This window comes from Vulpes vulpes, chromosome 8 (assembly GCF_048418805.1).
Source record: "Vulpes vulpes isolate BD-2025 chromosome 8, VulVul3, whole genome shotgun sequence".
Taxonomy (NCBI): domain Eukaryota; kingdom Metazoa; phylum Chordata; class Mammalia; order Carnivora; family Canidae; genus Vulpes; species Vulpes vulpes.
Genome location: NC_132787.1, coordinates 6,929,087 through 6,988,284, shown reverse-complemented (window position 1 = coordinate 6,988,284; position 59,198 = coordinate 6,929,087). Strand labels below are relative to the sequence as shown.

Here is a 59,198-nt window from a genome sequence, read left to right as displayed (position 1 = left end):
ACCTCGTGGGGTTCCTATCCAGATGGTTACAACAAGCCTACAAGCTGTCACCATCCTTCCCATTATCCAGACAGAGCAACAGGGGCCGGGAGCTTCCTGGGCCATCGCAGGAGCCACTAGCCACAGGGGGGCCATTTCAATTAAAATGAAAAACAATTAAACATTCAGCTCCCACTAGCCTCATACCAAGCACTCAGGAGCCACTTGTGTGTAGTAGCTACCATTTTGGAGAGCACAGACCTGGAGTATTTTCTTGGCCTAAAGTTAGAAAATTTCTGGTGAGTTACGAGAACCCGCTGGGGGTCACACAATAAGTGGTGACCCCATCGGAGTATAAAGGCTTTCAACAGCTCCATATTGCCTCTACAACCAAGAAGAAAGTTCAGCCTGCCCTTAACGTTTTCCTACGACCCAGGCCAGCTACAGTTAGTCTCATTAATTTCTTGCACCATCTCCTACTGCACAGTGACGCATTTGCTCGGTACTCCCCCTATGTTCACTCATAATATTTTCACTCTCCTCGTTTCTGTCTGCCCAGTTAAGTAATTCCTATATAACTTTTAAGGTTCAAATAACTGCAATATTTGTTGGTTCAGTTCCTTTTTTGCCATTCTCTCTCTCTCTTTTTTAAGATTTTATTCATTCATTCATGAGATACACACACACACACACAGAGAGAGAGAGAGAGAGAGAAAGGCAGAGTCACAGGTAGAGGGAGAAGCAGGCTCCATGCAGGGAGCCTGATGTGGGACTCGATCCCGGGACCCCAGGATCACACCCTGGGCCCAAGGCTGGTGCCAAACCGCTGGGCCACCCAGGGATCCCCCTTTTTTTCCATTCTTACTCTCTGAGCCTCAACCACCTTTCAGCCCCCCTGCATCTCTTGCTGTGGCAGTTGTACTGCTGCAGCTAATCATACCAGCTGAGTACCTACTATGTGCCAGGCACTCTTTTAAGCACCGAGTCCTTGTCGCAACACGCGAAGTAGCTATCCTTGCTGTACCCATTTTGCAGATGAGATCACTAAGGCCCAGCGAGTGCATGGACTCGTCCGAATGAGCTCTCTGCTTCTAGTCTTTTCTCAGGCAGCGCATCCTCAGGCTATTACCCTGGCCACATTTCTAGAATGCAGAGCCCTTACTCCCCTCCCCTTAGCAGAGCACAAAGGCCCTTTATGTTCAGAACATTTTTAACTTTGGAACCTACCACTCCACCCACAGACCACAAACTATTTACAGTTTCCCCTAATCTGCCATGTTATTTCTTCCCTCTGGGCCGCACACATGCTGTTCCCACCACCTGGAGTGTTAGCCCAGCCAGCAGCACTGAAGCCATCCGTGGCACTGGGCTCTGGACCATGGGGCTCACTCCCTTTTCTGATTGCATCACTGGCTTCTAAAGAAGGCCTGAGTGCTGAGCTCATCACATGAAAATTACTTCTCATTAAAAAATACACTTCCAAAATTCAAATTTAATAAGCCATGGGTGGAGTCTGGGGTCTTTCTTATTTTTTTTTTCTTTTCTCTTTTTTTTAAGAAGCTCCCTGACTATTCTAAAGTGAGGCAAGTGTGGATTACAGCAGTTTACAACACTTCTTGGGCAACTCATCATGCCCTGCTCAGACTTCTTAAATTATTTTTTTTAATTTTTATTTATTTATGATAGTCACACAGAGAGAGAGAGAGAGAGAGAGAGAGAGAGAGGCAGAGACACAGGCAGAGGGAGAAGCAGGCTCCATGCACCGGGAGCCCGACGTGGGATTTGATCCCCGGTCTCCAGGATCGCGCCCTGGGCCAAAGGCAGGCGCTAAACCGCTGCGCCACCCAGGGATCCCCCTTTTTTTTTAAATTATTTTTAAAAAAATTTTTTTATTTATTTATGATAGTCACAGAGAGAGAGAGAGAGACCTGCTCAGACTTCTAATGACTATCACCTTTGTCATTATTTAATGCTTACCTCTCATTCACTGTCTTCATCTATTCAACAATGTTCATTAAGGGGCTACAAGGTACGAGGCACACTTCTAAGGGGTTCATGTGAACCAAAGTGGTACAGTCCTTTCAGAGTTTACATTCTGTAATAGTGCTTCCCTAAAATGTCCATGTCCTAGTCTCCAAAATTTGTGAATATGTTACTTTACATGGCAAAAGAGGTTTTGCTGATGTGATTAAGTTAAAGATCTTGAGGTGAAAAAATTAGCTTGGATTTTCCAGGGTTTTTTTTTAAAGATTTTATTTATTTCTTGGGGATCCCTGGGTGGCTCAGCAGTTTAGCACCTGCCTTTGGCCCAGGGCACGATCCTGGAGTCCTGGGATCAAGTCCCACGTCGGGCTCCCTGCATGGAGCCTGCTTCTCCCTCTGCCTGTGTCTCTGCCTCTCTCTCTCTCTGTGTGTGTCTCTCGAATAAATACATAAAATCTTTTTTATAAATAAATAAAATCTTTTTTAAAAAATTTTTTTATTTATTCATGAGACAGAGAATGCTTGAAAGGGAGAGGCAGGGAGAGAGGATCTCAAGCATGGAGCCCCATTCAGGGACTTAATCTCAAGACCCTGAGATCATAACCTGAGCCAAAACCAAGAGTCGGACACTTAACCAACTGAGCCAACCAGGTGTCCCAAATGATCCAGATCCTCAGTTGCGAGGGTCCTTATGAGGGAAGAGGGAGGCAATGGAATCATCAGTAGAGAAGATGTGACAACAGTAGCAGAGGTCAGAGTAATGTGATTGTTAGCTTTGAAGATGAAGGAAGAGGGCCATGAGTCAAGGAATGTGGGTGGTTATAGAAGCTGGAAAAAGGCAAGGAAATAGACTCCCCCCTCCAGCCCCCCAGAAGCAAGGCAGCCTTGAGCCCAGTGAGACCCAATGTTGCTGCGGACCTTGATCCGCAGAACTGCGGGATAATAAATAGGTGTTGCTTTGAGCCATTGGATTCGTGGTGATTGTTACAGCAGCAAAAGGAAAGTGATACAGAGACTGGCTACCTATTTTGTGCAGGTATGTGATGCAACCCCCCCTCCCCCCAACTAGATTACAGGTGCTTAAGGGCTCTGTGTTCTGTTTGATTTTCCCTCCCAGCTCCGGGTATGAAGCTGGGCTCACAGAGGAAGCTCAATATACTCCTGCTATAGATTCTGAGAGTGGGGCAGGTGGTTGGTAGGGATTTGGGGTGGGGGGTGAAGGTTATAGGCCTGGAAGGAAGGGGAAGCTGTCCCCGTGGGAGAGGTGTTTGAGGTTCCGCGGGGATGGTCTCAGCGCAGGGGTCCTCAAACCTGGGTCAGTGGGAAGGATCCTCGGAGATGCGCGTGTAAAGTCTGGGGGAGGGAATCTGGTGGGTGGGCGCAGGGGGCCAGGAACCCTATTGGCTGTGTACTTGCGTGCTTCCTAGTTTTTATATCGAGAAATTTAATTTTTATTATTATTATTATTATTTTTAAGATTTTATTTATGTATTCATGGGAGACCCAGAGAGAGAGGCAGAGACGCAGGCAGAGGGAGAAGCAGGCTCCGTGCAGCGGGCCCGATGCGGGGACCCGATCCCGGGTCTCCAGGGTCACGCCCAGGGTCACGCCCCGGGCCGAAGGCAGGTGCTCCACCGCCGAGCCACCCCGGTGCCCCCGAGAAATGTACATCTTAAACGAGAATTGTGTTCAAAGAGAAACATTTTCAAGTCACCGGGGCCGCAAGTGGCTCTTGTCTGTATCGGTTTCCGGGCCCCGCCCCGCCCCGAAGATCGTGACCCTAAGTCTGAGGATGCGCCCCCGAACCTGCTTTTTTTTTTTTACGAGGGACCCCCCACCCCCCCGCCCCCCCCGCCCCCCCGCCAAGGACGCCGCGGCGGCCCCGGGAGGTCACCCCGGCCTCGGGAGGGCGGCGGGCGGCGGCGGCGGGCGGCCTCCGGCCGGGGAGGGCGCTGTGCCGGCGGCGCGGGGGGCGGGCGGGGGCGGGCGCGGGGCGGAGCGCGGGCCGGCGGCGGCTCCCGGCTCCCGGCTCCCGGCTCGGGCTCCGGCTCCGGCTCCGGCTCCGGCTCGGGCTCCGCTCGGGCACCTGCTCCGGCTCCCGCTCCCGCTCCCGCTCCGGCTCCGCCCGCCCTGCACCTGCGACCGCGCGGCGCTCGCCCTCTCCGCCCGGCGCCCGCGGCCCCATGGCCCCGTCCCGCCTGCAGCTCGGCCTCCGCGCCGCCTACTCCGGCCTCAGCTCCGCGGCCGGCTTCTCCATCTTCCTCGTCTGGACCGTGCTGTACAGGCAGCCGGGCACCGCGGCCATGGGGGGGCTCGCAGGTACCGCGGGGCGCGCGCGGGCGCGGGCGGGGGCGGGGGCGCGGGCGCGGGCCCGGGGCGCGGGGGGGGTGCTGTTGGCCCCAAGCCGCCCGTGGGCAGCGCGGGCCCCGCGCGAGCCCGCCCCCGGCCCCGCGCCCAGTGCCCAGTGCCCAGTGCCCCGTGCCCGGCCGCCCGCGACAGCGTCCTCCCCGCGCCCGCCGCACCGCGCCTGTGCCCGGGCACCTCGGCGCCGCGAGCGCCCCTCGCCCGGGGGCGGGAGGGCCGGGGATCCCCGGGGAGGGGGGAGGGGGGAGGAGGGAGGAGGGAGGAGGGAGGAGGGCGGGCCCCACCCCCACCCCCACCCCGGCCGAGTCCCCGCGGAGCCCGCCCACCCGCGCACCCGCACCCCCACCCCCGCGTCGGTGCCCCTTGCGCGCGGCCCAGGTGGCTCCCGGCCCAGGTGTGCGGGACCAGCGCGCGCTGCCCCGCCTGGGCTTTAAGGGGCAGAGGGGGGCCCCCCGGGTGGCTCAGCCGTGCAGCGGCTGCCTTTGGCTCAGGGCGTGATCCGGAGACCCAGGATCGAGTCCCCCGGAGGAAGACCCCGGGATGGAGTCCCCCGGGATGGAGTCCCACATCAGGGAGCCCGCTTCCCCCTCTGCCTGTGTCTCTGCCTCTCTCTCTCTGTGTCTCTCATGAATAAATAAATAAAATCTTATTTAAAAAAAAAAGGGGGGGGCCAAAGAGAGGCAAGTGCTAGAGTGAGAGAGCGCCAGGCTGCTGCTGGAGGCGGGGTCCTCCCCGATGCTGTGTCTTCACTGTGCACCTTCGGGCACCCATGGGCCTCTCTGTGTTGTAGAATCGGGTGAAGACAAAACATTATTCCTCCTCGCTAGCGTTTCCCCCCCTAGTACTTTCTGTGTGTCATCATCATCTTATTTCCATCATCTTATTTCATCTTTGCACGAGTCCTAAGCAGTAGGCATTATTGTCGTGCCCATTTCACGGATCAGGCATTAAACCGAGGGTTAGAGTAAATAAATGGCTTGCCCAGGGTGACACAGCTACCTGAAATAACATGCGTGGGAAAAGAACTTTGGGAAAAAATACGTGCGAGGATATTACTGGTACATATGGAGATCCCATTCCATTACAAAAAATCCTCTGCCCAAAAGAAGCCCTAAATGGACTTGCTGAAAATAACTAGATTTCCTCATAGCCCCCAAGCCTCCTGAGTGCCATCCCTGGGTAAAGAAGGAATGGGAGGTGGCACTTTTCTTAAAGGAGGGGCATGCATAGCCACAGTCTGAGCAACACCAGAGACCCTGGGGGGCACCCCGACTGGGATGCTCTCCTGCCCCCCCCACCTGTGGGTTCCTGTTCTCCCTGGAGACAGCCAGCCCAGGGTTGCTCCGTTATCTACAGACCCCTGGTCCCCTGTCCCCGCACCCCCCTGCTGCTACTGTGCTCCTCAGGGGTCTCTCCTTGCGACTTTATGTTGTAGTCCTCTAGGCCCTGCTGCTTTCTGTTGGGAAGGCCGCGTCCTCAGGCGAGGTCCTGTGGCTGTACTGCCGCCTGAGAGGAAGGGGCTGGTTGGGGCCGAGGAGGGAGGGCCGTCCCTGGGATCTGGGATCAGAGCTGGTGTGTTTGAGTCCGGCCGGTAGAGCTGAGCCCTTCCTAGCCACGCGACCTTGAGCACATCGATGCCTCCCGGGCCTCAGTTTCCTCCTCGCTGTAAGGAGTGGGAGGAGATACCACTGAAAGAGATGATCTCGGAGAGCCCCTCCAGGTTGGCAGTAGTAAGTCTAGAACGCTCTGCGGCGTTCATCCCACAGCTGCCTCCTAGGAAGCTGTGGAAAAGCCCTGTACCTTGGGCTCCAGGGAGTATGAGCTTTTCTTCTGACCCAGACTCGGCTCTCTCCCTCCCCGAAGGCTTCCCTTAGCCCCTGAGGCCCACCGAGCCACCTGCAGGGAGAGGTGTGAGGGCAGCAAGCAGCTGAAGCAGGGTCCTGACGCCTCCCTGACAGTCTGGCCTTCCAGACACCCAGGAGGTGGCAATGGAAGAGCAAAGCCACTTGGTGGTGGTGGTGCAGCGGGCGGGCGGAGGGGTGGCCAGGTCAGAGCCACGGGCCCTCTCCACCCTCAGTGGGTTCTGGGAAAGTCTGTAGCCAGGCAGCCTCCTTCCTCTTTTAGGGGTGAAGCATCAGCAGATTTACTGACTTGTGAGCACCCCACTTCTGACTTGGCACTTTCCAGCCCAGAAGCTGCTGAGTCACCAGAAGCCAGCCCCAGCATGCTCCTTCTCCCCTGCAAATGAGGCAGGGGTGGACGGGGGTGCTGGTTTCTGAGGCAGGGTCAGCCCTGGAGTCCCTGGGATCCCTGGGGCCAATGGGAAGAGTGTTCCTGGGTGGAGACCTACTGTCTCCCATCCTCATGGGCGTCTGGCTTGGAGGAAAGCCACTTGCAGAGAAAATAGTTTTGCTGTGGGAATCCTGGGGAAATACGGACTCTTGCTCCAGATCTAGTAGGCCAAAGAAAGGTGGAAAGAATAGAAAAAATTTTTTAGTTTTATTTATTTATTCATGAGACACAGAGAGAGGCAGAGACATAAGGAGAAGCAACCTCCCAGTGGGGAGCCCGATTTGGGACTCGATCCTGGGACCCCAGAATCACCACCTGAACCAAAGGCAGATGCTCAACCAGTGAGTCACCGAGGCATCCTGGAAAGGATAGAGAATTTGCCCCAGAGGCCTAAATGGCTTTGTGTTCTCCCTCTGGGAGGGAGAGGGGTCCTGGGGCTCCGGGCCTTGCTTTTCCCCAGGGCTGGTGTAGAGGGCAGGGGTTCAAGAACAGAGTGGGGCCCTGGACCAGGGTTCCACTTGTCTGAGTGTCTCTGTGGGCTCCTCTGGCCCCTCCCCGGTTCCTCACCTCCAACCCAGCCACTGGTGAGACGCTCACCGACCAACTCTGCTCCGTCCTTGCCCTTGGTCTGCCAGCTGTGAGCCCACCGAAGCGGTGGGGTGGGTGGGGTGAGGGCTGGCGGGGCCATGCAGCCGGGTGGGCCTGCGGAGCTGTCCGTTCTGCCCTGAATAGCTCAGAGTGTCGTAGGAAGAGAGCGAAGCTGAGACACCGTTGCTTCTGGCGTGAGGTGTGGGAGGGGACCAGCCGGGGCTCCTGCTCCTTCACTGACCACCTGTGGGGAGGTCCCTGTTCGAAGGAAGGCGGTGGGAGCCCGGGCCGGTGGGAACTGGCCTGCTTCCAGAAGTGGCTTGTGTTTATCTGGAGGCAAGGCCTATGCACATGGGAAGTGAGAGGTGGTTAAGGTTGTGCCTGCTCATTAACGAAGAACTGGTATGTGGAACCCCCAAAATGGCCATCTCCCTTTTCCTGGTACGTGGGTGTACGCCCGGGGTGGGAGGAGGGCCTGGGGGCACAGCTGCAGCACGGCCAGTGGACTAACATGTGGCATTTCCACAGGCCCCTATTTCAGCATTTCCTAACCCAGAAATTGCTGAGTCACAGAGGAATTACTCTGACCTCCTTAGTGTGCTCCTAAGCTGGCTCCAGAATCTTGGAGCGGTAAAGGATCCCAGAGCTCATGTCCCCCAGCCCTCCATGGCCAACTGGGGAGACGGGGCACGTGGAGCCATCCCAGGCAGATGCCCATCCGACTGTTCCTTGGACGCTCTCAGAACAATACGCCTTCTTCCTAGGGCCCTTTAAGAACCCAAACAGAATGCCCAGATGAGCACTTAGGATGCATGTGGGGGGTTTGGGAAATGCTTCTGAGAAGGGCCGTTGCCACATGCTCCGGGTCGTAGAAGATGTAAGCGGAAGCCATGAGATTATAACTCCGTCCACCTCCAGCTTCCTGTCTAGGCAGGGATGGAGAGACGCTTGTTCCAGCTCACCCTGACCTCAGGGGTGGAGGGACCCAGGTTCCAGGCCCCTGACCCGCAGAAGGTTGGGGTGGGGACGGGCAAAGCTTGGAGAGTATGGGTCCAACAGGGTGGGATGGGGCCCAGGCCTGGCAGGGCCTGAACCCTCGCTAGTGGGGAACTCCTGAGGTGGTCACGTTTCCAGGCTGGCAGGACCCTTGGGCTCACCCATTTCTAGAAGTGGAAACACTAAGGCTGTAAGAGGTCACGAGCAGCACAGCTGTGCCAGGCCCCAGACTTCCTGGCTCATAGTCCCGTGGCTCACGGTCCTGTGCCAGGCCGCCCGAATTGTGACAGCTTCTGAGCTGATATCCAGAGCAGGGTTCTGTGATAATGCCGCCCACCCAACCTCTTTTTCCCTCCTAACTGAAAAAAAAAAAAAAAAAAGAAAGAAAGAAAAAAAGAAAAAGAAAAGGAAAGAAGTATTTGGGGCATGTTAAAAAGGATAGGTGATTTACTGAACTCCGTTATACTTAGCACCTGGCCTAAGAAATAAACTCACAGATTCAGTCAAAGCACTCTCCCACCGCCAATCTCCCATCTACTTTCCTTCCGTCTTTCCCTTGCCCAAGAAAACCACTTTCCCATCCAGATATCCACCCTCCCTATGCACATATGCTACGCTGCGTTTAGTGTGTGTGGCTGCCTTTAAAAAAAAAAAATTATTTATTTGACAGAGAAAGCAGGTGGAGTGGCAGGCAGAGGGAGAAGCAGGCTCCCCGCTGAGCAGGGAGCCTGGCTCGGCTTGATCCCAGGGCCCCGGGGTCATGACCTGAGCCGAAGGCAGACATTTAACTGACCGAGCCACCCAGCCACTCTGCAGCTGCCTTTTTGAGACATCTCCTGATTCCTGGGATCCAGCAGCCCGTGTAGCCCCCACACACGTAGACAACTTGCAGCTGGCCCTGCCTCTTTCCTCATTCCTCCCTTGCTGGGACCCTGTGGCCTTGCTCCGGACCCTTGCCAATGGGACTGGTATTTGTTCCACTCTTGGGGCTGTGCCGGCAGGCACAGCCTGGCACAGAGGGCATCATTGTACTGTCTGAGTGGCAGCTGGCTTTGTAGGGGAAGTGTCCGGCCAGGCCCAGAGGGCAGACCCTGGAGAGGCGGGGGGCGTCTGGCTTGCCCTCTCTGCAAACTGGAAGGAGTGACATGGGGTCTGGTGACGAGCAAGAAGACCACTTGGGTGCTGGGTGGCCTTGGGGGTCTCAGTGCTGGGCCTCTTCACTCTGCAAGACCAGTCCGTGGGGTTCTGAAAGGGCCCCGCTGGCCAAGAGTTCAGCCCCAGGCCCCTGAGGGCCACGTTAGAACCGAAGCATCTGGGGAGGCGGCCGCTTCCCACCTCTGGGCCCTCGGTAGGTGGGCGCAGGTCCTGGGAAGCAGGCTGGCTGCCGTGATGCCCAGACCTTCCCATGTCAGGACCTCTTTACACCCCTGGAAAGTAGTGAAGCCCCAAGGAAATTTTGTTGATGTGGGTTATATCTATTGATCTGTACCACACTAGAAATTAAGACCGAGAACATTGTCAAGCATTCCAAAGTAAATATTAAAAATAACATTGCAGGACACCTGAGTGGCTCAGGGGTTGAGCGCCTGCCTTCGGGTCAGGGTGTGATCCCGGATTCCCAGGATCGAGTCCCACATGGGGCTCCCTGCATGGAGCCTGCTTCTCCCTCTGCCTGGGTCTCTGCCTCTCTCTCTCTGTGTCGCTCATGAATAAATAAAAAAAAAAATAACATTGCGTTAGCATAAAATAACATCCCCGTGTAAGAAATAGTCATGTTTAAGACAAAAAAAAAAAAATGAGGGAGAAGAATGGCATGCTTCCCAATTTTTGCAAGTCACTTTAGTATCTGGCTTACCAGAAGACAGCTAGATTCTCTTATCTGCGTTTGCCTCCAAGTGCTGTGATGCCAGAGGCCGCGTAGCCTCCAGAACACTCCACTCCGAAGTCAGGAAGCAGCGAGACTGGAAGGCCACCTTATCTCAGCATTAGTCAGCTAGCAGCCCTGGCCTCGGGGACCCAAGGGTCCCCGGGGCCCCTGAGTCCCCTGGGCTGAAGGCAGCGGGAGGGGGAGAGGGGAAGGACGGCCCCCCCAGCTGACCAGCCTGTCCCCCCGCAGGTGTGCTGGCGCTGTGGGTGCTGGTGACACACGTGATGTACATGCAGGACTACTGGAGGACCTGGCTCAAGGGACTGCGTGGCTTCTTCTTCGTGGGCGTCCTCTTCTCAGCCGTGTCCGTGGCCACCTTCTGCACCTTCCTCGTGCTGGCTGTCACCCGACACCAGAGTGAGCGCTGTTGGGGCACTTGGGGGTTCACCTGGGATTCCCATCCTGGTTCCAAAGCTTGTATCCAAGGAACTTGGGAGGCCCGTGCCTGGGGGTTCTCACCAATGGGGTAATGAGTACCCAGCCCCTCGGGTTGGAAAGGGCTCTGGGAACCCGGTGTCCTCTGCAGGTCAGCAGGCAGGGGTGTCCTGTTAGAGCCCCGGGGGGAGTCCTCGAGCCCGGCTCTGGGGTGGGAGCGCCCCCTGGTGGCTGCGGCCAGCAAGTGGGCAAAGGCCCTCCGGGCCCCAGGAGTCTAGGGCTGGAAGCCAGGTGCAGGGGCGCTGGGTAACCCAGGGCCGAGCGCCCATCCAGGCCTGTCACTGGCCAGCCCTGACCTTCCCTCGTCCCCACGGCCTCCTGCCTGCAAACCCCAAAGGCCCTAAAACTGGCTAGCGTGGGCCACCTCTCCTGGAGGTTGTGGGGAGGGGTGGCCCTGGGCTTGAGGCCTGGTGGCCCGGGTCCAGGGCAAAGCCGGCTCAAGTCACCGTGGGGTTCCTCTCCCCTGCAGGCCTCACAGACCCAAAAAGCTACTACCTCTCCTGCGTCTGGAGCTTCATTTCCTTCAAGTGGGCCTTCCTGCTGAGCCTTTACGCCCACCGCTACCGGGCTGACTTCGCCGACATCAGCATCCTCAGCGATTTCTGACCCAAGGGGTGAGGCTTCTGTCCCCTGGGGGTCCTCAGGACCTGGACTCGGCCTCTGAGGCACTGGGCAGGCCTGCCACCCCCCCGGAGGCCCTAGATCTGCAGCAGAAGAAACACAGCAGGAGGACTGCCGTCTCCTAGGAAGCTGGCCTGCCCCCTTGGCGGGACACGCGGTGCGGGACACGTGGATGCGGTGGAAACGGGTCCTTCCTGCCACGCGGCTCCCCATCGGCCTGGCTGGAGGGCAGCCTTAGGCCTTTTCAGATGGATCTATTTTCTTAGCACTCAGTGAGGAATCTTCGAAAGCGGGGCCAGGGCAATGAGTCAAGGGGTAGGGCAGGGAGCCTTGACCTCTGCCTGGGGGCGCTGTCTCTCAGGCCAGGCTGAGAACCTGGGAGGTCAGTTCAAGTAAGGGATCTCGAGTAGAGACCTCTCAGCCCCGACCCCGACCCCCCATCCCGTTGTCCCTTGAGGGCCGGGTAGCTTAACTCCTCAGTCCCAGGGATGGCAACACTTGGCTCTCTTTTCCCCGAGGCCTGGGGGCCGGAGTGGAGAGTGTAGTGTCCCTCTCCCCTCCCCAGAGCGGGTCTCCCGTGAGTGTGCTAGAGCCGGTCATCTCCTTCAGCATCCCCAAGCCCGCTCTTTTACACACACACACCACACACCCCAAACAAAGCGGGACTCCCTGAATGAAGCCAGACTGAACGTCTGGGGAAGGTGCCCTGCCCCCCACCATGGTGCAGGCTGGCAGGAAACCCGCAAATCCGTGCCCGTGTACCTCCAGCCCTACATTTCTGTCACTTCTCACATGCATCACCCCTGGCCCTGAGACGTCCCCCCGCTCCCCTGCTCACTGCCCTCCGCCTAGAGCTTTCATCTTTTTAAATCTCCCTTCCGCAGGACAAAAATCTGCTTTTCTGCCTAGATGGCACAAGGGCTCACCTAACTCGGGAGGGAGGGAGCTATTGTTACCTTTTTACGTTAGGTTGCCATTTTGCACGGTCTACCCTCTTCCCACCTGATGTGTCCTGCCCTTCAGCTCTTTGCCTTATCTGTGTCACTGTCACTTTAGCAGAAATACAGCGGCCATTTGTACCAGACAGCCTCTGGTGGTTCCTTGGGGGGTGGGAATCTTGTGGGGGGGGGGGGGTGCTGGGGGAGCAGGAAGCAGGAAGGGTGGTGGCGGCGGGTCTCTAGCTGCCTCGGGAAACCCATCTCCGTAGCTCACTGGTGCCCTGGAGGGCAGAGGAGGGACCACTGCCCCAGGAGCTGGAGGCCCTCTCCCTCTGGCCCCTCTTGGCATCAGGGAGCCCAGTAGCCTGGCTCTCAGCTCACCCCAGCCAGGGGTCGGGGGGATGCCCAGAGGCAGAGGCACAGCCTCAGCACCACCGGTGACATTTCGTGTCCATCACCCAAGAGGCCAGGACAGACGGGAAGGGAGCTGAACCTGTTCCCCTTCAGTCTCCTAGGCTGTGGGCGTGGGGCGAGGTCTGAGGTGATGAGGCTGCTCTTCCTGCCGGTTGGAGGAGCCTGGCTGGCTCAGAACTGTAAAGACAGGCCCCGGCAGCCTGGCACCTTCCTCTCCAGTGATTGGAGGAGCTTGTCCCAGCCTGTTGCCTCATGCATCGTCTCTTCTAGGCTCATTATGTTAGGAAGTCATGATGCATTTGAGCAGGAAGGGGCCATAACAGAGTCTATTTCTGGAGCCTTTAGCTGATAAACAGAGGTCCCAGGAGGTGACGTGACTTACCTGAGCTCCCAGCTGGGACCTGAACCCAGGTAGGTCGGATTCACCACCCTCAGGGGATGCCTTCCGGGTTGTGCATCTCCATCCCACCCTCTCGGCAGGCCTGCTCTCTCTGGACTCAGCCCAAAGCCGCTGCCGCTCTATTACCCCCAGGCGGGGCAAGTGGGGTCGGCCAGGGTGTGTTCAGAAGGGATTCTTTCTGCAAGGGAGCTGCCCCGGAGGGGGGACCTGGGCCCTTTCCCACAGTAAACGAGACGCGTGCGCACGAGGTACAGCTGTTCACCCACCGAACACCCCTCCTCCCCAGAGGCCCTTTCACAGGCATCTTTAAAGCAAATAAAACATTTATTGTTCAGATTTTTTTTCCTTTTTTTTCTTATTTTTTTTTCTTTTTTACAAAAACATGCATACATACACAGGGTATGGTGGTCCTGGGGGACACACACACACACACACACACACTCTCACGCTCTCTCTCACACGCACACAAACACTTTCCTTCTTGGCCCCAGGCCAGGACCCCAGAAGCCTTGAAGACTTTGCCAGGGCAGCCTCCCCTCCCCTGTGTCTTGCATCCACTCTCCCACCCCTTTCCCCTCAGCCAGGCTAGTCCTATGTGGGGCAGGAGTGAGAGCTGGGTGAGGGAGACCCCAGAAAGAGAGAGGGCTCACGGAGGGGGGCGGTGACCGAGGGGCCCCTGGCGGTCACGCTGTGCCGCTGAGGGGAGATGAAGAGTTTGGCACCATCGGCTCAGGAAGCACGGAACTCCCAGAGCACCTGTCGGCTCCGCCAGGGCACTGAGATGGCTGATGGAGGGGGGCCTGTGGCAGGGGTTGGGACCCGATGGGAGGCCTGCCGACCACTGCTCTCTCGGAAGGAGCTTTGTCTCCCTACCCAGTGGCGGGGGGTGGGGTGGGGGGTGGGCGGGGGGTGGGGGAAGCTTCCAGAGTCATCTGAGGAAGCAGGCAAGAGGGATGCCCCTGCACTCCCCCTCCCTCCCCCCGCCCCCCCCATACTCCAGCTCAGCCCTCAGAGCCTAGGGAGGGCCACCCTGGCTGAGGCCAAGTTCACATTTCTGCGTGGAGCCTGGGGCCATGTGCAAAGCCCAGGGTCTACAGAGCCATGAAGAATAGTGGTTATCGGTGGGCCCGACCGAGCTAGTCCTCCTCTGTGCAGTCCTGAGGGATGGGGCCCAGCCAGGGGCCTGGACCCCAAAGGGGTCGACTCTGTTCTTGAGAGAGCCCTACTGAGGTGGGGCTGGCTGCCCAGCTGGCCTCCTCCCCGGGTCCTCTTTGGTCCCTATCCTAGATGCAGGGCCCTGCTCAGGCTCCTTGGGGTGACTGGCAAGGGGCTGTGCTCTGGCCCCAACTACCTGCCCGAAGGCCCTCTGTAGACCCGGGGACTGGGTACTGTGCCAGAGGCTAGAGGAGAACCAGGTCCGAAGGGCAGGGGTGGGCAGGCGAATCCGTTGTGAAGCCTTAGAGATTCATAGGCTCTTCCTCCTCCACCAGCTGTTCCGGGGGCCTGGGGGAGGGAGACACAAGGGTGGGCATGCTGAGGGGGCAGGGGCTGCATGCTGGGAAGCGGGGAAGGCTGGGGTGGCTGTGCTAGGATCTGGGGTCGTTGGGTGGGGAGGGTCTGAGGGGTGGAGAGGCTGTGGGCTGGGGGCCGGGCATTACCGCTCTTCAGCCAGGATGCCCACGGACAGGGATGCCAGTGCGGTCACTGCCTCCACTTCTTCTGTGTCGGCCCCTGGCACCCTGGGCGCCCAGGAGTCTGGACAGGAAGCCAGGCGCTGCATGCAGCCCCAGTATTTACCTGGGCCAAGAAGCCGAGAGTCAGAAAGGGTTAGAGAAACAAGCCCCTCCACCCTGCCACACCGCGCATCCTAGACTGATGATACGAGGCTGGACCTCTCAAAGCCAAGGGACCCCGTCAGTGGGCGTATGGGCGTATCCTCAGTTTGGGGTCAGCGCTCTCCCTTGCCTCTACCCTCAACATAACACTTTCCCTCACTTGACTCCCCGTAGCCCTGACAGGGTGAGCAGACCAGACCCGGTGAGGCTACGAAGAGGCCCCAGCAGGTACCCGAGCCATTCTCCTACGCCTGCGGGCGAGAGCCCACCTCTGACCCATTCCCACAGCATGGGGTCCCTAAGAGCACCAGTAGAGCTCACTCTTCCCTAGATGGAGTCTATCTCAGACCACCTCACAGATCCCGAGCCCCAGCCTCCTGGAACACAGGGTGTCACTCATGCACAGCCCCCCCGTGATGCTCAGCCCAACACATAGGACAGGACAGTGTGGGACGTGGGAGGGACATGGCACAGAGCTGACTGCCACCATGGCTGCTCTGTGGGGCCACCAGCAAGTCACCTACCCGCCCTGGGCTTCCACCACCTCCGCTAGCCATGGACGTGACCATCCTGCCTACTGTTGTAGGCACATAACGTCCACAGGACATGCCCAGCCCAGAGCCTGGCCCCGGGGTGAAGACTCCACGCAAAGCACTAGCAGCATCTTTACTGTTATGCACACTTCCCCTACTGGCCCTGGATGTGGGGAAATCGACTTCATTCGTTTTTGCATCCCTAGCAGTGAACGTGGGTCTTTACATTAAGTGCTCCATGGAGGTTAAAGGTGAAAATTCAAAATGCTTTCCATACGTAGGGTTATTTATTTATTTATTTTTAAGTGGGCTCCACACTGGGCACAGAGCCCAATGCAAGGCTTCAACTCATGACCCTGAGGTCAAGACCTGGGCCAAAATCAAGAGTTGAATGCTGAACCGATGAAGCCACCCAAGCACCCCCAAATGTAGGGTTATTCTAAGCCCCCAAAGCAGGCAAAGCTCCCAAGATCCCCATGGACAGGACTGAGGGTCAAACTAGGATCCAGCGCTTTTGGCAAAAGGTCTATTGCTCCAGCCTGGCCTTGGCCTAGGGCTGAGGTTGGGGATGGGAGGCCGGTCCTGCCTTTGAGGAGGCAGGGGGTCCCCCCTGATGGACTGATGGTCCTCACTGGATCCACCCGGAGGGCTCCAGGAGTACCCAACATGGAGAGGGAGGAAGTCCCGCCATTACTGTGGGGGTGATTCAGAGGAAGCCCACTGCTGCACAGCAGTGGAGCCCCTTGCCTGGTGGGCACTGGAGGCCATAGGGCCTGGGTTACTGAGGGCAGCAGACCCTGGAGGTTCTCCCAAGTCTGGGGTCAGTGGGTGCCCTCTCTCTGTACTCACTGTGCACCCGGATCACGGCTTCCAAAGAGCGGATGGCGTTGAGGTTGGGTTTCTGTTTCCAGCCCTCTTCTGAGAGGGGATCCACCTACAATAGAAAACAGCATATCAGCCCGTAGGGACGCACAGGCCCAGCTCTCTCCCACTGCCAAGGGCCCTGGCTTTCCAGGCACAAATACTCATGTGCTCCTGGCTCTGCCTAAGGCTGGAAACCTGGGTCCTAGATCTGACCTGGGGAAGGGGCACCCCTTAGTCCCCCTCGTTCTAGGCCTGCCACCCCTGCCCTACAGATGCACAGATGTGGGGGCGGGGGGGGGGGCAGCTTACCTTGTTGCCCAGAAGAGCAGCCACACAGGCCTCAGAAGCGTCACAGATGGCTGTGAGGTCATGGCCACCTTCCAAGGCCAGCACCACCGCACCGCCCGCCAAGCTCATCAGCTGCTGCGTCATGTACCCAAAACCTAGACGGTTCGGTGGGGAGGAACAGGAGAGGCAGGGTGGAGGGCGTCCTCCTTTATAAATAATGATCAGATGCATACACCTCTACCGCTTCAAGGGCTTTCACATGGACTCCTGGGTAAAACCTATCCTATGCCCCAGTCAAGGCCTGCAGAGCTTAAGGGACTTGCAGCAGGCCCACAGCTACTAAGTGGCAGGGCCGGGACGAGAAGCCAGGGCTTGGACTCCCGCCAGTCTTCCACTAAGCCTCACCATCTTCTGTTTGGCCCCCGGGCCCTGGGGCCCAGCAGGCTGAGCGAGTCCCTCTGTTCTAAGAACACTGCTCCTCCCCATCCTCCCCCAGGAGAAGCTGCCAACCCAGCCGGGAATGGCACAACTGGGGTGTGTGGGGGGGAGAGGGGGGCCCTACGGCTGAGCTTTTTGGCCACCAGACTTAGTCCCCAGATGGTAGCTGAGGCCTCCCATGGTGACTGCCCTGGTCATGCAAAGGGTTCTGGGTAAGGCTCAGCTAGGAGGGCCCAGGGAATGCCAGGGCCAGCTGCCACACGCCAGTCCTCACTTGTGACCCTGGGCCGGCCATTGCCACCTTCCGCTGGACTTGGCAGTGCCTCCCCTCCCAGCCTACCCCTCCCTCCCTCCATCTCCCCCCGGGCTGGGCTCTCCTTACACTTAGCGGAAACATGGTAGCCACCCAGTGGGGCTGGGTGACCCTCGGCAGCATCGAACCCAGCTGACACCAGGACCAGGTCCGGAGAGAACTCTCGGGCGATGGGCATCACGACCATCCTGTGAGGGTGCCAGATGCGGGGGCTCATCACTCTGTGCAGGGCTGCCAGGGGCAGAGGCCCCTCCCCACCAGGTTTACTGTGGTTACCCTGCTCTTAAGACCCCAAGCCACCTGATCGCCCAGCAGGATAAATGGATCCCTCTAACCTCCTTGACCTGGCTGGCCACCCATATCCCTAGCACAGCCTAAGGACTCAGCCACCCAGAGCTCTTCAATGGCAAAAGGCAGGACGGAATCAAGGATGGGGCACCAAAGGGAAGGAAAGTATGTGTGTGTGTGTGGGGGGGCACTGGTAGGGGTGCCTGGGGGGCACTGGGCAGGGCCACAGTGGGAGCAGATCACTAAGCCTTGGGGACCGGAAACCACTGGTACTCAGCTGCTACCCACTTTGGACTGAGTTGACCGCACCTCACCCCTCCCCACCTGCGAGCTGACTCTCCTGAGGTCCTGGGCCATCCAGATCCATTATTTCATCCTCTGCCCCTGCCAGCCCCCTCAGTTGCCTCCCACCATCCCTCACCCAACTCTGGGGTTCATTTTGATGTGTTTCGAAGCCCTGGGCTTGGGGTACACAGATGCTAGGAAGCCCAGTCCAGGGATCCTACAGAATTAGCCCTCACGGAGAGTATTTCCAGAGAAGTATTTGAGACCACTTCCAGGGTTCTCTTCTCCCAAATGGGGTGCCCTGGAGTGAAACATATAAGAGCTCCTCAACTGAGCCCAAAAACCCTCTTCTAGAATGTCATTTCTTTTTTTTTTTTTTCATTTATTAATGAGAGACGGAGAGAAAGTGCAGAGACACAGGCAGAGGGAGAAGCAGGCTCCATGCAGGGAGCCCGACGCGGGACTCGATCCCGGGGCTCCAGGATCAGGCCCTCCCGAAGGCAGCGCTAAACCGCTGAGCCGGCTGGGCTGCCCTAGAATGCCATTTCCTAAGTAACTCTTCCAATATCAACAGCACCTGCTTTCTTTCTCCACAATTTCGACTCCCTATCTGCGGTACAAAGCCCACCTCCTCCAGGCAGCTTTCTTGCCTGATGTGGCAGCTAGGCTCCCCCCACCCTGACTACCCTCCAGCACTCAGTTCAACACTGGCTCTTGGTAACACGTGACTTTATAAAGCACCCTTGACTTTTTCATTCTGCGTTTCCTGTCTTCTCATGGGGACTGGAGGCTCTTAGTGGCCAGTATAACAGGGCTTCTCCTTTCGTCTCAGCCTGGGAGGCCCGCCCCAGTAACTGGATGAGGACAGTTTGCCAAGGCAGCCAATCACCTCTGGCCTGGTGCCCTTGGGCAAAGGGGCAGGGAAGGGTGGCCTCACTAGGAAACCTCCTCTGGGCACCCAGAGCCTTACCTGAAGGCGGCCAGGTACTCAGGATCCCCCATCGGGGGGTCCAGACCTCCTGCCCAGGCCACGTTGACATTGAAGCCCTCACCACTACCCGCTCCCACCTGGAAAAGAGGAAGCAAGGGAGATAAGACGAGGGCAGAGTCCCAGGAGAGGAATCCCGGGATGCCAGTGTGGCGAGACCAGCCCATCTGGCCTCTTCACTTCCAGATGGAGAAACGAAGGGTTAGAGAGGCTAACCAACCTGCCCAGGATCCCACAGCTAGTTGTGGCAGAGGCAGGGCCATGAGGGAGAGTCAACGGGGCTGGAAGGGAGCGTGTCGTTACCTCATCCACGGCCCCGCTGCCGGGGAAGAAGTTGCCATCATCATGGCGATGCAGGGAGATGTAGAGCACACTGGGGTCTTGGTAGAAGGTCTGCTGGGTGCCGTTGCCGTGGTGAACGTCCTGTGCGGGGAGAGGGACAAAGGGTCAGGGAAGTCCTGAAAGCACACGGACGGAGACAGGTGCAGGCTGGAAGGGTTCTGAGGGGCCCTCTTCTGAGGGTCGGGTCCCTACACCAGGAGTAAGGACCGCTGTTAAGGGCTCCCAAGTCTGGGCCTCAGCCCCTCCAAGTGTGCACATGTGTGTGCACAACCCTGCACATGGGCGGAGATCCCCTGAGACCCTTGAAGGGGGAAGGAGGCCTGCCAAGGGCCGGCCAGCCAGCGGGAACAAGAAATGTATGGCACAAGAGAGAAGAGTCCAGGACGACGCGTGCCAGGGACCTCCGCCACTGTGTCTTGTCCAAGGTCATAGAGTGGTGCAGGTGACCAGAAAGCCAGCTTGCTTACAGAGGGGCGGGTCCATGAGGCCCAGGGCCTGCCCCTAGGAAGAGCTGTGGCCCGACACTTGGTAATAAGTCACAGGATGGCGCGTGGGCACAAGTGTGGAGAGTTCCTCCGCTGTCTTCAACCTCTGCAGAGGAACGCCCCGTTCACAGATGTTGGTGCAGAGTGGTACGGCTTGGTTAGATCCATGGACTCCAGAGCTAAGTGGGTTCAAATCCCAGTCTCGGGAGTTACGAGATGTGTGGCTATGTGCGAGTTACTTAACCTCTCTGAGCTCACATTCCTCATCGCAAACCAGGCTACAGTTAGAATCAAACACATCGCAGGTCAAACGGCCGTGTCTGGACATGACTGGGGACACACTGAGGTTACCGGCTACTACTGGGATTGGAGGGGACATGTGGCAATTATGATATCCGCAGGAAGAAGCCAGTGGAGGCCGAAGAGCATTCGAAAGGCTCTCCCGCTGTGGGAGTTTGTGATGGTTGAGGGCCCCCTGGCAGCCCCCCCCATGTGGGGCTTATCTTCGCCCGCATTTTACAGAGGGAAGTGGAGGCTCAGGAGGCTAACGTGGAACTAGAAACAGGAAGCCAGACCCTCCGATGCCAGGCTCAGGGCTCTTTCCACTGGGCTCTCGGATCCGAAGGGGCTAGGAACCGGGACCTACCCAGTCCATGATAAGGATCTTGCTGGCCTTGCCCTGTTGTTGAAGCTGCCGGCAGGCGATGGCCACGGAGTTGAAGAAGCAGAAGCCCCTGGGAGGAGGGGAGAGAGGCTCTGAGAGCCCATCCCCGCTACCCCACCTCATGTCTCCATCTCTCCAGCCTCCTAGCCCCAGAGGGCTCAGGGGACGGAGGGGGAATGCCCCCATCTCACCCCCATCCAAGCCTCCCCCCAACCTTACATGGCCGTGGAATGGTCTGCATGGTGTCCTGGGGGCCGAACCACAGCAAAACCATTCTGGAAACAGAAAGAATGCTTGTCAGCCAAACGGCCGGCACCTGGACCCACATCTCCATGAAGCTGCCCACAATCCCAGGCTCATCCCTTGAGTAGAGGCCATAGGACACTAGCTGTCTGCAGCTCTGAACGTGGCCAGGCTGGATCTGAGGCGCCCCGAGGCTTGGCCCCCCAGGCTGCACATCCTCTGCTTTTAGACTGGCCGTGAACACAAACCCCCCACCCGGGAGTGTCCTGCCTCTTATCACTTCATACCAACAGCTACTATTTGTTGGGTAAAAGCTACACGGCCGGCACCGGGCCCCGGCACTCTATAAACGCAGGACTTCATCCTGACATCTCTCTGAGCTAAATGTCATCTAGTCCTCACAACACCTCCAGAAGAGACGTGACTGTCTCCAGTTCACAGCTGAGGAGAAATCTGAAGCTTGGGCAAGTGAAATAACTATGGGAAGCTGCCCACTTGTAAAGGGGTGAAGCCCGACCTTAAAGCCCAGCGCTGAGCTCTGGATTGCATGCCCCCCTCCCCATCCCCGAGGAGGAGCCAGGACGCTGAACAGGTGAGCACCCTGGGCTGTGAGCTCTTCAACTTCAACAGTGCAGGGTGCGTGCGGGCCTCAGCACAAGCCCCTGTAAGGCGCTCAGCCCAGAGCAAACACGCACAGGCACCAACCCTAGCTTTGGGATTGCCATAAATAAAATCTTAAAAAAATAAATAAATAAAAGGACACCTGGGTGGTTGAGCATCTGCCCTTGGCTCAGGTCGTGATCCTAGGGTCCCGGGATCGAGTCCTGCAAGGGGCCCCCTGCAGGGAGCCTGCTTCTCCCTCTGCCTGTGTCTCTGCCTCTCTCTCTGTGTCTCTCATGAATAAATAAATAAAATCTTTTAAAAACAAAACCAGAAAGACCTCAGGATTGCCAAGGACCAATCTGCCAATGGACAAAAGTCCAGAGATGCTGTGCAGCCTCCCAGTGGTCATACAGCAGGTCTGTGTGTTAAGTGATCCTGAATAATTAGGACCCTGGCTCTCTTAGAGACCAGTAGCTTGACTCCCTACCCAATAGCATCAGGACGAGCATAAAGGTTCGAGTTTCAGCTTGGTCCCCAGAGCTTTCAATTTCCCTTCCAAAACCCTGTGGGGATATCCGGGCAGGAGGAGCGAGAGGCCTAGGGCTCTGGGTCTGGCCTTCCCCTCTGCCCCGCGTCCTGCTACATCCTCTGTGGCTTACCCACTTTCCACTCCAACCTCCTACCTTTAGCTCACGGGAAGCTACTTTGAAGGCGAGGTCGGTGACGCTGCCGGCGGCCCAGCGGGCTGCGTTGGAGGAGTGCAGCTCATTCCAAATGGTATCGGTATCCACCTGTGGGGGCCAGAGTCAGGGCCTGCATCATCCGAGGCCCGCCCCACAGGAGCCAGGGCCCACTTGGGCGGTGCCCACCCCACGGCCAGGACCCCAGGGGCAGGGAGCTGGGCAGACAGTGCTGCCTCCCCAGTGCCCCACCACCCAAAGGCAAGGCCTCCTGTGTCCCCCAATCCCAGCATGACTTCTCCTTCCCAGCTTCAGTCCATATCACCAGCCCGTATGTGGCCAGCACTCTGCCGGCAGCATCGCGCCTGCCTCCCCGGTCAGAGGAGGGGGCATGGCGTTACCTGGGCGGGACTTGGGGTTTGGACCGGGAGGGGGTTTTAAGCCCCAGCTGACTCTGCTCAGGCCCTGCGGGACGGTCGGAGCTCGAGGGGCCGTCTGCACCACTGTCTTCCACTCAGGGCCCCTAGCCCAGGCTGGGAGGCCCCCCAAACCCAGTCCCTGGGCCTCAAGGCTAGGGAGGGGCCGGGGGGCATGATGGGGAGATGGGGAGGGCGAGGCGGACCAAGAGAGGCGAGGAAGGCAGAGAGAGTCGCAAGAGGCTGGAGAAAGAGAGAGAGAGAGAGAGACAGAGGGAGAGGAGGGAGGAGAAAACAGAAGCAACAACAGTTGGAAAAATCAGAAAGTGGCAAGAAATGGGAAGTTGTGAACAGGACACTGACTGGCTCCCAAACAGCCCCCCAGCTACGGCTCCCACTTCCCTCCAAAACTAGGCCTCCGTCCCCTGCCCCCACACTCCTGCAGGGGCACCACCAGAGGAGGCAGGGAGCCCCCTAAGCAGACTGAACGGGGACGAGGGGACGCCGGGCTGGGGGAGAGAACGGCCTGGGTCACCGAGGACACTGGAGGCACCCCCACAGCCCCGGGGGCCAGGCCGGCGTGTGAGGAAGGGCGGATCCCGACCACCACCAGGGTCTTACGAAGGGAGACGATCCCCTGCTCCTTGAGCCTCACTCAGCATTTACCAAACACCTTCTAGGTGCAAGCCAAAGGGCCCCCCACTCAGGAGACACTGATGGGTGGAGGACACACCTGTCCATAGGGAGCTTCTAGCTGGCAGAGGAGCATTAGGGGACAGCCCCTGGCCCAGTGGGTCTGGCAGGACCACAAGAACAAGCAGGTAGGGGCTGGGCCTGGGAGAACAGAAGCGGGGAAGCTCCGAGAACCCAAGGCAATGGCCGCTCAAGACCCCCCGGGCACACTTACCCCTACCCCACCACACGGCAGCATCACAAACATCCGCTGTGCCAGGAGCCCTGTGGGGAAAGCCCAGTGTGTGTGAGCTGAAGCCCCTCGGCCCCGGCCTGCCTGGGAGCAGAGAGCCCTGAAGAGGGCTGGAGGCGGGTGCACAGGGTGGGGGACAGCAGGGGGACCAGGGAGGGGTGGGGACACCCAGGATGCTGGAGGGACAGGCTGTGTGGAGCCGGGACAAGAGAACACAGGGCACGGGTGGACTGGGTGGGTCAGGGGACGTGTGCAGGTCCCAGGCGCCCCTGGGCCCCTACCTGCCAGCTTCCCGTTGTCCAGTTTGAGGCGACTGAGCGGGTTGGTGCCGTAGAGGAGCACGTGCCGCTCCGAGTGCACCGACTGCAGCTCCTCCAGGGAGGCCTTCCGGCCCCGGAGACACTGAGGGAGGGTGCGCAGAGCTCCTGAGCCCCTGCTCGCCGCCTCCCTGCCGTGACCACCACCCGCCGGGCCCTCCGCTCACACTGGCTCCGGGGCCTCCCGCCCCCTTCCTTCCATTACACGCCTGCCTCGTCCAGTTGCGCAGCCCCCACCCTGCATCCTCACCTCGCACTGGCTCCGGAGGCCCCGCTCCTGCAGCCGGGACCAGATGCTCTGGATGCGGCCCGCGTGCTCCGGGTGCCTGCTGTTGTCCCCGCAGGAACACTGGTGCTTCAGCATCACCGAGTCGTAGACCAACCCTGCCGAGAGCCCGGCTCAGGGCCCAGGCCCGGGGAAGCCCCCGCACCTCCCCTCCATTGCATGGCTGCACACACTCACACCCACGTACAGGCTGACCTGAACCCCCCACCCCACCCCCACACACACAGTGCCGCATACCCCATCCTGCCCCTTGGCCCTTCATACCACACACCCCAGCCTCTTGCCCGGGCAGCCTCAGCTCCTCCCCACCCCACATGCCCCAGCCAACACTGCTGCCATACAGCCACTGCCTTCCTGCCACACTGGCCCTCCTCCCATGACTCGGGATGGCTACCAAGACCTCAAGAGCTCACAGCCTAACGGGGTCTCACCCTAGATGTCATGACCCAGACAGGCTGCCAACGGGGAGTGAGAAGAGAAAGAATTCCTCAGAAACCCCCAAACCAAGAGCTGGGAAGCCCACAGTGACCTGGGGCCATGTGACAAGACAGATGCAGTTTTGGGGAAGTGACTGTTTCAGCCCGACCAGCGGGACGCCTAGAGGGCCCTGTGCAGGCGGGTGGGTCTCTGTCAGCACGCCTCGGGACATCAGGATCTTCAAAATGCTCACATCACTTGACCCAGGGATGCCACTCCTTAAGAGCAGCCCTCGGGAAACAATGCCAGGGACGAGTGAAGATTTAGGAACAAGTGAATTCACACCAGGAAGAAAAAAATCAGAAGCCACCTAGCTGTTCAACCCTGTAACAAATCTTCAAAAAAATAAATAAATAAAATACTGTGATGAAATACTATGAAAATCTTGCTTTTAAAGGTTAATTGTGGCTCAGCAGTTGAGTGTCTGCCTTTGGCTCCGGTTGTGATCCCGGATTCCCAGGATCAAGTCCCACATCGGGCTTCCTGCATGGAGCCTGCTTCTCCCTCTGCCTATGTCTCTGCCTCTCTCTGTGTGTCTCTCATGAATAAATTAAATCTTTAAAAAAGTAAAAAAATAAATAAAGGTTAATTGCATCATGATGCACCTGTAACATCTCACAGAACAAAGTGGGGCACAACACACAAGTGTGAGTACAGTATCTGTGTACAGCGGGGACGAAGGTGGCGCTGAACTACAGCAGCTTCAGGAGAGGCTGCCCGGGCTGGTGGGATGCTGGCTGGTGATTTTTATTTTATTCTTAGGTACTTCTGTATTTTTCAATGTTTCAAAAATGCTCTGGAGCTTTTTTTTGCAAACAGAGCAGCCATAATAAGTATTTTTAAAGGTCTGAACTAGTTGTCAGGGGACGCGGGTTCTCAACCTGGCTCCACCGGCAGCTTGCTCTTTGACCGTGAGCCTGTCACCTTGGTTTCCCGAACCCAGGTCTCCTCGTCTGCAAAACGAGGACGACCACCCACTCGGCCTGCGCCGTGGATGCCACGCAGATCTAACAGGGCCAAGAGAGCACTCCGTAGCCTCCGAGAACGTCCTGAGGGGCGTCATGACACGACACGGACTTGTGCCTGGGCCCCCGTGTGCTCCCAGCCCCTTGTCCTGCCTCACTCTGATCTAGGCCCTACCTGTGGTGAACGGCAGGGTCCTGGCAGGTGTTTCTGAGCTGGGCAGGACACGGGCCTGACTGGCGGGCTCTGGAGTCGGCAGGGAGGCAGGTGCAGCCGGGGACGACTGAGCCCTGGACAAGGGCCGGTGACTGCCCTGGGCCAGGGGAAGCAGCACAGAGTCCCCAGTTCCTCCCCGGGGGAGCCGTCCAGCCAGTCGCTGCTGCTCCCACAGGAACACCTGAGGAACGCAAGGGGCCTCAGTCTCCAGGGCTCCAGATTCTGCTCCATGTGCTTCTGCCCAAGACCTTGGAAACCTCCAGGCAGGCCCCTTCCGGGAGAGATTCCAGGATGCTTCTAGCCCTGCCTCCTGGCTGGGCTCTGGCTTTTGATCTCGGAACCCTCGGCACCTCCCCACTGCCACCCTCGAAGGTCTGTGGCCCAGAATGACCACCCTGTGCCACCAGAGTTCTTTGAACCCTTGGGAATCCAAAGCCAGAACCCAGGTAAAGGGCCTCGGGCCAACTGCCCAGGGACACAGGGACCTGCGTGAGCCACTGCACACGTGTGGACTGTTGCCACATGCCATGGGCTGAGTTGTGTCCCCACCACTTCCTATTCAACAAAGTCCTGAGCCCTGCTCCAGTACCTCAGAATGTGACCTTATTTGGAAACAGGTGATTACAGAGGTAATCAAGTTAAAATGAGGTCATTAGGGTGCGCCTCCATCCGATAACTACTTTTGTCCTTATAAAAAGGGAAAAGTTGGACACAGGCAGGCATAGGGGGAAGATGATGTGAGGACACAGGGAGAAAATAGCCATCTACAGCCGAGGAGAGAGGCCCGGAAGAGCTCTTGGAAAGAACTAACCCCGGTGTCCGCCTTCCAGCCTCCAGAAGCTGGAGAAAATTTCCTGCATTTTCGGCACCTGGTCTGTAGTACTTGTTACAGCAGCCCTAGCAAACTCACACCCCACGGCCTGACTCACACTGTGAGAGCACCCTGGCTGAAGCGTTGGTGCCTGGCTCTGCCCCATTTCCTGTCCCGGCCCCCTTCATGGACACGGTACAACCAGTCACAGGGGAGAGGTACTAGGGCAGGGATGTGCACCGCTCTGTGAAAGGCCAGCCTCACCACTGGACAAGGGACGTGGCTCCCCGCGCTGAGACTGGCAGGCTGCCAGAGGGTGTAAGCATATGTATGCACCCGTGTGCATGGGTACGTGTGTGTCTGCACCTTGGTGTGGCTCTGGAAGGACAACCATGGGTCCCAGGGTTGTCTCCTGCACCGATAACCTAGCTCCGCCCCTTCCATCTATGCCAGGTCCCAGAGTCTCCCGACTACACCTTCCCAGGGACGCGGGCACCACCCTACCTGCTGGTGCTGCTGGAGAGCAGCCGGGCCTCTGGTATCGTGCTGCCCATGGCTTGACTCCCTGTGTTCCAGGCCGTCATCCCCCACTGGCACCACTCCCCCACCATCTGTCTCCAGGTCCTCAGCGGAGGGTATCTGCCGCAGTCGGGGCTTCTCACTTGGCTTGGCTGGCCTCTGGGGAGGGGAGATGTCCACTGAGAAGCCAGGCTGGAAGGCAGGGTGTGGCGGGCCCTGGTGGCCTGGGCTGGGTGGCCACTCATCTTGCTGGGACTTGAGCGGCCACACAGCTCTTGGCCCTCAGGAGCCATATACTCTCTCTGGCCCTCCAGGTCCCAGCCCTTCCTAAGCCTCCCCTTCTTTCATTCCCTAGGGCCCCACTGAAGCAACCCCTCATCACCTCCCCTAGCCAGTTCCCCTCACCTTGATCAGCTGGACGTGCGGTTTGAGACGGTCCAGGCGGGGCTGCAGGGGGCCCAGCGGTGGGGGGGCGGTGGCGCTTGGGGGCAGGGGCTCTGAGCGGGTCCGGCTTAGTGGCCGGTGGAGGCCCGACCCAGAGAGCCGCTCGGTGGTCAGTAGGGACTGGGCAAAGTGGAAGGGCAGGGGCCCAAGCCCGGGCACTGGAAAGAACGGGGTGGGGGTGGGGCATAAGGAGGGAACCAAAGGGAGGAATGGAAGGCAGCAGAGGCAGGGGGGAGTGGCGGTCAGGGTGGGGGAGAAGAGGGGCAGGGGCTCAGCAGGGAAACACGCAGGGTGGGGGGCTGCACAAGGGGCCAGAGGCCCCTTCCCGAGCTGGGCCCTGAGCAGGATGCAGGGACCAGCCCCTCCCCTGGAGAAGCCCTGGAACTCACCGGTCAGCAGAGGGGTGTGAGAAACGGAGGGATCCAAGAGGAGAATGGGCTGCAGTCGAGAGGGCAAGGTGCCCCCAGCCTCGGGCTCCAAGCCATGGGGCAGGAAGAGGGGAGCATGGGGGCTCCCCAGGACCGGCCCCCGAGGGCCCAGAGTCGGATGGGTCCTGCGGTCAGCATCAGCCTGCAGAGAGGCAGGGAGGAGTCACGGTGGGCGTGGGGGGGGGACGATCCCCCCCCCCAGAGAGCAGTGGAGGTGCTGGGGGGAGGGGGGAGGAGGAGGGAGCGACAGAAGCTGGGGGCTCGCAGTGGGGGAGGGCGCCTCAGCCACTCACCCTGGCAGGGGCGGGCAGCCCCAGCGTGATTGCGGGCAGCAAGGACACTGTCGGCAAGGCGAACGGGGCCAGAGAGGTCTCCTGCAGCCGCAGCCGCTGGCCCAAGAGCGCCTGCCATGGGGAGCAGGGCAGGGGTCACTGGTCCCAGACCTCTACCCCTCGGCCTGCCTTCCCCAGAAGCCCCAGGAGGCTCAGGTCCGGGCTGCCCACACCCTGCGGCCCCAGCTCGGTGAGGGCTGCTCGCTGTGAAGAAGGCTGAGCCTCAGAACCGCCCCCGCAGAGCCCAGCCTGGCATGGCCTTACCTCGGAGCCCAGGACGGGGTTGGGGCCATGCTCGCTGTCATTAGGGGAACTGCAGCCTGACGCTGGCGTGCTGCTGCTGCTCGGGGAGGAGTCTGGGGGCGGGGATGCGCAGTCAGGGCCCAGGGCCCGGAGAACAGGGCCAGTCCCCCTTCCCCGGAGGCGGGCGGCCTCTGCTCCCTGCTTTCTTCCCAGGACGGCAGGAAGCAGGCAGGCCGCCGCTAGCCTCCAGCGCCTTTGGGCACATTGTTAAGGTGCCCCTTCTTCCGGGCAGACGTCAGGGTAGCCAGTGGAGCAGGGGCTGGCTTGCAGCCCCAACTCAGCGCCCCCGCAAGCGTGTAGGACACATCCTCTGGAACCACGCACTGCAGCCCTGTGCGGGTGGGACCTGACCCAGAGGGACACCAGGGCCACCTCCGCCCACCCTGCGGCCCCTTACCACCCAGGGTCTCTGCGGGCCGCCGCCGGAGACTGGGCGGGGCGCTCTCCTTTCTGAGCAGCGGATTTTTCCTCCGTTCCAGGGACTTCTTGGGCTTGTAGCGCAGCTTCAGGTTGGGCTCAGAGACTGCGGGAGCACCAGCGTTACTTGGCCCCACACCACCCTCCTCCCTCCTGCTCACCTCCAAGAGAAGGCAGGGTCAGGGAGACCAGCACTGTGGGCCGACCTTCTGCTGCCCTCTCCGACCCGTCCACACTCCCCACCCATGTCCTGCGCCCCTAACCCCCACCCCCGGAACGCCTCCACCTGCCTGTCCCACTCACCTGTCTTTCGGAGAGGGAAGTGTTCCGGGGGGTCACTGGGGAGGCTGGGCACAGGAGGCAGAAAGCTGCTGAGCATAGAGCGAGCAGCTCCTTCCGTCTCCAAGGGCTCGAGAGTTCTGTGGGGTTAAGGCCAAGCCGGCTTCAGAGGGGCAGGGACGCCCAGAGGCCTGGCAGCCAAGGGCTCTGCAAGGGCCCTTTCTGAGCATGGGCCCCCAGGACCTGCTAGGGGAGGCAGCAGCTGACAGGGCCAGGCGTTGTGCGTGCGGCCGCAAGAATAGGGGCCATCTCCAGGTGGCAGCACCGGGCCACCCCCCATCCCGGCAGCCTGCAGTGCAGGCCTCTGATCCAGGCATGGGAGCCACGGTCCCAGGGTTGGGGTGAGAGCCAGTCACCCTGGGGCCTCTGTCTCCTGTGGGAGGAAACTACTCTAGGGATCAGGATATTTTTGTGCTCAGGGGAAGTCATAAAGAGAGAAGGGATAGGACACCTGGGTGGCCCAGGGGTCGAGTCTGCCTCTGGCTCAGGCTGTGATCCCCGGGTCCCAGGATCGAGTCCCACATCAGGCTCCCTGAAAGGAGCCTGCTTCTCCCTCTGCCAGTGTCTCTGCCTCTCTTTCTCTGTGTGTTTCTCATGAATAATAAAATCTTTTAAAAGAAAGAGAGAGGGCAGCTCAGGTGGCTCAGCGGTTTAGCGCCGCCTTCAGCCCAGGGCCGGATCCTGGAGACCCGGGATCGAGTCCCACGTCAGGCTCCCTGCATGGACCCTGCTTCTCCCTCTGCCTGTGTCTCTGCCTCTCTCTCTCTCTCTCTCATGAATAAATAAATAAAATCTTTAAAAAAAAATAAAAAATAAAAGAAAGAGAGAGAAGGGACTCATATAGGAAGAAGCAAGGAAGCATAGTATGGCTGTGGCAGGGGTGGGCAGCTAGGATGGACTTCAGGTGGGGTGCGGAGAGAGTCACAGGAGAAAAGGAGGCAGGTGTCAGGTGGGAGGAGAGGGCCTGGGGCAGCATTGCAGTTAGAGATGAGGGGTAAGGGTCTGGTGACGGGCAGCTGGGAGGCAGAGGGAGCAAGGATGAGGGCTCACTTGTTGACACTTTGGGAGGAGGGGGCATGGTAGGGACACAAGACAGCAGAGTGTTACCTGTAGGGAATGCTGGGGCTACTGGGATGGACTGTTCTCTCTAGGGCTGCCTGCTGTTTCTTAAGAATCACCTCCGCCAGCTTCTGCTTGACCACGCTGCTGGCTACAGCACCTATGGGGGGAAGCGGGCGAGAGGGGGGAGGAGAAAATCCTGAGTGGGCTGGGGGTGGGCGGACGGTGGCCTCCCTGGCACACTGTCTGCCCATTGCCCATCCACCCCTGAAGTTCCAGGCAAGAGCCAAGCCTGAGGCCCCACCCCCTTCCTCGAAGCCTCCAGACACCCCCCCCCCCACATTCACAAGCAGAGCCCAGCGAGCACAGGGAGGCCCAGGCCGGCGTGGCTCCCACCCCCGCCCCCGCGCGCCCACGGCCAGGCCAGGGACACCAGGCCCGGGAGGCCTCCATCCTTACTTCGCTTGCTCTTGTCTTTATTGAGAAGCTGCCGCAGCTCTTGCTCCTGCCGCCCCACCTGCAACTGGGGCCCCGGCGTGTCCATGGGGAGCTGTGGGCAGGGCCGGCCGCCCGGGGAAGGGGCAAGGAGTTGGAGACTGAGCTGAGGGTCTCGGGAGGCTGGAGGGAGGGCGGGGGGCTGGGGGCTGAGCTCGAGGCCGCCTCGTGTGCGGGGAGCTCTGACTTTACCCTCATGGGCTCCGCTGAGCGCTGCTGCAGGCCTGCGAAGAACAGGTGGTGGTGCAGGCGCTGGGGATGCTGCAGGGCCAACAGCGCGGGCTCGGGCGGGGGCTCCACCGGGGGCCGCTGGCCCACCCGCAGGTCCATGGGCTGGGGCTGAGGGCCTGGCGTGTGTGCACGGGGCCTGGGGAGGCCTGCGGGCGCACAGAGAGGGCACGGTGAGGCCCGCTGGGCCGCCTGTACGCACGAGGTAGGGGAGTCTGGTTCCCTTTTACCGGGTGGAAGGAGGTCATGTAACCACGTGGTCATGTACCATGCTCGGAGGTAGTGCCCGAAGGCGCCTTCTGACTCCGAGCACTGCTTTTCCACTAAACGTGTTGCCTCTCCAGGGCGGGAGCTGGGAGGATACGGTGATGGGCTGCAAGCCCTATGGGGGAACATTCTAGGCCCCGCCATCTCCTTCCCCTCTCCTCTGGAGTGAATATGGCCAGGCTGTCCCCTAATGAACCACGCTCAAAGACAGCTATGCCCCCGGCAAGCAGTCCCCTTTGTTCAGCCTCCAACCCCAGAGGGCCTCAGGGGCTCTCCCAGTGGCCACCCTCCCATACTCAATCCTAGGCCACAGGATGAAGAGACAGTTCCTTGGGACACCTGGGTGGCTGAGCAGTTGGGGGTCTGCCTTGGGCTCAGGGTGTGATCCCGGGATCCTGGATCCAGCCCCGCATCGGGCTCCCCACACGAAGCCTGCTCCTCCCTCTGCTTCTGTCTCTGCCTGTGTCTGTGTCTCTCATGAATAAATAAATAAAAACTTTTAAAAAAGAGAGACAGTTCCTTAAACCTACAGCCAGCCCTGGCCCACCACCCTGAGCCTGCACAGCCCTGTTGGCAGCTCACTGGCCCTGTGCCCTGGGGGCCTGCTCCGGGTTCCCTCAAGCTCAGCCGCCTCTTCTCGAGTGTCCTGCACCCACACCCAGGAGTACCTTCCCAAGGCCGTGGGGGCAGGAGCTATTTATAACTAGCCACCAGACCGGGTTCTATGCCCACACAGCCAGCTGGGCAGGCTGCATGGAGCAGCTGGAGATGCTCGGAGGTAGAGTGTCTGCAGGGCCATTATCGTGGAGAAGGGGAAGCAGTGGGGGGGAGAGCAGGTGCCCTAGGACAGAGCACCCAACTGGGGAAACCTTTCCGGAGAGGCCTCCTTCAGCTCATCCAACAACTCTAGGCACCCCCCGTCAGGGCAGCCACAGGGAGCCTCTGCGCCCAAGGCTCAGGGCGGCCAGAAGGCACCGTGATGGAGCACCAGCCGGGGAGCCAGAGAACAGTCTCCGGGCCCAATTCAACCGTTACTCCCCGTTACCTTAAATCCAAGCACAGGTGCAGGCACGTCTGCAAAGCCCTTTCACCCTGAAGCCCCCATAGGCCCTGGGAGGTGGTTATCGCTACTCCATTACCCCAAATGTGGAAACTGAGGCTCAGCGGAAGGGACCTCTCCAAAGCCGCCAGGCAAGAGGCACAATGAGCATGGGTTGTGGTCCTGCCAAGGCCAGTGCTCTGCCTCCATTTTCCCATGGACTTTCAGGAAGTCACCACCCCTCATGGGGGTTTCTCACTGGACAAAGGAAGAGGGGTCTGCAGTGGGCTGCTGCTAAGGGGCATCCGTTCTAACATTCTCCGATCGTGAGATAGAGACAAGAGAGGAGCTGCGCAGGGAGGTCCCCACACGACTCTCCAGATATCAAGAGGCCAGAGGGGACGGCTGTGCCCCCAGATGAGCCCTGCAGCGGGCGACACACGGCTTCCACGTCCCCACCCCTCGTTCATGCATCCACCCGGGGAACCCAGATTCTCATTCCACTTGAATCCAGACCTCTGATAACACACTCTCTTAACACACTCCTGCCAGGAAGGATCTTAGATCTCCCACCTAAGGGTCTTAGGTGTCCTGGCTTCCTGGGGTAACTCTCCTGACGATGTAAGAGGGACTTCAGAGACCCCAAAGCAGGCCACAGGACACGGTGCTAGCTGCTTTAGCCTGACACAGAGTGAGAGGCCCATCCCTCCCTCTGAGCACGGGGCGCCACGGCCTCCAGAGCACAAGGCTGCCAAGAATTTGGGAGGGGCCCCGCTGGCACCCCAGAGAACACAGCTCGGGATCATTTGGCATTTGGGGGTCTCCCCTCCCTGGTGCTAAGCCAGCTTCTCTTTGTCTCCTACATCTGAAGACAGCCCTTCGCCTCTGCCACCAGCTCCTATCCCGTCACAAGCCCACGCACCTTTTACCTGTGAGCTTTTACTCCATGACCCACTCCCCACCCCCACCCCCCGCCGGCGGGACCGTCCTGGGCACTCGGATTCTACTTTTCCATATCCTACCCTTCCTACCAATCTTCCCTCTTCCCTGCACTCGGCCCACGGCCCCGCGTCCCTCCTGCCTCTGGATTCCAATCCCGCTGGCAGGTCGGTGCCCTGTAAGCCCAGCATGGGCAGGTACCGTCGCAGTTCAGCTCCAAGGGCAGGAACTTGGTTTGTACATTTCTCACTATCCCAGCACCTAGAACAGTACCTGGCACGTGACAAGAACCGAGCAAATACTGGTTGAATCAATGAATCAATCGCTGTATCCGTCCCCCTCGAAAATGCCCAGGAAGGTGTCCTGGCACAGAGAGGAGGTTCATCAGTGTTTCTTTTTCCAATTTCTTTTTTTTTTTTTTTGGTTATTACACGTGTAGGAGGACTACATGATGACAACAGGTATGAATTTAATATTTCTGTTGTGCCCTCACTTGGCACTGGTTACGTTCTGGGTTCTACTCCGGTTTCCCTTTTTACTGGTGTGTCCTATCTCCCCAACCTTCCTATAAGCTTTTGGACAACCAGGAGTGACGCAAAGAGGGTGCAGGCCTTCGCTTCTCCCTGCCATACCTAACCGTTAGGCGCCAGGCAGCCAGCAGGCCCTCCGTGGACACCGGCAGGGGTTAAAGAGGGGCAGCCGTGAGCCACTCCAGCCCCAGCCCCGCCGGCACGTCCTGAACCAGGCCGCAGCGAAGTCCCAGCGCAGCCCATCAGCAGAGGAGGCGAGGGGCACGGAGAGAACGAAGGGGAGGGGTCCTTCCCCTCCCACCTGGGCAGCAGGGGGCATTTCCACCTGCGAGGGCTGCCGTGCCCACTTTGCAGGGCCCGGCTGAGGACTGCAGCCAACAGACAAGAAGCAGGCGCCTCGCCCAGAGCCTGATGCGAGGCGGGGGTCTGAGTGTAAACTTCAGCTTCCTACTTGCCTTCCTGTTTCACTGCAGCCAGCAAGGACAAGAAGAGCATCCTGCCTTTCCTTTTCCTGTTGTGCTCCCCAGCAGTGGGACCAGCCAAGACCCAGAGGTGCCCCCTCTTACCCCACTCCTCACCACACCCCCTGCACGGAACCCCGACCTCCCAACCCTCGCACCCAGCAGCTGGCTACCCTGCTTCTCTCGCCCCTCAGCTCCTTGCCCTTCCCATGTCCTCTGCAGCCTCATGTGGCACTCCCCACCATGGGCTCCCTCAGGCCCGCCTCTTACCTGTGCCAGGGGACCTGGGGCAGTGGGCACCCGGGCTCACCTGGGTCCCATCTGTAGAGAGAAGAGAGAGGGCATGAAGGGGCTGCAGGGAAGGGGTGGGGAAGGGGTGAGAGGGCCGGGCCAGGTGGGCTTCCCGCCCCAGCAAGAGGCCCCACTCCAGCCTTAGCACCCCAAACCCAGCACCCACATCAGAAACTAACCAAAAAGCGAAGACTGCGCCCCATTATTTTCCTCAAATTCCCATGCCCTATGAAAGCACCTGCCAGCCCTCTCTTCCTCATCCAGCTCATGCAGTGACTCAGGCATCTTGCCTTGCTGCAGCCCAGTCCACCCAACAGTGCCTTCAGCCCTCATAGGTGTGCTCAGATACCATCCTTCCAGGGCCCGGGGTTCCATACCCCAAAGGGCAAGAGAACCGGCAGGGGAGGTGGCCGGAGGTGGGAGAGCGCTGCTGGCGAGGCTACCAGGAGGGAGATGGGGAGAAGCAGGCAGGCCCAGGGAAGGGTAGCCAGGGGCTGCTCAGAGGCTTCCCAGGTGGGAGCAGATAGGAGCAGGTGGGAATGGGGAGCCTTCCACAGTTGGGGAGGGACTGGATCATGGCCTGAAGGTCAAGCCAGAAGCGGTGAGAGCTGTGAAGTAGCAGGTCTGGAAGACAGCCAAGGAATCCCTTTCCTCCTGCTGCCCTGTCCCGTGTCCTCTTTCTCCAATAGATAAGAACCTCTCGGGGCACCTGGGTGGCTCAGGGGTTGAGCGTCTGCCTTTGGCTCAGGTCATGATCCCAGGGTCCTGGGATCAAGTCCCACATCAGGTTCCCCACAGGAAACCTCCTTCTCCTTCTGCCTGTGTCTCAGTCTCTCTCATGAATAAATAAATAAAATCTTAAAAAAAAAAAAAAAAAAAGAACCTCTCAGCGTTTTTTTTTTTTTTTTTTTTTTTTGAGGGGTGGGGGGATCATCTGAAATAGAGGTCTTTCCTTTTGGAAATGGTCACCTCTCCCAGGCTCATAGGCCAAGACCAGAACCCGCCCCCCTCTTCCCATTCAGAACCCATGAAACCCCATGGTAGGTCGCAAGCCGGCCAGCGGGGGAGGCACGAGGTAGCCCAGCGGCCCACTGAGGTAGGGAAGGACAAAGACGAGATCTGAGGTTCCCTGTCCAAGACGGACACCTTTCCCTTCTGCTGTCCCAGCTCAGGGCCGAGGGGACAGGAGTCCGGGAGGCTGGAAGGCCACCTGGAAGTGGCACTTGGTGGACACACAGAAGACCTCCTCCAGCCAGCGCTAGGGCAGAAGGGATACTGTCTGAATAGCAAGTGGCAGGTGCTGCTCTTCTGGGTCTGTGTTTAGGGGCAGCCACAGTTCCTCTTCCAGAAGCTGAAGAAAGGAGAACTCCCTGCAGGCAGGCACCGCTGGGGGAGGGGGCAGCTCTAGGCACAGAGAGCCTCCCCCTGGCTGCCCTCAAACGCCAGTGCCCAAGGTCCAGATGCTGACGTTTGGTGGGGAAGGACGGCTCCACCTATCCAAACTCTGCGCGCACCAGCCCCCTGGCTTCCTCCGGAAGCTCACCCCGACCTCCCTACTGCGCCCTCCCACAGCACCCACTGTGTCCACCACCTCAACGCCCCACTAACGATGCTCTCCGTGGGGTCACTCGCAAGCCGTGCCCGTCTGCACCTAACACCTTGCTGCACACACGCCAGGCTCTACTAGGAATGAGCGACTCAGGGGTCACGGACCCCCCCACACCCAGCTTGGTCCCCTGCCTAGGACGTGGCATGAAGATTTCTCAAGGTTTGTGAGCCCCAAGGAACACTGGTTGGGGGAGGCAGCATCGTCTCCCCGGGGACGTGGGAACCCCCACTCTCGTGGGACTGCCTCTTCCTTTGGCAGGACCTGGTCCCCCAGGAAAGGTGTCTGAACTACGCTCCCATGGGCTGTGTCAGGCCCAGAGTTGGCGCCTCCAGCCCCCCCACTGGGAGTTCTGTCCTATACGCCCTCGGTCCTTGCCTGAGGCTGGTCAGCAGCAACCACGCTGGGGAGCAGAGCCAAGCCCTGCTCCCCTGGTAACCGTGGATTCAGGACACCATGCACTCTCTGGATAGGAGAAAAACTAATGGCCCTGAACTCTGGAGTGTTTATTACTGAGCCCAAAGGGCTGTTTTATGATGATGATCTATGATAGAAACCGTGTTCAGAAAAGCTGGGAGCACGCACGCATGTGTGTGTGCGTGTTGCCAACAGGGGCTGCTTCCAAAAGCAATTCCTGGAAAAAGTTCTGCTTCTCCCCCAACTCCCTGGCTCTGTGCTGACGGCCTTTGAGTTCCGAAGAGCCTAAAGCAACAAAAATAAAACCTCCTGTGTCCCAGAGAGAGGAAACGTATCTCAGGGACCCCAGCTAATGGGTGAACTAAGCCCACAGGGTGAACACCCTGCAGGTGCAGGCTTAGCGATGATTTATCTGGGAGACACTTGTTCTCATTGTCCCCTCTCAGGGTGCTGTTAACCACTACTCTGGGGCCAGAGAGACAAAATCAGGAGTGAATGGACTCATGGGACTAAACACTACCTAGGCCTAGACCCTTCTCTGCATGGCTCCCAGCCAAGGCGGAGAGCTCTCCTTTCTGGATTCCTTGGCTGCCCCCTATTTCTACCTTTGGAAGCCACTGTAGTTGGACTGAAGAGGCTGTTTACTTGGCACCGAGGCACCTGGGCCTACCGAGTTATATTCCCAAACTGGCACACCTGACCTCGCACAGAACCAAAGAGCCCCAGAAATACTGCCCCAGTGGGTCCACCCCCTCTCTCAGAAACCCCCAGGGCAGCCAGAAGGGCCCCCTGAACACCTATGCAAGCTGGTCTCCCACTCCTACTTTGTGGGCCTGGGCCTCCCCTACCCCACAGATGTCACTTCACCCCAAGGCATACGCAAGGGGGCTGGAAAGATGAGCCCAGCCCGCTCACCTGCTCTCCCACGAGGAGGGCTTTCCTAGGAGCACTGCCACCCAGAAGCCCCCTGCCGAGGCCTCTGATGCCTTTTTTGAGGCTGTCCCCACCTTTCTGATCTCCTGATTCACTGAAGCAGAGTAGCAGGAAGGCCTGGGCCCCGGCGGGCAAGGGGAAAGCAGGCAGTGGCAGGAGGCCAGGGCCCGGGTTCAGGGCTGGCTCCCTCCACACCCCCACATCGTGGCTCTGGTTCTGTTTCCCTGACACAAGCAGGACAAAGCTTGACTCTGCATGGGGGCTGGCAGAGAAGATGAAAGCTGGGGGTGAAACGGCTTCAGGAAGATCCAAGAATAAATAAACACGGGAAAGAACATCACGGTTGCCAGGCCCTTCTGACACAGAGTGAGCGCCGAGCATGAAGGAGAGGCTCTTCTCGAAGGAAGGCATTCCGGTCACAGAATCTGAGAACATAAGGAGCTGATGAGGGGGCTTTAGAGCTTATTCAGGCCAACACTCTCACGTCAAGGAGGAGGCAAGAGCTAGGCCACAGTGGCCCAGCAGGTGAGCAGTACAGCCAGGCCAGAGCAGGGCTGGGAAACCCAAGAAGGCCACCCCAAGCGCAGGCACCCAGTACTTGCATGTGAGGTCCCTGCTCCAGGGCCCGAGGAGATGGACATAGGAATGAAATCGGTTCTCACTTTCAAGGAGTTTCACACACAGTCCACAATTTTTTAAAAATTAAAAAATAGGGGGATCCCTGGGTGGCTCAGCAGTTTAGTGCCTGCCTTTGGCCCAGGGCATGATGCTGGAGACCCGGGATCGAGTCCCGCATCAGGCTCCTGCATGGAGCCTGCTTCTCCCTCTGCCTCTCTCTCTCTCTCTCTCTGTGTCTATCATGAATAAATAAAATCTTTTTTAAAAAATTAAAAAATAGACTACTTGCAGATACTGCAAAAGGTTCAGAGTCTCAAAAAGTGTTAAAACAAAAACTTTCTCAATCATCCAACTCCCAGGAACCTCCCTAGAATCAACCCTTTTTTCTTAATGGTTTCTTATCTCTCCCTCACCTTCCAGAAATTCTCTTGCTCATTATTAATTCGATTGCTCATTATCTTGGCATTAAGCTGCTTATTGCTCAGATTTACCTAGAACCCAGGGGGCTGGCTGCAAGCTGGCTAGAAACTCGTGCCACACAAAGTAATGGAATCAAGGCTCCACGGCACAGAGGCTTTGAGGTCAGATGGATGTGGGTTCAAACTCTGAATCCCCCAGTGACCGGCAGGGAGAGCCAGGGACTCAAGTGTAACCCGGTCAAGCCTCGGCTGCCCGGCTGGCAAGAAGACTATGCACTTGGAAGAGGTCATCTGAGAGTAGCAACACTGTGTGCGAAGCGCCCAGCACAGGGTAGGTAGGTGGTAGGGGGTCCCTCAGGAGTCATGATTAATACCACTTGTCCCAGAACTTGGCGGTGGCCTCCCTTCTGGCAAAAACATTTCAGCATCTGGTTCCCCCCCACCCCACCCTCTCCTCTTCTGCCACAGTCCATCTTCTGCCCGAGGCATTCCCTGCCTGGCCTCTCCTCTCCGGGAGGGCACTCCCCTCCCTTTCTCTTCCATCTGAACTTTTGTAAACACTCCTGTGGGTCAGGTGTTCTGAGTGCCTTACATTTGCTAATTCATCTAACCCTTGGGACAGGAGGTAGTTAGGAGTTTTTTTCTTTAAATCCCTAATATAGAGATCAGTAGGCCCAGTAGTACTAAGTAACCTGTCTGAAGTCACAAAAGGTGGAAGTGGCTCAGCTGGGGCTTGGGCCAGGCCCCGGGCTCCAGAATCCATATTCTCGACCACTGCCCCCCACTGTCCCTCCTGGGCACTTCACAGGCCAACAGGTGGGGAGCAAGCACAAGGCCAGGGGCACAGGGAAAGATGGAAAAGCCACCTGGCCCCACAGAGACCAGTATGGGCAGCTGACCCCGGGCCTGGCCTGCTGGAGGTTCGAGAGCAAAAGCTGCCTGTTTCATCTCGGGGTCCTCGTGCGGCCAACCCTGAAGAGTCACTTATGTGGAGCAACTGCTGACTTGGAAGATTCCAAGCAATGATTTCGGACTGCATGTGGGAACAAGGGGCCGGTGACAGGTCGGGGTCCTGGAAGAGCACCCGCTTCACTTTCCAGGGCTCTCCACTGCCTGCTGCACCCTCTCTCTAGAAGCTCCTGAGACTCTCATTGGCATCCCGGAGCTGGCCTGGCTGCTGTAGGCCGAGGGCCCAGCTACCCCTGGGGCACAGGCTTGGCTCACAGGTGGGTGGGCCACCTGCCCAGATGGAGGCCTGGGTCAGTCCCTCTGGGGGTAGCCCGGGCCTTGGAGCCCTGGAGCCCGAGGGGGGGTGGGGGGGGCTGGATGGGAGGCCACCAGCCAGCACTGGGGCGGGGGGGGGGGGGGGGGGGGGGGGGGAAGCCTGGGCCCTGGAGCCATGGGAGGGGAGCTGGGGGGGGAGGCCACAGGTCAGTCCTGGGCGAGAGCCTGGGCCCTGGAGCCCTGGAGCCCTGGGGGGGGGGGGGCTGGATGGGAGGCCCTGGTCAGTCCCCTAGGGCGGGGGAGCCTGGGGCCCTGGAGCCCTGTGGGGGAGGCGCCTGGAGGGGAGACCCTAGTCAGTCCCTCCAAGGGGAGCCCTGGGCCCTGGAGCCCTGGAGCCCTGGGGGGGGGGGGCTGGATGGGAGGCCACCAGCCAGCTGTGGGGGAGGGGGGAGTCTGGGCCCTGGAGCCCTGGGGGGGCCTGGAGGGGAGGTCACCAGCCGGTCCTGGGGGGGGAGTCCGAGCCCTGGTGGGGGCTGGAGGGGAGGTCACCAGCCAGCCCTGGGGGGGGGGAGCCTGGGCCCTGGTGGGGGCTGGAGAGGAGGCCACCAGCCGGTCCTGGGGGGGGAGTCTGGGCCCTGGAGCCCTGGGGGGGCTGGATGGGAGGCCACCAGCCAGCCCTGGGGGAGGGGAGCCTGGGCCCTGGCGCCCTGGGGGGGGCTGGAGAGGAGGCCACCGCCGCCCCCCCCCCCCCCCCCCCCCCCCCCCCGCCCGGCCGCGCGTGCCCCTTTCCCCTGGCCTGGGGCCCTGGGCCCTGGGCCGCCTATTTTTAGCTCCTGACACCTGGGTATTTTGCAGCCGCAGGATGTCCGGTTTGGAGTCTCTTTCTGGGAATCCCACACGCGGCTGTTGTAAACAGCCCCACGCAGCGGCCGGCGGGAGGCGGCTCCCTCCTGCGGGGCGAGATGAATCAAACAGGAAGCAGCCGTAACCATGGCAGCGGCGCCGGGCTCCCGGGGGTGGGAAAGAGCCCTTCCTGGCTCGGGGCCCCTGGCCAGTGCCCCGCGGCCGGTCCCGGGCGCCCCCCCCCCCCCCGGGGCCCGCGGCGAGCACCGGGAAGCCTGAGCTCGCGCCCCCGCCCCCCGCGGCGCGGCCCGACCCCCCGGAGCCCTCGGAGCCCCCGGAGCCCTCGGAGCCCCCGGAGCCCTCGGAGCCCTCGGAGCCCTCGGAGCCCGGGTCCCACTTACCCTCACTGCCCTGCGCCCCGGGCTCCAATCCCGGAGATAGGAAGTTCGCCCTGATACCTAAGCACCATCTCTCCGATCATAAGCAAGACGACCTGAGCAGCCAAGGTGGGGGCCCCATCTGCAAGGTGGGGAGAGGGGGGAGGCTCCCGGGCCTCGGCCCCTGCCCTCCCCCAGGCCCCGCTGCCCGCTTAGACCAGCTGCTCCCTCTGAGCCGCCAGCCCCAGACAGTCTTTCTCAAGGGCCAGCGCTTGCCCCAACAGGAAGCACGGTCCCCGCCCCGGGGCTGCTCTCAGGGCCGCTCCTTCTCCCCTCCAAGCTCTCCTGTTCCTTCCCTCAGCTTGGGGGGGGCCCTCCTCGGCCGGGCCACATCGCGTCCCCGCGTCCCCCTCTCCTGCTCGCCCACCGGCTCCTCCTCTGCCACCTGCCCGGGAGCCAGGAGTCGGGCCTTCCCTGGCTGCTCCCTCCCGTGCCACCCAGGAGGCCCCTCAGTCCGGGCCAGAGGCTGCCCGGGGGGGCCCCAAAATCATGAAATTAATAATGATCCTTATTACTATCTTATTCTAATTGGTAATGAATGAGATTAGCGACGATCCACAGCCACATCCTGAATGCCCACTGCGCGCCGGTTACTGGGCTGGGTGACACCTGACCTGCACTGTGTCCCGGTTGGTCCTCACCGAAACCCCCGTCTGGAAGGTACCGTAAGTAGCCTCCTCTCACAAAGGGGAAACTGAGGTGCGGCATTTTTAAGGAACTTGCGGAGGCTGCACAGCTCTGTGGGTGGGCTTCTGGGGCTCCAGAACCTAAGCTCCTAATCCTGGGGCTGCAGGTGCACAAGTGCACCCACCTCCCCAGGTGGGGAGTGAGGCCAGCGGGGGGGCCCCGGGCCACAGCGGATCCGGGCATCCGAAGGCCGGGGCGGGACTCCCGGGGCGGCGCGCACCCACAGTGTGCTACTCTTCCACCCAGAAAACAGCGCTGGCAACAAAAATAAAAACCGAGATAGTCATCTCTGCCTGGGCCCTTCAGATGCCTTTTGTCTCCAGGAGGCACTCCTAAACCCGTCTTCGCTTCCTTTTGCATCTTATGTTTTCCCTGTTTTGTTAAATGTACATGTTACCGTTTTATTGTTTCCTGTAAGCAAGCGGCCTCCAGCAGGACGGAACCGAACAAGCCAACCTCCCAGGGCTGCCATGGAGGATCAAACGCTGCGTGAAAGCACTCTGGAAGCTGTCAAGCACTGTAGAAATCGCAGGTTGCATAACCAGAGCAAGTCACCCGTGGAGCGGCTACTTGGGAGTGAATTCCCTCGGGAGAAGAAGCTTGCTCTCCCTCCCTCTCTCTCTCTCTCCACCTCCCCCCTCCTTCCAGGCCTCAGACACACAGGCAGGCCTGGAGCAGGTGGAGAGATGGAGGCCCCCACCGGTGCAGAACAGAGCACCCTCCTTTAGGACGGACTCCTGGGGACTGGGAACGCAGCCAAAGGCCATCAGTGCCCTTGGACCTGGGGCAGGGGAAGGCAGAGGCCGGGGCCTGCTCCAGGGCCTGGGGGCGTCGCAGATAGAGGAGTCCCTGAATAGCAATAAGCTATGAATGCTGGCACTCACAGGATGCCACATTAATATTAATGACAGTAAGTGCCCAGAGATCCCCATCCCAGTCGCGCCTGGGTATCCCCCTTGTTTGGCCTATTCCTTTTTGGAAGATGGCAGAGGTCTATCAGGGAGATTTCCCCGGCGACACGATTCCCTTCTGCAGCCAGGGTTCTGCGGCTGCCCTTGGGACTCGGTGGGCCAGAGTTTTTCCAGACCACAAAATCCAGCCAGGGTGCTTATACAGCCTTCAGGGAACTCAGTAAACAGATGCGTGGTCCTGGGTACTGATCTGGACAAACCAGCTGTGAAGGACAATTTCTGGCCAACTGGGAATTGGATGAGATGAAAATGTACAATCGTGGGAGGTGGAGATCACTGAAAAGGCAGCATGTGCAGTGTCATCGCATTTTTGTAGGAAATATGACATATAAGGGCAGGCCAGGGAACAGGGAGGTATGAAGAGGTATTGTGGCAGTGGTCTCTGACCGCTGGGGCTAGAATGTTTCTCAGTTTTTAAATTTTCGCTTGTCTGTGTTGTCCAATCATCTACAATGCACAAGACCTACATCTATAATAATAATAATAATAATAATAAACAGAATATAGGGACGCCTGGGTGACTCAGCGGTTGAGTGTCTGCCTTCAGCTCAGGGCGTTATCCCGGGGTCCAGGATCCAGTTCCACAACAGGCTTCCTGTGAGGAGCCCGCTTCTCCCTCTGCCTATGTCTCTGTCTCTCTCCCTCTGTGTCTCTCATGAATAAATAAATAAATAAAATCTTAAAAGGAAAACTGAATATATATGTATACACACATACACACACACAGAGATAAAGATGTCACAATGGGTAGTGAAGTCAAGGCTCAACTTCTGGTTCCCATGGGAGCTAGGACAACAGGCTTTCCCAGACTCCATGCATTATATGCTCGGGCCCTCCCTGTGTTTGAGGTTCTGTATTATTTACAATCTAGTGTCCCCTGCCTCTCCTGAACCACACAGAGGGGCTAGCTCAGGGCCGGGCACCACGTCAGGTCTTACTTAATGAATGCCTGTAGGCTGAATAATGATCATTTCCTGAAAGAAATGCCTCCTGCCTCTTCCAGGGCCACAGTGCTGGGAATACTCACTGCTGACATCACTGAACTTCCCATCCCTCCTCTGCTTCATGCTCCTCTTAAGAGCTGCCAGGGAGGGGCGAAAATAAAGGTCACTCCAGCAGATGCTGGCAAGGTATTCGACATAGGGCCATCAGGGCGGTCCCATCCCAGACCCTCCCCAGTGCCAGCTGGCCCGGAGGCCCTTGGGTCCTCCTGCATCCTGCCTTGCTGGAGGAGCAGAGGGGGCGGCGGGGGGCGGTGCAGTGAAAGAGAGAAGGGGTCCACCCTGTGACTTCTGGCTACGGACTCCCGCTATTCCAGGCCCTCATGGGTGGAGGAATCTGGAACAGTGATTTTGGCCTGGTTTTCTTCTGTGAACTGGGGCTGGGCCCAGTTTCTGTTCTTCGTGTCTTTAACATTCCCTATCCCTGACCTTCAAAAAATATGAACAATAACATCAATAATGATGAATACTCTGTGTGCACTGGCTTCATACCGGGCATGACTCCGACATTATGTTCTTTAATCTTGACAGCAGCTCCATGAGGTTGAAACTATTATTATCTTCACCGTACAGAGATGGAGAAACTGAGGCAAACACAGCCAGCCACATGCCCAAGGTTACACTCAGCTGTCTGCAGGAGAACGAGGGACTAGCAGAAGCTAGAAGGGGCATCCCATTCCTCCCTCTGTGTCCTTACTGGAAGGCTCCGGTGCCAGGCCTTGCACCGGGCACAGAAGGATCCAAGGGCAGTAATTCACATCTGTAGGGGGCCTCGGAGCCTACCATGCGTTTGCATACGCATCGCATCAGAGGAAACTCCCACTTGAAGACTCAGGGCCCTGTGCAGCTTGGCACAAGGGTCCCCGGCCATTGGGAACCAAGCCCACTGGGAACCAAGCCGCGTCTTTGGCCTCAGGAGGGGTTCATGTCTTCCCCTAGATCCTACAATCCGCCTGGCCCATCTCTGAAGATGGTTCTGCAGGCTGGGGAGACGCAGGTCCTCTAGAGCCAGGGAGATGAGGCCTGCGCTCAGCCCCTCGCCCCGGTGGGGGTGGGGTGGGGGTGGGGGTGCTGTGCCAGCACCTCCTCGGGCGTCTCCACCGTGACTCACTCCTGGGACCCAGGGGAAACACAGCCCTGCTGCTGCGGGCAAACATTGCCTGCCTCCCGCCCCGCCTCCAGCTCCCCGCCTCCACATTTGCTAACCGAAACCGGGCTGCTGCTATTTTTAACCCTCCAGCTCCCCCTGGCCTGGGGCTCCCCCCTTCACCCCACCCCCACCCCCTGCCCCAACCGGGTGCCACCAGCCCGTCATTCTGAGAGCAGTTCTCTAACCTGAACGCCCCGGCGGGTGCAGCGGATGCCCGGGCAGGTTTGTGGGGCAAGCAAAACAAGACGGTTACAGCCCAGTTGCCGAATTCCCCCACCCCGGACTCTTTCCGAACCTGTGGCTCTCCCAGCCGCCCCGCCTTTCCCAGCCTTCCTGGGAGCTGGGGGAGGCAGGAATGAGACTTCCTGGGAGTGAGGGCAGGAGCCCCAGGTGGGCTCCTGGGAATGGGCTGTGCAGGAGCTGAGCTGCACTCCCGAGCAGGAATGGGGGTCCCCTCGTGCTTCCCGGTGCAGAGGCTCTCCCTGAAGGCCCGAGGGCTCGGGCTACCAGGGTTTCCAATCCCTGCAGGCAACATGGGGGAAAAAAGGAAGTGGGGAGGAGCATGGTGGGGATGGTGAATTTAGCCCTGTGCCCTCCTTACTAAAAGTCCCCTCCCCATCCTGCTGTGGAGGTTCTGGAGGTTAAGCTTGGGAGTGAAGGCCTGGGAGGCAGCGAGGCCAGGGGGCTTGGGCACTGAGCAGTCTAAAGGAGGCCCAGGGTAGAGTGCCAGCTGAGGCAGTGGGGTGGGAAGGGGTTGGGCAGAGGGCTCTCCTCTTACCTGGGGGCTCCTCTGCTGCTCAGGTCTCTAAGGGCTCAGGTCTCTAAGGAATGGCTTCCAGCTCCCTGTAGCCTCAGCTCTCAGCCCCCCAGGTAAAACCCTCTCCCTTTGTGGCAGGAAGAGGTTGTAGATGAGAGGGTCTGAGGGCTTCTTGCCCCCAAGTTAGCCTCCTGAGAGGGGGAAGGGGTAGGACTGCAGGGGAGCTAGCTGATGTCTGTGCCCTGGGCTGAGAGAGTCTCACCCACTTTGGGGAGCAGATTCCAAGGGCCCAGGAGAGGCTCTGGGGACACCGGGTCAAGGGACTCCTTCACGCCTTCTCTCCTGTCCGGACCCCTGATCCGGCCAGCCACGGCCCTCTCCTCTGCTGTGTCTTCTCTGGCCCCTGCCCTGGATCTCTCTGGTCTGTTGTCTCTTCCAGGGCCAGGTCCTCTCTAAGTCTCGACCCTCTCCACAGTGATTCCAGAGCCAGGCAAATAAATCTCAGTGGCTACCGAGGCAGCCAGGCTAGACCCAGAGAGGAGGGACTTGGCACGGGAGTTCCCAGGTGGGGAGATGGGGAGGAAGGGGATGAGGTGGGAGGAAGGTGAGGCTGGAGCGTCAGGAATGGGGTGGTGCTTGAGAGCTCCTGGGGTGAGGCCCAGCCTTCCCCCACTCCCTAACATGTGCCTGGTGCCTGCAGAAGGCCCTGGACTCACCCAGGCTGGAAGGAAAAGGCTCCTGGTACTCGGAGCAATGGAGCAGCCTGGATTTCAGCCCTGTCCAGCTGCCCCTCCTCTTCTCCCCCTCGGCCAAACTCTGGGGGCTACTTGGGGAGCAGAGACCCTGCTGCCTGCCAGGGCAGGAAGCAGGCCTTGTCCTCGGCCAGTGCTCCACCCAGGTCCCCTACCTGGATCCAGGCAGCTCCCAGGCACACTCAGAGGCTCTGAGGGCTCGCTTCTGGTCTGGACAGGTGACAGAAGGCATCAGTGTCACCCTCTCAAGCAGGCCTCTCCTGGCCACCCTACCTCAGGGTGTCCCACCTTGCTATCCTCTATGGCTGCACCCAGTTCATTTCCTCCTTAGGGCTTATCACAATGTATAACTAGATACATACACTCATTTCTTTCCTGGCCTCAAGTGGAAGTTCCCTGAGGTCAGACACTCTGCCTTTGTGTTCAGTGCATATCTGTGCCCGGTACCTGGCACCCAGCAGGGCCAGGAAGCCTCCACTGGATGAAAAAATAGCTGAATGATGGGCTTGGTAGATGGGGCCGCCTGGCTGCCAACAGCACCTTTGCAGTAGATGCTCGACAGTTCCAGGATTTCCTCAGGGAGGAGAAAGCAGGATGTAACAGGAAGAGCAAGGTCAGGAAGGCTGGCACCCCCGAGGAAAGGTCAAGGCCCAGTCAGTAACCACACCATCCCCATCTGGCCCACTGCATCATGCCGAGTGTGGACCTGTGCACGTGTGCACCCAGAGCGGATGCGTGGGTAAGTCCTGGACGGGTCTTGGAAGACTTGAGTTTTGTCCCAGATCTTCCTCTTCATGGCCCCGTGTCCTTGGACAAACCACAAAGCCTTATGGGTCTCAGTCTTCTCAAAAAGAAAAAAAACGACAAGGACGGTCCCCACCCCACCCCCACCCCCCGTTGGCGGTCCTCAAACGCAGCTCTGCACCAGAATCACCCGAAGCACATGCTATAATCCAGATTCCTAGGCCCCAACCCTGCAGATTCTAGGTTGGTCTGGAACGGGGCCTAAGGCTCTTTATTTTTCACACACTCCCAGGTGACTGAAGCAAATGGTTCAAGAACTGGCGCTTGAGGACCGCGGATGAGATCGTGCTTTTCAGCAAACAGCGGGACTTCTATTAAAAAGCCAGGCCTACCCAGGTAGACATTCCCCCAAAACATGTCCACGTATCCCACACAGAGCAATAAACTGCAAAGGTGCACAACCACACGGCTGGCATACATCTGCACTACACGTGTGCCCACTCCCCAAACACCCAGTACAGAGCCACCACACGGATCACCTGGAACCGCCCGGGGGCACACAGACAGACCCCCCACCACAAACCCGGTGCGCGCACACACCCAGCACATGCTGACCCGCACTAAACAGACGCTCTCCTGAATTTATTTTGCCTCTGGGAACTGGTCCAGGACCAAAGGAGCTATGCTCTGCTGATGAAAACATCCCTCCCGCCTCTGCCACCCCCACTCCTACCCCTTGCCCCAGGCAGCAGGCTGTCCGCCTCCCCCTGGTAGAAGGAGGGCTGCTGGAGGAGCACAGCGGAGAGATGGAATGAGGGGAGGTACAGAGTCCTCCCCAAAATCCAGCAGCCCCTCCTCTTCTTCCGCTCCCCCCAACCCAGGAGATGCAAAGGGGCCTACACCCAAGCACCCCCATCGGTGCTCACTCAAACCACTCGCCCAGATTCCCAGGCCCTGGTCCTCGGGAGCCAGAAGGGCTAGGGAGGTGGCTCGATCTAGGGACGCCTCCTAATACTCAGGCTTCTAAGGAAAGGGCTGTCTGGGGGCACCTTCCTGCAGCCCAAAGGCCCGGGTCCCCGGGGAAGGTTACCACAGAAACAGGGGGGAAATATCACAGGGAAACACAATAGCCGGCAGGGTCACCTGCTGACCAGGCTTCCTGCTGTGTTGCCCACCGCTACCCCCCCCTCAACACACACACACACACACCATCTCACGGCCCTCATGGCCTCCTCCTCCTTTGGCCTCAGCTTGGGCCTCCTCACCATTGCTCTCCTTCCTGCCTCCCCTGGGCTGGGGAAGCAGCCTTAGACAGAAAGTGCCCCTCCAGGGTTCTCAACAACATCAGGGATGGCCCAGAGCTGAGCCCCCCACTCCTAATCCTACCAACGCCCCCACCACAGGAAATCAAAGCTTCCTGCCCCAGAGGAAGTGCCCCATCTAGTGAACAAATCCAACATACACAAATGCACAGTCCTGGACAGATGCCCACCCCCCCAAGCTCCCAGGCCTTACTCTGGCCCTGCTTCTAGCAATACCTCACGTCACTGCACGCCCCAGTCTTACGTCTGGCCAGGGCCAAGGTGTGACAGGTGGGCATGGGCAGGACCTGAGCCAGGCCAGGGAAGGGGAAGGCCAGGGGAATGGGCACCAACAGAGTTAGAGGGTCTGGTTCCAGGCCCACTCGGCCTACATTCCCTGGCTGGGTGACCCTGGGCCTTGCATTAGCTCATCTTCTCTCAGGCCCCCGCCAACTTCAAAATTCCCAGCTCTCAATGAAAGGCCAGGAGAAAGAGAAAGAGGAGGTTGGGGCTGCACCAGCCTCTGCCTTCCAGGGCCTTGGCTGGGCAAGCAGGCCTACAACTACAGGAGGGGCCCCACTCCCCACCCCATCACACAGGAGTTCATCACTCCCAAGGGTTGTAAATGAGGACGGAGGAGAGGACGGAGAAAGAAAGAGTTCCAACTCCCATTCCAAGGATGAAAGCTGGGGTCCGTCCATCATCCCTGAAGGAAGCTGGAGGCAGCCCAAGGGCCCCCACACTGGATGCCGGTCCATTTCTTTCGAGCCAACCTCTCTTCCTCTGGGAAGCGCACCTGAAATGTTGTCCCCATTTTATGGATGGGGAAACTGAGCTTCAGTGTCAAAGCAGAGCGACCAGTCTAGATTCTGGGGACGGTCGATGCAAGACCCGAATGCAAACTTGCCAGCTTCAGGATCCCAGCTTAAGACCAAGTGGCCAGAGAGACACCTGCCCAGGGGCCGAGACTGAGAACACAGAGGCCTCAGGAGAACACTGCCCCAGGGCTGTTCTAGAAGTAACACCAAGAGGCAGCTCTGAGCCTGTTCCTACCCAGCATGAGGAACATCAGGGTAGGAACGGCAGGGAAGGAGTCCCGGCCGGTCCAGACCTGGTTCCAGTCTAGGTTCACTGGGCACAACACAGCGGGATTGCTTTGTGCCTTAGTTTCCCTCTAAAGGGACTACAAAGAAGAAGAAAATTACTTATAAACTGAGGTGCGCAGAGGGCACACAGAGAGTGAGGGGGGTGAGCTGATAAGCAAGGAGGAGCTAAGGGTGGCTGATAAGCAACGAGGAGCTAAGGGTGGCTTGCAGAAGCCAGAGACGGAGCCGGCGAAGTACAAGAGGGCTGGCATGAGGAGTGAGAAGTGTGCGGGCAGCCAAGCCACTTTAGGGACCTGGCCTGTGGGGTCCTTGTTGGGGAGATGAGGGCTGCCAAAGCACCCCATTAGGGGGTAGGGAACTGAGCCACAGTCTCCTTTCTTTCAGCCCAGGGGCTGGGCACTGGTCTTGAGGAAGGTCCCCTTGGGTCCTGCTGCAAGTCTCGGGATCGGGCTGAGTCCAGACGCTGAGTCCCCAGCAGGGCCACTGAGGGCCAATGCCTCATTCTCCACCTAAAAGCTGGCAGGCAGGGCTGGGCCTCAAGCAGATGTTGAATCTGGGTGTGGGGAGGGATGGGCAGCGGCAAGGCAGCCAGTGTCCAGCTGCAGCAGGAGGCCTGCGTGTGCGCAGGACAGCCAGCAGGGACGAGGGAACGGCCAGGACTCGGGGGGAGGAGCGGCCGTGGCTGGCGAGGTCACATCCCACCGGGCAGTCAGAGAGGAGAGGAGGACGTGGGGCTGGGGGTCCGCCCCCCCCCACCCCTGCAAGCTCAGAGGGCTCCCTCCCACACAGGCCTGGAACTCGGGGCGGCAGAGCCCAGCCGCGCTGCCACACTCGCCCCCTGCTCACACCCCCGTCCCCGGTGCCCACAGACCCCAGCCTGGGGGCGCGCATCCCGTCCCCCCTCCCGCGCCGCTGCCCGCACCCCAGCAGCCGCTCGGGCACAGGTGTCTCCTGGCCCCAGGGGTGAGCCCGGGTGGGGGCGGAACTCGGGCAAACCTCCGGGTCCTCCAGGAGCGGTCCCGTCCCCCCCCCCCCCCCCGCGGAGGGGTGGGCGCTCGGCCCTCCCGGGCCCCGCGGGATGGGGGCGCTGATGTCCAGCGCCCCGGGCGCGCCCCGACTCCCTGGGTCCTGCCCTTTGCCCTCGCGCTCCCAAACCTTCCGCCCCGAGCACCGCCCCCTCCCGGGGCCGCGGCGCCGTCCCTCCCTGCCCGGGGCCGCCGCGCGCTGCTCCGCGGCCGCGGGGGTGACGGGGCGCCCGGCCTGCGCGCCAGCGGCCCGGGGCCTCCGGCTCCCGCCCTCGGGCCTGGCGCTGCCCCGGGGCGGGCGGATGTGGGCGCCCCGCGGGAGGCCCGAGCCCTGCGGCCCCGGAACCAGCCCCGGCCGGGGGCCTGCACCGAGCCCCGCGGAGCCGGGGCGGGGCGGGCGCGGCCGGGGGCGCGGGGGGGGCGCTGCGGGCCCGCGGAGCCGGAGCGGAGCGCGCGGAGCCGCAGCGGAGCCGCGCGGAGCCGAGCGGAGCCCGCCGGGTGCCGCGCGCAGGGCGGGGCGGGGCGGGCGCGGCGGGGGGCGGCCGCCCGGTACTCACCCGCGCCGGGGCTGTGCATCCAGGGGCCGGGGCCCTCAGAGCGGGGGGCTCATGGCGGGCGGGGGGCTGGGGCGCCGGCCTCACATCCCCCCCGGCCGCCGGCGGCTGCAGAGCGACTGAGAGACGGCGAGAGGAAGGGAGGGGGCCGGGAGGGGGAGGGCCCTGGCAGCCCGGCCGGCAGGGTAGGATGACAATGGAAGGAAATGCTTTATCTGAGCCTGCGAGCGGGCCAAGGGGGAGGGGAGGGAGGGGGCCGGCGCTCGCGGCCGGGGACGCACCGCCGCACTGCACACCCGGCCGGCGGGGCGCGCGGGCGGCCGCGGACACCCCCCGCGCGGCCCGGGACGCTGCGCCGAGCCCGGATCGCGGGACGCGGCCGCCCGGCCCGGGGCCGCCCAGCCCGAGGCGCGGCGCGCAGACCCGCGCGCGGTTCCCGGAAGCCCCGCTACCTGGGCGCACGCAGCCTGCACACGCGGCGTACGCGAGCGCACAGCCCCGCTGCACGGGGGCGCCGTCGCCGCACCGGCCGCACCGACACGCTTCCCGCTGCGCGCACGGCCCGCGGCGCAGCTGCACACGGGCCCCGGGCACGCTCGCGGGGTCCCCGCGCCCCGACCCGCCGCGCCCCGGGCGAGGGCTCCGGGCCCGACACCCCCGCCCCCCGCACCCCCCTCCCCGACGCGACTTGCCTGAGGAAAGTTCCAGGATCTGATTTGAATCACTGCGCACCCCCCCACCCCCCCACCCCCCCCCCCCCCCGCCCCACGCCTGCTGAGGGGGAACAGAAGGGTCCAGCCTGTTCCTATTAAAAGAAAAAGGGGGTGGGGGTGGTGCCGATTTCGAAGGTTTTCTTTTTTTAAAGAAATTTCTCGAGGGATTTCCTTCCCTCCTCTCTCCTCTTCCTCTCTTCCTCCCCATTCCTCTCTCCCCCCCACAGCCCTCCCCCCCTCTCTCCCCCTCCCGGTCCCTATGAGTCAAACTTCAGCAATGTGCCCAGTGTCTCCCAGTGCATTACAGCGGATCACAGAAATGTTCCAGTCTGTGAGTCGGAATGCAGCCGCCTCCAGCCCTCCCTCAGCTAATAAACTGGGCTCCGGGCCGGCCTGGCGCAGCAGCGCCCTCGGCCCCCCTCCCTTTACAGGGCCAGGAGGTCAGACGCAGGGGTCAGGGGCCCAGGACCTCACCACTGTGCTTCCCGGCCTGGCCTGTCAGCCCGTGGCCTCTGGCAAGCTGCTGGGTGGGAGATGGAGGGGCTGGCTCCGGGAGGGGGGAGGGCCACAGCCCCAAGCCCTAGGCTCTTCTGCCTTGGGAGGTGTCGCCTCTGGAAGGCTGGATGCGGCTTCCCTCCGACGTCCTACCCAGCCTGCCTCCCTCTGTCCTAGGGACCCCAAGAGTCTCACCATTCTAGAAGGAGAAACTGAGGTAGAGCCAGAGGCAGAGCCATGCCACCTGGGAGGCAAGAGTCCGCAGCGGCCTAGGAGGGCTTGGCTTGGCCATGGCAAGGCCCAGCTTCTGACCACAGACCCTCGGTCCCGCACCACTTGTTGGGGCCTGGGATTTTGAGCAGCAGCCCTCCCACCTCGTTCCTTCCCTGTCCCAGGGCTCACGCAGCAGGCCCACCCAGCCCCTCCGCTCTTGCTAACTTACCCTCTCCAACTCCTCGCCTGCCACCCGAGCCCTCCCACAGCATGGTGCACACTATGCAAACATCTCTCTCTCTCTCTCTCCCCCTCAATCTCTGTCTCTATTTTTTTTTTTTCTCACTGACTCCTGGGGCTTAGTGCTCAATAATATTAGTTGCTGCTATTTTTCGGATTGTTTCAGCTAACCTGGGCTGCTTCTGCTCCCATCGGGCCTGCCCTCTTGCTTTACTGTTCCCTCCCCTGGGCTCATCACGTTTCCTCCACAAATGATGCGCTCCTAGTCCCTTGCTGCTCCTGTGGAAATCTTTCCAACCCTCAAGGTCTATAACCACCTTCTCCGGGAGCCTTTCTGGGATTCACACAGCCAGAGGGATTCCCTTCCCTCCCCTCCAAGACCCCACCCTGACACTCGAGTCTTTTCCTGTACACTGACCTTCATCCACCGATCCACCGAGCCTACTCTCCTTCTTCCCCCCAAGAATGTTCAACATGGGCATCCCCTGAGCCCAGCCTTTGGTCATGGGTACACTTCTGGTAGTGTCTTGCTAAGTGCCTTGTACAGAATTCAGGAGAATTCAAGTTCTCTGTGAGTTATTTGTTGAAGCGAGACAGATATTCATGGCCCTCAAGGACCATTCCCCCCAAGCTGGACACCCTTTTCTCCCCTGACTCCCCATGCTGACTCTGCAAGACACAGGTTCTTCTACTCAGGTGCACTCTTCCCAGCTCTCACCTACAAACCAGCTGCCTCTCCTTCCAGATCCCTCCTCTGTGCCCGTGGCTTCCGGAAAAAAATTAAAAGTCGCTTGGCTCCTTCAGATCCCCAGCCTCTATCCTCCCCCACACCCTATCTCTCCTTTAGCCCTGCCATGGTCCCCACCAATACACCCCAGGACTCCTGTAGTTATTTCTGGGCTGAAATCAGGCCCTTGTTTGCTCATTTCTCCCATGTGCATCATTCGTGTGTTTGTTTGTGAGCCTTCTTTTTCTTTTTGACCTAATCACTGAGCTCCAAGAGATTGGAGCAAAAAGGGTATCTCCCTCTGCCTCTGTCTGTCCCCCAAGTATCCAGCACTTTCTACACACACCAGGACTCACTGTCCCCAAAGCATAGACAGAAAGACAACATGTGAGACCTGCATCCGGGAAGCTGGCCAGTGTCCCTCCTTCCCTTAACATCTTAACTCCTCACTCCCTCAGTCAGTCAGTCGCTACCACCCTCCCACCCAAGGCAGGGTCTTAAGCCAGTTTCTAAGTCCCATGCGCCTTGCTGGGATATGTCAGAGAGCCTCCGGGAACCCTGACAGATAAGAGGGAGAAAAGCGCAGGCTGCCTGTCTCTCCTCTATCCTGGTTACCATGGGAAGTTTCTCTGCAGGGCTCTGGAGTCAGGCCTCTCTCCCAGGCTGCTCAGCCAAGCACCAAGACATTAGCCCCGTAGGGCCTTCCCAGAGTCTCAGGCCAGTGCGAAGCCCGGGGGCATACCCTTTCTTCTTCTCCTTTGGGCTTCTGGGCCTACTTGACCTTCTCTTTGTCCTCTCCTGCCCTTCCTTGGCTACCTTTTACTGACTATACCATGCAGCAGCCCTATGCTAGCCCCTTTGCAAACATTAGATCATTTATTTTTAATAATCCTTATTATGCTCATGATTAAAGTATGGCCCAGAAAGGTTAAGAAATCTAACTAGACGGGACTCCTGTGTGGCTTAGCGGTTTAGCATCTGCCTTCGGCTCAGGGCATGATCCCAGGGCCCTGGGATCGAGTCCCCCACATCGGGCTCCTTGCATGGAGCCTGCTTCTCCCTCTGCCTGTGTCTCTGCCTCTCTCTGTGTCTCTCATGAATAAATAAATAAAATCTTAAAAAAAAAAAAAAAAGAAATCTAACTAGTAAGTGATGGGGCCATTCGTACATTCAACAAATATTATTAGGTGCCTACCCTGTACCAGGGTTGGTTCCAAGCCCCAGGAAGTCGTCCGGTCAAAACTCGGGGCTCTGAGACTACTCCTACCCCTGCCTTCTAGATGCGGTAGCTAAAGCCACTCCCTCCCTAGCCCACACTTCCCACACAGTCCCCACGAAGCCACGCAGAAAGCGCCCATTCCCCAAGGCCTCAGTGAGATCTCAGAGGACAGCCGTTTTCATTGGGTTGGGTTGGCCTTGCATTGCAGTTTCTGAACCTGGGATCGAATGCCAATTCACAAGGTTTGGGATTTGCAGAGTGATCGGGGAGGTAGGCCTCCAGCTCCAAGTAAAGGGTTTCATGGGACCAGATATAACAAGTGGAAGGCAGGAAGGAAGGAGGGAAGATAATTAGGATTTATTGAGCGTCTCCTTTGTATCATGCGCTGTTCAAGGCTCTTTCCCTTATATTTCATTATTATCTCCCATTGTTTTAGTGAGCAAACTTAAGTTCAGAAAGACAAAATGATTTGCCTAAGTCCACGAAGCCGGTAAGTGACTTAATCCCATATGTCTGATTCAGAGCCTGTGTGGTATCTTGTGGCAGGTCAGAACAATGGGGAAGCCGTTGCCAGGTCTCCTGCCCCCCAGTGTAAACCTGCCTACTCAAGGTCTCAGCTGATCTACGGGTGACATTCTAGATGCCACAGGTACCTCCTCGTTGACCCCAGCCGTGTTGTCTCATCCCTGGTTCCCACCTTTCTCTGGCAACCAGCCAGACCCCCAACATCAGATTTCAAGATGTGAGAGAAGAGGTGATCCATCCTCCTGGGCCAGAATTGGTTGGCTAAGTCAAGAAGAGGCTGGGGGGTGGCTACAAGTCCAGATGGCCTAGGCTGGTAGGCCAGTTGATTGTGAGGACCAAGGCAGGTGGAGGGAACTAAGCAGGTCCCTAACCCGGTCCCCTTGCCTCCCTCCAGTGTCAACAAAGGTGATGTGGTTTCCCCTGTGGTCTGTTGCCCTAGACACCTGCAGTTCTTAGTATACGTGTGTGTCTGTGCGCCAACAATGACCTGGGGGGTACACAGGAGAGAGTGATGGGACAGGATGGGGAGGGGCAGGAAGCCAAAGACAGAGTCTCCTTAACCCCAAGATGAAGAAAGAAGAATAAACACAAAACATGGCAGAGGTCACCTCCTTGACTACTCTGGGACCCCAGCGGGGACCATCCGGAGAGAGCTAGAAGAAAGGCATTGTGGGAATCAGGGCTCTGGGCTGGGAGTCTGGGGACTCGAGTTTCAGACCCAGTTCTACCATTAACTTGCCGGGTCCCAACTCTCTACGTCTCAGGTCTCAGTTTTCTGCTCTGTAATACGGCAATCTCTTGGCTACCTCTTCACAGGGCTGATCTGAGGTCACGTGAAGTACATACTCAAACATTTGTGCCCCTGTGAGTTTGAGAATCATTGGCCTGATAGCCCCTGGATGCAAGGCACACACGTGCGCACACACACCACAGTGGAGATAAAGAACATTAAAGGCAAAAACAAAAACACGGCCTCTGCCCTCCTATCGATCACAATGTGTGGAAGAAACAAAACAAACATAAAATACTTGAAAGCCTCTTGTGAAGAAGCCAAGTCTTATTTTTTTTTTTTTTTTTTTTTTTTTTTTAGAAGCCAAGTCTTAAAATCTCACTACTGTGTGACCTCCGGCCAAGTCACAACCTCTCTGGGCTTCAGTTTTTCTCATCTATCCAGTGAGGGAGCTGGTTTAGGTCCTGGCAACTGATTTTTTTTTTTTTTTCTGAGTCTAAAGCAGTTTCCCTGAGACTGCTATTCCAAGGGTCAGTGAGTCCACAGCAAAGACGAATGACCCAAGGGGATCAGGGCCCGAATGAAGCAGAGAGTTTTGAGCTGGGTTCTGGAGGAGCCCAGAAATGTGAATCAGTGTGGGGCGAGGGGGGTGACATTCCAGGTGGGGAGAATGGCATGTGCCAGGCGAGGCAAGGAAGCAGAGGGGTGGCAAACAGATTACCGAGGCTCAGGAATGAGGTTGGTGAGGACTGAGGGCATCTGGAGAGGGAGTCGGGACAGGAGGAGGAGGAGAGGCAGTCACCGGGCTGAGGCCGCTGAGATAGAAAGTGGGGGAGGAATATGGGTGGGGAGACGCTCTCTCAGCCCCAGAGGTCGGTGCCAAAGCCCATCCAGCCAAACTCCACCCAGGAGAGAAGGAAAGCAAGCTTCTCCTGCCAAGAGGCCCCACCCACCCTTCCCTTCTCTCCAGGCCCTACTCCCAACCTTGAGGTAAGCGAGGGCCCCCGAAGCCAGAGCCTCCGTTAGTGACGGGAACCCACAGATGGGGCCCTGCCACGGGCCCCCACAACAATAATACTGGCGGCAAAATAAGCATAATGGTCATGGTGACGATGACATAAACTGCCCACCACCTGCCCTCTGATAAGCCCTACAGCACTAAAACTCTTGACACAACTGTTCTGTTTACTCGAATCTTTGCTGTTTGAGAGCTGTAAGTAGATTTATAGGATTATCTAGTCTGTAGGATCCCCCAAACCTGACAGTATATCAAAATCACTTAGAAGGATCTGTGAAAAACAGATTTCTGGGCCCCCTCACAGACTCGGTCAGACTCTGGGGCGGAGGCTACCCAGTAATCTCAGGTTTTGGCCTCTCTGATCCAATCCAAACCACTCCTTTTACAGATAAGGAAATGAGGACCCGGGGGTTGGGGGGGGGGCAGATAACTTGCCAGAGATGACACGGTTAGTCTGTGGCAGGGAACAGACGGAGAACTCAGGTGTCCCAGCTTCTAGATCAGCACTCCTTCTATCAGCCCACACTGCCCAGCCCTGGAGATGCCTGTGCCAGCAGAGATTATGGTCAGGGAGGCAGCCACTGGGCCATACTCTAATCATGAGCAAGAAGAAATTCGTCTGAGTTGCAAAATGCCTTTCTGCAGCCAGCTCACAATTACTCGCTCCAGTGGGCCCCTGCAGGGATGCTGTGGTCCACCGACTGGCGGGCTTGGGGCTTCGGAACTGCTGGATGCCCTCAGTTGGACCCTCTGGAGCCCCAGTAGGTGTCCCGGCTGGAGGGTAGGGTCCGACTTAGTTATCAGTCTTAATGATTCCTTTTTGGGAACACTCATTTCTGGCCCCAGAATCTCTAGGAAGACCTTGAGGAGGCCCTGGCTTAGGGACACGTACTGATCTTCCCCAGAGGTGTCTCTCAGCGTGGGTTTAGACGACATCTCTGTAGGTCAGGGGAGTGGAGGCAGGAAAGGAGTGAGGAGCAGAGGGGAGAGCACTAGGGTGAGGCTGGCTACTCAGGATGTGAATGGGGTGTCCTTGTTAGGGCTCTGAAGTACCCCACTCCCATGTGACCACAACTACCATCTTTTCCTTCCGACATAATTGCATATTTATTGAGCATCTACTCTGTGCCAGATTCTTGGACACAGGAGACAAAGAAGCCACAATCCTTGTCACTGAGGAATTCATCATCTCCTGGAGAGTGGGGTGTGGCCAGAGAAAAGAGCCCGGATGGAGAAAACTGACAAGCAAGGGGTTCCAACACCCATCCCATGAAGGACGCGCTGTGTGCGGAGTCACCGGAGTTCCATGTTTGTAGGGATCTGATGGACCATAGGGTCCTGCTGGGCTAGGGCAGTGGTCTTGCTTTGACGTGCTACCTCTGTACCTGAATCAGTGATTCTAGAAGTCTCTGACCCCATCACATCCCTTAGTCCAGCTCTGCCAGAGTGGCTGGGGGTGGGAGGGCACAGGAGGCAGAGAAGATGCCCCTCTCTCCTTGGGCAGACCCAGAGGCTAGGCTCCACTCTTCTCTACGCTGAACTTTCAAGGAAACATTTAAAAATCTGTAAAAGAGGGATCCTTGGGTAGCTCAGCGGTTTAGCACCTGCCTTCGGCCCAGGGTGTGGTCCTGGGGTCCCAGGATCGGTTCCACATAGGGCTCCCCACATGGGGCCTGCTTCTCCCTCTGCCTGTGTCTCTGCCTCTCTCTGTGTGTCTCTCAAGAATAAATAAATGAAATCTTTTAAAAATTCCAAAAAAGGGATCCCTGGGTGGTGCAGCGGTTTAGCGCCTGCCTTTGGCCCAGGGCGTGATCCTAGAGACCTGGGATCGAATCCCACGTCGGGCTCCCGGTGCATGGAGCCTGCTTCTCCCTCTGCCTATGTCTCTGCCTCTCTCTCCCTCTCTGTGTGTGACTATCATAAATAAATAAAAATTAAAAAAAAAACTTTCAAAAAAATAAATAAAATAAAAATTCCAAAAAAAATCTGTAAAGAACGGCTAAAGAGAGGGTGTGCTGTATTGTGGTGCAAAGCAAGAATTTAGAGTCAGTCCGCTTGGGCTGGAGTTTGTTGCTTACCCATTGCATGACCTTAAGCACATTCTTTGACCTCTGGGAAACTCATTTCCTCATCCTCAAACAGGGATACGAAGTGCCTGCCTCATTAGGGTTGCTGTGAGGACCAACTACACGGGAAGTGAAGCGCTTTGTGCAGCACCGGCCCACCCTGGCCTCTGTTGGAGACAGAGCTCCATGGGGACATTAGTAATAGAAGACAGGGTCTTGTCCCCTCTGTCCCTCTACGCCACGGTTTTCCCCTACAAACTCAGTCTCAAAATAAATACTGTCCTAATTTATGCAAAGAAATCCAGATAGTCTAGTACAAGCTGACCCTTCTGGGGTGTGCAGAGCAGCTTGGCAGGCCTATGGGAATGGAGAAATATGTGGGACCTTCCGTGACCCTCCCGAGGTACAGGTGTTGGCTC

At 59.0% G+C, this 59,198-nt stretch overlaps 2 protein-coding genes and 1 long non-coding RNA gene across 14 annotated transcripts; 2 read left to right on the top strand and 1 right to left on the bottom strand.

Annotated features, from left to right (window-relative positions):
• The first annotated feature begins 3,957 nt into the window (after positions 1-3,957).
• Positions 3,958-12,269, top strand: SLC48A1 (solute carrier family 48 member 1). Its single transcript, XM_072765460.1, has 3 exons — positions 3,958-4,281; positions 10,319-10,486; positions 11,034-12,269. Exons 1-3 carry the CDS (start codon positions 4,146-4,148, stop codon positions 11,168-11,170), a joined length of 441 nt encoding a protein of 146 aa, XP_072621561.1. The 5' UTR covers positions 3,958-4,145; the 3' UTR covers positions 11,171-12,269.
• Positions 12,270-13,242: 973 nt separating this feature from the next.
• On the bottom strand, positions 13,243-51,031 carry HDAC7 (histone deacetylase 7). Of its 12 annotated transcripts, XM_072765455.1 has the most exons (27): positions 40,750-40,778; positions 40,346-40,455; positions 34,268-34,318; positions 30,726-30,910; positions 30,498-30,588; positions 30,087-30,198; positions 28,944-29,059; positions 28,621-28,746; positions 28,185-28,276; positions 27,882-27,992; positions 27,550-27,730; positions 27,122-27,318; positions 26,702-26,875; positions 25,348-25,567; positions 23,695-23,828; positions 23,409-23,529; positions 23,110-23,159; positions 21,790-21,897; positions 20,480-20,535; positions 20,243-20,330; positions 19,073-19,192; positions 18,752-18,849; positions 17,278-17,396; positions 16,479-16,612; positions 16,155-16,239; positions 14,596-14,734; positions 13,243-14,440 (listed from the first exon to the last, which is right to left on the bottom strand). In XM_072765455.1, exons 4-27 carry the CDS (start codon positions 30,861-30,863, stop codon positions 14,395-14,397), a joined length of 2,856 nt encoding a protein of 951 aa, XP_072621556.1. In that variant the 5' UTR covers positions 30,864-30,910; positions 34,268-34,318; positions 40,346-40,455; positions 40,750-40,778; the 3' UTR covers positions 13,243-14,394. The 12 variants fall into 12 exon arrangements, with proteins under 12 accessions (XP_072621556.1, XP_072621552.1, XP_025855972.1 ...); XM_072765451.1 differs by lacking the exons at positions 40,346-40,455; positions 40,750-40,778 and adding an exon at positions 50,837-51,031; XM_026000187.2 differs by lacking the exons at positions 40,346-40,455; positions 40,750-40,778 and adding an exon at positions 41,870-42,133.
• LOC140599879 (uncharacterized) lies at positions 40,713-42,025 on the top strand. The gene is made up of 3 exons (XR_012002878.1): positions 40,713-40,854; positions 41,334-41,445; positions 41,891-42,025. It is a non-coding gene; the product is annotated as an uncharacterized lncRNA (long non-coding RNA).
• Positions 51,032-59,198: the final 8,167 nt, after the last annotated feature.

Excerpts from the sequence above, each read along its gene's own strand:
- SLC48A1 (XM_072765460.1), top strand. The coding sequence starts at position 4,146 with ATGGCCCCGTCCCGCCTGCAGCTCGGCCTCCGCGCCGCCTACTCCGGC. Across the intron at positions 4,282-10,318 it reads GGCCATGGGGGGGCTCGCAG|GTGTGCTGGCGCTGTGGGTG; the intron begins GTACCGCGGGGC and ends GTCCCCCCGCAG. Across the intron at positions 10,487-11,033 it reads GGCTGTCACCCGACACCAGA|GCCTCACAGACCCAAAAAGC; the intron begins GTGAGCGCTGTT and ends TCTCCCCTGCAG.
- HDAC7 (XM_026000184.2), bottom strand. The coding sequence starts at position 31,172 with ATGGCGGGGCCTAGAATGTTCCCCCATAGGGCTTGCAGCCCATCACCG. Across the intron at positions 30,589-30,725 it reads GCTCAGCGGAGCCCATGAGG|CTCCCCATGGACACGCCGGG; the intron begins GTAAAGTCAGAG and ends CCCTGCCCACAG. Across the intron at positions 19,193-20,242 it reads AGATCCTTATCATGGACTGG|GACGTTCACCACGGCAACGG; the intron begins GTAGGTCCCGGT and ends CTCCCCGCACAG.